At 42.2% G+C, this 72,089-nt stretch overlaps 3 protein-coding genes across 4 annotated transcripts in view; 1 reads left to right on the top strand and 2 right to left on the bottom strand.

Annotated features, from left to right (window-relative positions):
• Positions 1-16,775, bottom strand: part of LOC108931729 (CXXC-type zinc finger protein 4) — a 26,610-nt gene extending 9,835 nt beyond the window's left edge. The window contains exon 1 of the mRNA XM_018747711.2: positions 15,933-16,775. Within this exon, the coding sequence (XP_018603227.2) occupies positions 15,933-16,769 (837 nt within the window). The 5' untranslated portion in view covers positions 16,770-16,775. The remainder of the gene's footprint in view (positions 1-15,932) is intronic.
• Positions 16,776-36,767: 19,992 nt separating this feature from the next.
• Positions 36,768-59,046, top strand: LOC108931732 (methylcytosine dioxygenase TET2-like). Its single transcript, XM_018747716.2, has 10 exons — positions 36,768-36,853; positions 48,272-51,340; positions 51,830-51,920; positions 52,011-52,104; positions 52,752-52,960; positions 53,366-53,516; positions 53,741-53,830; positions 54,071-54,208; positions 54,629-54,974; positions 55,651-59,046. The coding sequence occupies exons 2-10, from the start codon at positions 48,316-48,318 to the stop codon at positions 57,018-57,020; spliced, it is 5,514 nt and encodes a 1,837-aa protein (XP_018603232.2). The 5' UTR covers positions 36,768-36,853; positions 48,272-48,315; the 3' UTR covers positions 57,021-59,046.
• A 3,661-nt stretch (positions 59,047-62,707) lies between these two features.
• LOC108931730 (integrator complex subunit 12-like) lies at positions 62,708-68,521 on the bottom strand. 2 transcript variants are annotated; one of them, XM_018747712.2, is made up of 7 exons: positions 68,440-68,521; positions 67,379-67,550; positions 66,819-66,971; positions 66,121-66,308; positions 65,223-65,382; positions 64,988-65,140; positions 62,708-63,982 (listed from the first exon to the last, which is right to left on the bottom strand). In XM_018747712.2, exons 2-7 carry the CDS (start codon positions 67,532-67,534, stop codon positions 63,434-63,436), a joined length of 1,359 nt encoding a protein of 452 aa, XP_018603228.1. In that variant the 5' UTR covers positions 67,535-67,550; positions 68,440-68,521; the 3' UTR covers positions 62,708-63,433. The 2 variants fall into 2 exon arrangements, with proteins under 2 accessions (XP_018603228.1, XP_018603229.1); XM_018747713.2 differs by having other exon boundaries at positions 66,834-66,971.
• Positions 68,522-72,089: the final 3,568 nt, after the last annotated feature.

Here is a 72,089-nt window from a genome sequence, read left to right as displayed (position 1 = left end):
AAATCTTTCACTTTACAACCCCAGTATGAGGCTAACAGCACAACTTATCAAGTTATAAATAATTCCACTTTCAACATCCAAGAAATCCCTGAAAATTTTAGCATATTTATTTCTTGGTGAAAGTAAGCAGTCTCTGATGGTGTCTTACGATAATCTGTGTCAGTGCAGGCAATGAACATTGTGCCAAGTGGAAACTCACATACAACAAGCTGTTGGAGTATGAAATCTCACAGAGTTATGGCAATGTAAGCATCCAGTAGAGCTCTTTCCAAAACCATACACAATATCTAATTTAATTGGAGGCTGTGCAAAAGAAAAGTCTTAAGGTATGTCATTTAAAGGACTGTGACAGATTGGCATCCCATCCCAGATGTGCCCTGTCTCGCACCCTGTGCTCCCAGTATAGACTCTGGACCACTGGGACCTTGCACTGGACGACCGGTTATTGACAAAGAATGGATAGATCCATGGAAACCAATTAGAATGTGAAGCTAGAAAAATAAAATAAAAGCACATATTTACCCGGGAAGAAACCTTAAAGGACCTGGTATTGAACCCCACCTCCTTCTTTGATATATTTACAATTAGTAGTTGATTTCCAGACCACAGATATGCACTATAGGTTAGACTGAATTTCCTCAATACAGCTTCAACTGTAAACATATTGGTTTAACCTAGAAACATGGGCCGTCTTTGTGCACAGTCAGGACTGTACAGTTTCTGCTGACCTGGAGCATGAATGCCCTTCAGACAGGCTGTGTGTTAATGTGTTTTTGTGGAGATCCTGCCAGCCAAAATGCTGTGCAGGTTAGTACTATGTCCTTAGCCATCACACCACCGGCTTCTCGAACAGTAAAATGTCAAAGCGGAACTCAACCTCTTCACACAGTGATACCAAACCTCAAACACCCTGTACCTTAAGGTCTCCTGCATACTATATATGGTATAAAAGTACTTATGGTATACAGAATATACTGCATGGTATATAAAATGTTGTACAACTGTGTATAGGGTGTACATGGTGTATATAAGATCTAGTTATATGTGGCATATAAGATGTATACTTGGTACATAATAATATATATGGTATGGTATATATACAATGTATATTTGCTACACAGTGCTGCTTGAAAGTGTACAAAGCCCTTGTATCCCTTAGTTTTACCACAAAATGATTATTTAGTGGGGTGTGGTGGCGCAGTGGGTTGGACTGGGTCCTGCTCTTGGGTGGCTCTGGGGTTCGAGTCCCGCTTGGGGTGCCTTACGGTGGACTGGTGTTCCGTCCTGGGTGTGTCCCCTCCCCTTCTGGCCTTACGCCCTATGTTGCCAGGTAGGCTCCGGTTCCCTGTGACCCCATATGGGACAAGTGGTTCTGAAAGTGTGTGTGTGTGTGTGTGTGTGTGTGTGTGTGTGTGTGTGTGATTATTTAGTGAGAAACAGTCTTTCTCATCCGATATAACGGGTGAGTAAATACCAATTCCATATGTTGCTTTAGAGGAAATCATGTGTGCAGTAGAAAAACAGAAGTAGAGCAGGCGCAAAAATAAGTGAACCCCAAGTAGGTAAATAGAAACAGGTGTGTAAACCATAATCAGTTCATTTTGTGAGTTTATTTTAAGAGTTACATGTTGTTTCTTTTAATATTTTATATAAGAATGATGACCATCCCTGCAAGGGTGCACATACTTTCAAACAGTACTGTATAACAATATATATGGTATACACTTGGTGCAAAACTATATATATGGTATACGTAGTGTACATACTGTATACACACACACACATTTTCAGAACTGCTTGTCCCATACGGGGTCGCGGAGAACCGGAGCCTACCCGTCAACACAGGGCGTAAGGCCGGAGGGGGAGGGGACACACCCAGGACGGGACGCCAGTCTGTCGCAAGGCACCCCAAGCGGGACTTGAACCCCAGACTCACTGGAGAGCAGGACTGTGGTCCAACCCACTGCACCACCGCACCCCCCACATACTCTATATAACAATACATATGTTATACATGGGGTATATATGGTAGACATAGTGTATAAAAGTCATACATGTAATTTCCACCTATTTTCTAGATCTGCAATAGGATTTCAACTCCAGCCAAAGGTAAAAACATGAAGTCTGCCTCAATAAAAGAGGAAAAAAGAAATGTACTCCAATTACTTGCCTCATACACTGTTCTCACTGTTGGGTCGAACGCAAACAAACGGAGAATGACTCAAACACGCAGTGTGAAAATTGGCAATTTTTCAACCTGACCAACAGATAAAATTTTGCAGAATATCTGAACTCAATCTACATCTCAGCACCTCCTCTGTCATTCATATCCAGAATTTGAGATTTGTATTCAAACTTGATCAAAGTCACAGAATAATAATTTTAACCAGTCATCAGAAATAATTGTAAATAAATGGCCAATTTCCTACACTCTGTTGAATCATATGGGAGCAGCACATACGCTTTTCCTGACAGGCTGTAAATGCCAATATAAGTGCTTCCAGTTCTTTTCTCCTCTCAAGAATTAGTTTTTTTTGCTGTATAACTCTTTCGCAGCACAGAACAGCAACAGCACATAATAAACATTGCCTGATTTAAAATTGCAATTTAGCATATGTGCCGACCTGAAATCTAAAGTATTATGTTATTAATTTTTCCTTGCAAAAAACCATCTCTAGCACCTTTTCCCAACCTTTTCCACTTCCCTTTTAATTAATTTAATGCCCTAACACTTTACCTGTCTTGGGACTAAACAAGAAACCCAAGAGGTTCCTCAACAAAACGCACGATGAAACATACTGTAATATTGCAGTATTTATCTTGCCAGACGCCTCACCGATAAGTTTAAATTAAATTGTTTGGTCAAATTCTGACATGAAGCTTGATGATGTAATAAAATACCTAAAAACATTCAATGCCACATCATGCACAATGAGACGCCCCATATCAAGCAACAACGACTGAACCCTTGGAACATTTTTATTAAATACTGTTCCCTAATACTAATCTACAAATTCTTTTGTGTACAATAATTGAGTATATATGAATTGTTTTACAGAACTGATTAAATGGTAAAAAAAGCTAAATCAATTATTTATTCTTATTGGAAGTATCAGGTTGAACTACAGCAGGACCTGCAGTCTTGACCAGGAAGCCTGATTTCATACCCAAGCAGCTTAATCACATAACTGTACCAGTAGTGAGACAGCAATGCAAGTAGGGACAGGACTATCAGACTTTGTTAATAATAATTAATTCTTAATAAATTAATAATTTATTATTTCTGACAGTCCTCTTTAGACTAAACACCTACATCCAGATGGGATTCCAGCACCCAGGCTCAATCCTTAATATTATAGGTTGAGTTGAGTGTTTTATTTTAACATTGCTTCTTCAGAAATAGCAATCTGGATAAGAGGTCATTCATAATGGGAGACCAAAAAATAAAAAAAAACATATTTAATAATGAAGTCGAAGGTAAGAACAGATTCAGTCTGTAAGGACAGTTTATTCAACTGAGCAAAATTAGCACAGCTCGTAAAGGTGTTGTAGTTAAGCATCAGATCTGAGTCAGCTAAGCCTGAAGAAAAGAAAAATCAGGAGTGTTCGACTTGAGAGCATTTACTCTATGTCTAAGGAGTGTGGGTTTTGCCTGTATTAGTATCCTCCCTAATCAATTTTACTCCCAGCTCATCCTCCCCACCATCAAAATGGCATTCTTTCATTCCCACGAAATATGCAGTTAACCAGTCGCGCACTGGCTGTACTCTGAGCTGCCAAAAAGAGCTAAAAGAGCTTGTCTAAAGGAACTATTCCCTTATCCTTTTTGTTTTAAAAAAAACTTTTTTCCTTTTCAAAACAATCACTATTCCTGAATGACAGTTAATACAGTTAATGTCAGTTCAATGTTAGGCTATGTAGAAAGGGTGTCCTGTTGTTTACTTTACCTTAGGTCTATAAGGGTTTCATGATCACATGAGTAATAGAACTCCAAAGCGATCTGGACTCATGTAAGTCCACCTACGTTAGCCCAAGGTCGGGCGGCAGGTGGCGTCGTGGTTGGAGCCATTACCTTCTAAATCAGGAGCTCCACGTTCAAATCCCCACTCCTGCTGTACACCTGTGCCCTGGGGCCAATGGGAAAGCAGAGACTGCGAGGGGCCTGTGGAGCGGAGACTGTCACGGAGATGTTCCACATCCTCGACCGACAAGTGAAAATTTCTTGAACGAGGGGAAGCGTCGCCGCGCGGGACCGACGTGGGAGTCTTTGAGGGAAGAGGCAAATGAGGCAACACACTGCAAGGCCTCTGAAATGAGAATGCAAAGCAGGGCTCCTCGCCGAGCAGATTCTCCGGCATATGGGCAGGAGCCCTCCGACGCCGTGCTTCAAACTCAGCTTCTAAATTAAGCAAGCGCTCGTCGCACGGATTTTAAATTCAATTAAAAAACGAACCTCCGTCTACCTGCGTGTTTGCCGCAAAAGCATATTTTCCTTGATATGTAAAATGTTGCACCTCAAATACTTGAAAAATGAGCTGAATGCCATAAAACTTTGCTGTGTAAAATCTCCTTTAAATCCATGTTTATCGCTAATAATCACATATAAATTTAATGACACTAATGCACATATGACAGAAAAAAAAAGAGCAAAGCTGTCCGAAATCCAGTGTAAATGTCCCCAGATGGTCAGACAGGATAATTTTAATAACCCTGCTACTATTGCTACTAACAGTGGAGCACTTTTTACTTTCAGCAGTGGTTAGAACCACCACCTTTGGACTCAAAGGACCTGGACTTCAATCCCACCTTCTAGTACGACTGAATAAGGTACTTGCCCTGAAACGACACAGTCAAAACTACTCAGCTCTATAAATGGGTAAATTACAGCAAGGAAGAGTATTTAAATACACACACACACATACTCACAAAATGTCTGCTACCGCTTGTCCCAAGCGGGGTCGCGGGGAGCCAGAGCCTAACCCGGCAACACAGGGTGCAAGGCTGAGGGGGGGGGAGGGGACACACCCAGGATGGGATGCCAGTCTGCCACAAGGCACCCCAAGCAGGGCTCAAACCCCACACCCACCACAGAGGAGGCCCCAGCCAAACCCGCTGTGCCACCGCACCCCCTGTTATTTAAGTATCTTTGGAGAAAATTGTTATATAAATAAATAGTTTGTGACTCCCCGGTGATTTTAGTGGATTTCAGTGCGAATAACTAAAAAAAACCTTTGGGGATTATATCGTTTCAACTGCAGTACTGATAGTAATAAACCTACACGCAAGGGTCCATAAACAGGGTGCCACGTACAACGTGCAACATTCATCGCTCAGCATGTGAATCGATTCAGAGGCATGAAGTATCCAAAGGAATACATGTAGTTATTACTGGTCTAAGCAAAATTTCTGAAAGAAAGCCAAAGAGTGGTTTTCCTTATACTTACAAATCATGACACCGAAAATCAGATATTATACACTGACTAAAACCACTTGTCCCAAGCAGGGTCGTGGCAAACCAGAGCCTAACCTGGCAACCCAAGGTGCAGGGCTGGAGGGCGAGGGGACACATCCAGGACGGGATGCCAGTCCGTCACAATGCACCCCAAGCGGGACTCGAACCCCAGACCTGCCAGAGAACAGGACCCGGCCAAACCGGCCACTGTACCGCCGCCCCCCCCATATAGTATATACAATAAACTAGCTGCATTTTGAATCAGCTCTTCCCACATCCTGCTATTGTTAATTTTTAAATTTTTTTTTTTATTACACATACAAGAATCATGTGTCCATTTGTAAAACCAAAGAGTTGAATCCTTCCTTTAATCAGCAACTGTGATGGTTTTCTGAAAACAGAAATCACTATTCCTAAATGACCATTCAAAAAGCAATATCTCATGTCTGCTAAATACAAGGCAACATAAAAGTGTGTAAAAATGTGTCCTTTTGCTTAAACTGCATTAGTTCTATGACGCTGTTACTATCACGTAGTAATGAAACACTAAAGAAACATAGGTTTGTATAACACTTACATTTATCTATTTAGAAGATGCTTGTCTCTAAAGCAACGTCCAATGAACTCTATGCAGTGTTATGAGCCCACACAGCTTATTCACCGTGGTGACTTACACTGCTAGATACACTACTTACACTGGGTCACTCATCCATACATCAGTGGAACACACTTTCTATGTCACTTACACACTATACAACCTAATGTAAGTCCAAGGTAAGGCAGCAGGGAGCATGTTAGTTAGAGCCATCTCCTTTTAACTGAAAGATCTGGGTTCAAATCCCAAATTTTCAAGGTTTAGTACCCTTGAGAAGTACACACTCTGAATGACTCTAGTAAAATTTGAGCATCTTTATAAAGAGGTAAATCATTGTTGGTTGCTTAACACTGTAAGTTGTTTTGGAGAAAGAGTCGCAAAATAAATAAATTAATGTAAGCCAGAACTTGTTCCTAATCCATATTAGACTTGTTTTTAAAAGGGAAAGCAGCTTTTCAACTGAAAAGGAAAAGATACAATTTCCGTTTGCATAAGTAGAACCTCGCTTCAGATTCCGGTAAAATAAAAATGCAAAAGGAAAGTGTAGTAGAAAAGCATCAGAAACTGCATTGTAGGCCTGAGGGCAAAGATTTACTGCGCTCCATGACTTCAGGGTTTCCATCAAAAATGTAAAAGGATATCTGTTCAAGCAGCATGAGGTGTTTGACACCAAAAAAACTTAACTGGAAGGCACCCGTTTTAGATGTATAATAAAATGATAATATAGTAAAAATACACATAGCAATCGTAAAGTGAAAAGACATAGGGTGCCGGCATAAAAGATTCTCAGTTCTCAATGCCATTATACATAACAGTGTAGCTATATCACCTTTTTTGACACATTTAGATAATTTTAAAACTCCGTAGGTACAAAGTAATCTTAAGCGCAAATGATACTATACATTGTTAGAAAATTAATGCATTCCTTAAAAATGCTAACGAAATCCCACCGTTAGCCTGAGCCCTCCGCTTATACAGATTGTAACGCAGACAGTTATACGTAGGCGCACAACTGCCAAGACAAGTAACAAGAAGAACCTAAAAAGACAAAAAAAAAGCAGATTCATTATAAAGAACACATAGGACTACTGAAATGTAATATTATAATATTCATGTAATATTCTGAATGGGTCTTACAAAACTGTCAACATTTCTTCCTACTCTTTTCAGTGTTCTGTAGTAAACAGTTTTTTTTTTTTAGATTAACTGGGTAATAGACAAATACTTCTCAGCCCAGTAGGAACCCTTTTCTTTTTCGATGGCCACCCCCAACGATCCAACGCACGGAAGAAAAAGCTGATTACTTTATACAAAAATAGATTATGGTGAAAAGCTGTATTGATCTTGTGGGCCATAAATACATACTCAATATGTTAATTTAACTATTGGTTGAAAGCAGGACTTCAGCTCCGTTTCTCAATGCATTTTCAACGTAACGTCTTGAAGGACAGATGACGTGGTGGATAAGAACTTATTAACTGATGCTTTTTTCCAAAGTGATTTTCAGTGTTAAGCTACATACAGTGTTTTACCTGTTTATACAGCACTGTAATTTTTACTGTATCAGTTCATGGTAAAACCTTATCAAGGGTACTACAGCAGGAGGAGGGTACTCCAAGCCGGGTCCTTTGAATGCAAGCCAGGAGCTCTAACCACTATGCCACCTGCTGGCTAATAAACAAAGGGTTTATCCTTAAAATCCCTGTTACAGCTCAGCAAGATTCTTGGCCTGAATTGCTTTGCTCAAAATATCCAACTACAGGAACTGGCAAACTGTAAATCTGCAAGTTGCTTCACATGACAGTGAATGCAAAGCAACCACAACACACATTTACGGCATGTGGTCCTCCTGGCTGTCGGAGCGGCACGACCGCCTTCTCTGCACTCCATTACAATGAGTCCTCCCTCCCCGCTGCGCTGGAAGATGCTCATTGAGACAAGGGCAAGCAAGGCTAAAGCCTGCATGATGTAAGGCCACAGCCTGGGCGCCTGGGACTGCGCGTTAGCCTTAATTGGTGGCAGCGGAGAATAAAAAAAGGAAAAAAAAAAAAGGAAAAAAAAAAACAATGAATTCTTTAACAGCGCTGCTGTGCTTCCGAGCCACGCAGGCCCAGGGAATAAAACTATCAGCGTAAATTGCGGCTGACACAGTGTACCTCAGAAAGCAGGCCTGGCATTCTCCAAGTCGCCCGAGGTGCCACGCTGGGAGACAGCTATAATTAAGTGGCCTGCGCGGGAAGCCATATATATATATATATATATATATATATATATATATATATATATATATATATATAATTATATATATATACACAATATTATATATATATATATATATGTATATATATATATATATACACAATTTCAAGCATTCATTTCCAGCTCTGGGATGGACCATGAATGTATGCTTGGTTTTGTTCTTGCTCAGCTCTTAATTAATTATGCCTGATTGAGCTGTTAATTGAATACACTGCGTCATTCAGATAGCCTGGTGTCCAACTGAAGGCTTCAACTAAGGACTCTTTGTCATTATGTAAATTTTGTTCAGCCGCATTTGCAATGTTTGAGGAAAACCTGTGAAAAGTGGAAGATGACGAGAGACATTTCTCATTTTCCCCCTTAAAATAACTACAGCGGTCATTATTTCAGTTTAACAGTTTTTAAAACAATTACATTTTTAATTGTTCTAAGCTTTTCAACAATTATGTAGCTAAAATGATTAATTCACCAAATTAGGTTTGGTAAAGGGCGTAAGAATGTTAGTACGAGTGGTGGAGACATTGGAGACACTTTCAAAGTCTGAAATGTGTGCATTTCCTGTACACTTTTTGCAAAATCAATTCTGTATAATTCTAAGAGGTTTTTAAAGACTACAAGCTAAATCACGACACACAGTTTGTTAAAAATAGGGGGTTGCCATGTGGGTAGAGATCATGAGCCTGCAGTTATAATGTTTCTAATGCTTGCGGTTCAATGAAAATTTATATTCATCTTTATTAGTGTCACCTCTATATTTTTTCATTGAGCAACATAAACACGGTTTCTTCAAACTGAACAAGCTGCCCCATACTGAGATATCCACTGACATGCCCAAATGAACTTCATTGGACTCATACATGTAGACCTACATTAACTTGTGCTGTTTCTGGGGGTTTTCAAATCTCTGCAATAACTTTTGACAGTCAGGTACTGGCATCAGCCTCCAAAACAGACTCTTACCTAAAGTAATTTAGAGATTTTACCAGTTAATACAGCTGGATTATGTTCTCTGACATCAAGTCTACATCAGTTTAAAGAACTGGTTTCCTTAGTTACATACATGCCCTACAGTGCTCCACTGTAACACATTAGAGTGCCCTGGAGTGGTAGCCAGCTCCTGGTACTTGGACCCCAAGAGTTTTACTCCTTCGCATTTCTTCAGGTTGGGAGTGTTTTTGTTTTCCTCTCCTTAGCTGCCAGATGGATGATCAAAAAAATCGTTTGAGCCACAAATCGTTATCTTTGTCTCTTGGTTTTCTTCCATCATTTCAGTGTCACTGGTACTCAACTCCTCAATGCTCTGCATCACCACGGTTCGAGTCCCGCTTGGGGTGCCTTGTGATGGACTGGTGTCCCGTCCTGGGTGTGTCCCCTCCCCTTCCGGCCTTACGCCCTGTGTTACCGGGTAGGCTCCGGTTCCCCGTGACCCCGTATGGGACTAGAGGTTCTGAAAGTGTGTGTTGCAATTTGTTGATTTTATCAGCAAAATATGATGAACGTGACTGAACCATGCTCTTACCGCCATGATTGTCACTTAAATTTTGTCTGTTTTGAATTGAAGAATATATAAAATTAGAAAAATAAGCATACATGGAATAAAATTCAGCTGCACTGAAATGCTTGAAAGGTTTGGAAAAATTTGCAACCTGGCGAGGAAACACTTTTTAACACACAGTTTGAGTCAGTCAAACCTTAGCATCAGGAGCTGTTTACATGTTAGTCTGCTTTTTAATAACTACGATAACAACATAATCACATCAGTGTACTTTATGTCAACAACCTTTCTGACTCTTTCTGATTCAACGTCAATGTAACAGTCCAATAGGGAGTTCGGTTACACAAAAAATCAACAGACCTTTCCAAAACAAAGGTAACCTCTCCAAAACAAAGGCTGTAGTTTCGCTTATTGGTTTATGCATGTATTCATTTATTTTTGTTTTCTATTTTGTTTTAGACAGGTGCAAAAATTCAGCCTGCCTAAATAATAATTATGGTAAGTACCGCGTGACATGCATAGATAGATAGATAGATAGATAGATAGATAGATAGATTTTCCAGTTATAAAAACACCCATGGAGTCACATTGTTATAGCACTCCAGGAGCTGAACTTCTCTGACATACCTCACAATCTTCCAGTTTACAATAATTCCCAAGTAGTAAGACAGAGGACAATTCTCTAGGTAGGTGGTCAATTCTAAGTTCAGTGAGCTCTTGGCCAATAGCATTACGCATGGAAAGACAGAAAATACCACATGGTTTAAACCCTGTGGTTATCACAGAGACCATGCCAAGGAATGGTGGCAAACAATGTATGCAATCACATAAGATATAATAAAAACAAAGGCAGTCCTCTGTTTCTCAGCTAACATAAATGCTGGGAGAAGGGCAGCACCCCGATGAAGTAGAGACTGAAAACCAGAAGAAGAGACAGTACAGTGACATCAAGCCTGGCGCATCATTATTTCCAGCAAAGAAGCACATTCACTGAGCTGCGTCCTGTAATCGCCTCCCCGGAAATCTGAATCACCGAAAGGCCAGTCTTTTCATCATCTCAGTAAAATAGGGGAGGCCTAGCACACAACTAACAAGTCGGACTTTTCACTCTCTGTGTTTGCTTAAAAAAGGTATGTTACGGAGTAATACCATGGACAACGATAAATAATATGTAAAATTTGTATTTATATATTCACAGGGCATAAATATATAGGACAGCAGGTGGTGTAGTGGTTACTGCTATTGCCTTGCACTCAAAGTACCCAGGTTTGAATGCCGCCTCCTTCCGTAGTACCCTTGATCAAGGTACTTACCCTAGCTGATACAGTACAACGATCCTGCTGCATAAATGCGTAAATCACAGCAAGTACCTTAACATTGTAAGTCACTTTGGAGAATAGCATTAGATAAATAAATAGCACATTTTTAAGCCACAATAAAGATTTCCATGCTATGGGAAAACCAGATGTAATGTTACAGTCTGTTTGACTGGTCTGGCTGATTATGTGCCTGACTAAACTTATCACTGAGCTCAGGCCGATAAAATATTCTAGGCACGACGCGTAACTCAGAATAGGCCGTTCTCATTTAAAAGCTTTCTTTATTGCTTTAAAAAAGTAAACACGATGCAATCCATTGGCAGATATGACCAGTTGTTTACAAATGCAATGCGGGACGACTCGATGACGTCCGCCACTACATTAGGGTGACTGCATTGTTTTTTTTTTTTTTTTTTTTGCTGTTAATTTCCTAGCATACAAAAGTGGATGCATTACACCATAAGTGAACTCATACAGACATCCATCTTCTGGAACCTTCCACTCCAGAGCGTGGAATGCCGCTTAAATCCTGTATAAATTACTCAATCTGTGCTGGAGGCTATTAAAGTGGTTTGAGGAACTTTTCTCTCCCCTCATGCATAGCAGGCAGCCTGGTCTCATTTACATATTTATCTGACACCTTTTTCCAAAGTGACTTACAACACATTGTGACTTACCCATTCATGCAGGTGGATCATTTTTACAGTATCAGTTCAGGCTAAGTACCTTGCTCACAGCTACTGCAACCAGAGATGAGATTTGAACCTGTGTCCTTCCAGGACATGCAGGAAGCTCTAACCACGACACACCCTGTCTGCACAGAGTAAATGTATACCAGAGTAAAAACATTTTAAGGTAAGACAGGAGCCTTTGGAACATTTAGGTTGGCAAATTTTTTCGTTTATATTTTTTACAAGCAGTTCACATGGCATACCGTGGTGTCAAGGTGCACATCGGCCTTCCTGAAAGAGGCAGGACGAGCATCCGGCCTGCACAGTAAATAGGGTAATCGATTCGGACACAAGCACCGCGGGGAGCGAGAAGAGCGGCGAGACCTGGGAGGCCTTGCATTAGCAAACTAAATTAAAGCGGGTATTAGAGCAAATTGGCTCTCCGATTTCAGGGGTGTGAGTAAAACTGCGATTTGCATTTTCCTGCGCGGCTTAAGACATAATTAGTTCAGGGCGATTCCCAAGTGGAAAGACTTGACAGCCAAATGTGACTGGGTGCCAGCGGCTTATCGCTTATTCCGAGGCAGGAGGTGCACACGGGCGCACGCGTGGTGCGATGGCGTGTGCGTTTGTGTGTATGTGTGCGCGTGTGTATGTGTGCGCGTGTGTGTGTGTGTGTGTGTGTGTGTGTGTGTGTGTGTGTGTGTGTGTGTGTGTGTGTGTGTGTGCACGCAAATTTTAATGAGACTCGCAGCCACCAAACTCCCCCCCCCCCCGGGACCTGCAGGTGAACAAGCATCTGCTGGAAGTAGACCTCCGTGTGCACGGCAGCTCATGCTAACTTCCTTTTATTTTCAATAAATGCCAGGCGGAGGATAGAAAGTATAGGTTTGGTACTGACTTTATGCTCACTGCATAAACTGTATATGATCAAAATTTTTAATGCAGTTATTAAAACCTTCGGCTGCCCCTCATAACGTGAATCCACGCACACCTCCCTGTCTTTGGGGAATCGCCCGCCATCCACAGGCCCAAAGAATGGAACAAAAAAAAAAAAAAATCCAGCAATAAGCTGAAGTTTCAAAAAAAAAAGTAAGAAAATGGTTTTCTCACAGCTATGAGGCAGGATGTTAGATTTACCTGAGCGCACTGCCAGTCACATGACCTGAGACCTGATATTTGTACCCTGCTGTAAATAAGTTATCGCATAAATACGTAATCTCAGGCATTGTAGGGTTTATGTAAATAGCCCAAAAATAATGTACACTTTTTCGGGGTTTTGGGATTTGTTGTGTAAAATCCGGCGCAACAACCATACTTAAAATACTTACATTCTAATCATGAACGAAATGGAACCAGCAGAGACACTGGCAATAAACTGCATTTATCAGGCCCGCTTGGGTTCACAGGACAATAATAAACATCACATTTGGGGGGAAAAGCCAACAAATACATATTTGTAAGCAGCTGTCATGGCATTTAGAAATATGGTAATCCTACAGGTTTCTGGCCCGTTCCGCTGTAAAGCTTGGTGCAGTTTATGTAACATCTGTATCACACCACAGCAGCTCATTTGGAATAGCAGTTTGCCCTTAATGTAATTACACGTTTATCTCATTAACCACAAGGCCGCCTCTTTCCCAGTCCGCGCCCAACCCTAAACATAATCCCCCGACACAGCACTTACACAGTCATTTTTACCACCTTACGCACAGTTAACGGTTTGCTTACTGCTTTTGAGTGTAAAATAGGACTTTTGGCCTCATCGCAGCAGTTGCTTCAGACTCGCACTGGTGTTTTGGAACCAGGTGCATTCCGACACGCTGACAGCGCGGATGGAGCAAGTTTTCTACAGTCTGTCTCGTGATACGTTAAAAAAAAATGTGTCTTATGACACTTGCCTTATTAAAATATATCAATACACACCGTGGGATGTTTCAACGGGGGATGCTGCGGAGCGTTTCAAAACAATACAATTTAAAAATGACTTTGCTGAGGATGGGCCAATAATAAACCAAGACCGTGAACCAGGGGAATAAGGCAAAAAAAAATCACAGAAAGGCACCACTATCTGTAGACAGGAGTGAGAATACTTAATAAGTTAGTAACTTATGGTGGGCAGCAGGTGGCATAGCGGTGAGAGCTGCCACCCTGCACTGCAAGGACCCACTTTCAAATCCCACACACTGCTGCAGTAGCTTCGATTGAGGTCATTATCCTGAACTGATACAGTGAAATTACCCAGCTGTATGAATGGGTAAACTACTGTATGTAGCTTAACACCGTTAGTCGAATTGAGGAAAGCAGCGACAACACGTATTAATTAGGATAGGAAAATATTGTGGGTTTTAGCCCTGTGCAAAGGCCCTGCAGTTATACCGTTGAGAAAAAGACCCAACTCGACCTCTCTCGGCAAACTACCGAGTATAATGAGTAAAGCGCCTTCAGAAATTAACCGAGAAAAGTCTACTAAGGATCTACAACACTGAAGAAACTTTGCTCACCATATGTGCTACAAAGCTGTAACATCCCCCCTATTTTGAGGAACTGTACTCATTTAAAACTTATTTCTTGTTCTGCAGTGACATCAGCAATTGGTTACACTGCATAATCTGCACGTCATCTGAAATACTAAATTATTTTCGCACTATGATTTAAGACACTGAAGGAATGATAAAAAACTATGCTGCGTACGTTCGTTATTTGCTGATACGTTGACATATTATTCGTACTAAACATTTAATAACACGAAGCAATAAATTGCGGCGCTGTTTTCCGGCTGACTGACAGCAGCTGTTTGTCATTTGCTCTGTGCCCTGTTGTCCTTCACTACAGTATTTTATCTGACTGCAAGTCTTTAACGCATGTGCCACGTGCCTTAATGTATTTTGGGTATTTTTCTGGGTTTACAACCCCTAGTGAACACTTTGTATGTATCTGACCACACGGCTTAGCTGCTGTTCTTTGGCCTCTTTTCAACAGGTGCGTGAAAAATGCCTCAACAACTGCAACGAGGACACACACCTCAGTCGCCATAAGTTCAGGTAAGCACACCTCGAGCGGGAGATCAGCGTCAGGAAGGGCCGACCAAAAACACCCACAGCTTCCAAACCATGCAATTTGTATTCTAATAAAGGTGCAAAAGATTAAAAAAAAAAAAAAAAAAAAAACACCCTGTAGCAGACAGTCAAATTAATTCATTAGCGGTTTACATGCAAAGTGGCCAGACCCAGCACAATTCAATTAAAAGCATATCAAAATCCTCTTTGTGTGGGGACATTTAAATAAATGGTTTTACAAATATAATTAGCCTAACCGATCTGATTACCACTCTTTACTACACAATTTACACTGCACTTAGGAAAAAAAAAAAAAAAAAAAAAACACACGTCTAAAATTCCTCACCGCGCATTCTTCTTAAAGCATTTCTCAGAGAGCTGATTTCGTGACCTTAAACGATAGAGTGAGAATAAATGAGAAGCAGAAATATCGGAATTATTATCAGGCTTGAAGGGTAGACCACGACTGGATTTGCAGTCTGCCAACGACGGCAACGTGGGAATCAACCCCACGCTAATCGCCAATTAATCCACGCAAAATCGGAACAGCATCTCGCCCCTGACCCCGAGGGGCGCCCCTTCCTGCTCCGGGCCCTTTGCGCTGGGGGCCTGCGTGGGATATCGATTCAGGCCTTGCGCGGCGAGTTTACATAATTGGTTAAAATGGCCGAGTGCGGAGAGGCGTCGCTCGCCACTGAAAACCCATTTCCCAGCTCCGCCTGGAGCGCCGCCAAACCCCAGCGTTTTTTTCCCCCCTTCTTTCTTTTTTTTTTTTTTTTATCGCTCGGATGCATTCCAGCCGCAGCCTGACTGGCAGCAATTAGGGGCGCCGGAGCCAACGCTCGGCTAGCTCTCGGCGCAAACGCCCCTAATTACCGCCAATTAGGCCGGGCGGCCGGGCGGGCGCGCCAATCCAGGGAGGCCGGGGCGTTCAGGCATGGCTGCGCATGGAAACGATTTCCGAGGGGCTTAAACGTGACTGAACGAAAAGGTTAATGCTTTGGAGCGCGGCGGCGGTAATAAACGACGCCGTTGGTGTCGGGGGTTGGGGGTTGGGGGTGGCGGAGTGCCTCGCATCTCACCTCGAGCGGCGTGCCTGGTTTCTTCTTGAGCTCCTCGCACTTCCTGAACTTGCAGATCTGGTGGCCCGTCTTGCGGTTGCGGCAGCTGCTGCACACGCCACAGTTGATGAGCCGCCTGCAGGGGGCGCACACCCCGCACCGCTTCCGCTTCTTCTTGGCCGGGTTGCCGGCGGCCGCCGAGGACGCGTTATTATTCTGCGGGCAGTCCGCCAGATTGGCAATTTGAAACGCGCTGTCTGTGACGGCCGCCGAGGCGGCGGGGGAGTGCAGGGCTGTCATGACGATGACCCCGGGAGGTAATGAGATGCCCCCTAGAGCCGGAATGGCGGAAAAAGTTCCGACGCGTTCCGGGAGATTCATTATCTCTGCTTCGGCGCCGCCGCATTTCAGCTTGTTCATGCATTCTCCCGCTAAAGGTCTGCAGTGTTCGGGGGATAAGGTGGAGAGGAAATTATTATTTGCCATTTGCAACGTCTCTGGCGGCACGCCAGGCTTCGCAGGCCCCTGGGACTCATTTCTCGGCACGCCGGTCCTATTAGGGTTTATTGCCGCCGATTTTCTTCCCCAGAGCATGGCGTTGTCGCAGTTCCAGGGGGACACGCCGATTCTAGCGCTGGGAAAAATCGGCGTGGTTATGCGCGCGATCTTGGCCGCCTGCGGAAACGCGCCATTGCTTTTGTAAAAGTTGGCGAAGGAGCGGTACCGCTCCATCTCGGCGTTGTAATCCAGGACCGGGTTTAATCCGCTCGAGTCCACCTGCAGGTTGTCCTTCTGCAGCAGGGACATGTCAACATTCTGTCCGCTCTCCACGCACAGGGCACTGTTTATGCTGGACATGGCTGGGGGTTCGGCCGGAGGGTCCACGCGGGAGCCGAAAGCAGGGGGCTGCGTTCACCTTCGTCGAGCTGCAGCGGGTTACAAACAACACTTCACCATGCTGGCCGCCCGCCTCACCGCGCTGGAACGAGAGACAGCAGTGTTTACACCTGACAAAGTCACCCATTCTATCTGCATATCCGTTCGACAAGACCGGTTCCTTATTTCTAAGACTCCTGACTGCAATAAAGCCTTAGGAAACTCCAGTCACATACAGCCCAACTCAAGCCAACGGCGTTTATGCAAATAGGCCTCATACATCGGCCATTCGTACGAGCGGCACTTCCAAGGCAGCGCAGGTAACTGAGCCGCAATTACAGACAATAAAGCACAAACATTCCTCGGTTTTATTCCAAAAACCCGAAAAATAAAGCAGGAGTTTCGGTTAAAGTCGACAATATTCCAGATCAAGTAAGTAACTTATACAGTTTCCAAACACACATATCGAAGCGAGGGTCACGGACGTCCCGCACGCGCGCTTAACGTAGCAATACCGCAGCCCAAAAATTGTCAATTTTATACATTTACGTTATTTCACGAACATTTCGGAACTGGTCGAGCGCGGAAGAACCTTTGAAAGGAATAACGGAAAAAAAATGCGGACGGGAAAGTGTAAGTAAGAGGTAACCATTCCAAGGCACCGGGAAACCCTAGACGGAGGAGTTATCGCACTCACTGATGAGGCCCGTCTCCCCGAGGGACCGGTGCCCCTGCGCCCCCCAGGGTCATTAAAGCATCCCGGGGAGTCCAAGATGGCCGCTGGGCGGTGAATTTTAATGCAAGCAAGCGAAAGACCTGCGAGCGGCGCTGTCGGTGCCCCTGGGGCCTCCATTTCCTCCCACCAGCCTGTCGGGGTCTTGTTTCCGTACATAAAAGGCCATTAGACACATCCCCCCCACTATCGTTACCTTTCCCCTCGTTCCTTTCAAATTGCCAAACCTGATACCTCCTAGGAGCTCGAGGACTTTGCAAACAATGCCAAGGGTAAAACCAAGTTAACGCCAGGGTAAAACCAAGCAGCAAGCGAGAGAAACACCTGTACGTGCGCTACCTGCACACAAGGACATTTTCTACGTGGCCTCATCAGGCCTAAAATGAATAGAACGTATATTGGAGATTTAACTGCACGTGAAATATTTTGGACTTTTTACACACACAGCTTTGTATTTCCCGAGAGCATAAAATTAATATTTTTCATAAATGCCTCATTTGCATAAACAAGCAACGTCATTAATCACCAGTATGGCTCTTCAACATTAAAGTGTGAAACTTTTCAATCGGGCATGCAGCAAATCATACCTTGTAACACTCTGTGTTTTTGTCGCACATTTTCATGAAGTAGTACCCTAAACATAACACATTATACACATCGGCTGCACAGCCAAAACAGCACAGAAATGCCCACCATGGATCATACCGAACAATAAATCATTACACATAAACTGATAATAATAACAAACGCATAGTTAAGTTAAATATGCAGGCAGCCTTTGTTTACATCGTTGTTTACGCCATGCCGAAATAATCCTAAAGCAAAGTAGTATTGATTTTTTTTTTTCCCCTTTTTTAAAAAATTGTAAACAAAGTTGAGGGGAACACAGATGTGCTGGAAGGAGTGAGAACGCAGCGCCGCGCGGCTGTTAATTACCCCCCTGAGCGGTGGTCGGATCAAAGGTCAAACGGGAGGCGCCCGAGGCGAAGAAGGGGGACAGCGAGGGGCAATTAAAGGGACGCGCGCAGGGTCCGGTGCGAGGCCGTCGGAGGGCATGCGGATGCGAGGGAGGTTGTGGATGGGTGGGGGGGGTCCGAAGCGGGGGGGGGGGGGGGGGTGGAGGAGAGGGGAAATAATAGGAGCGCGTGCACCTACCTAGCAGATTCCCGACGGGGGGGAAAAAGGAGACGCTCCGGTGGCGATCAGTGCGGCGACGCGGGGCTGCGCATCACGGCACGGCGACAGTGGCGCGGGGGGGGAGGAGGGGGGTGAGGGGGGGTAGGGGGAAAGAAGGAACGCGCGGCGCGAGCGTTCACAACAAAAGGCTCATTTCTCCCCCGCACTTCTGCACAAAAAAGGAGAGGAAAAAAGGAGAACAAGAGGGGAAAGGGACGATAATAACGGGAGATGCCCGTGGCTGGAGCTCCGAGTGGGATTAGGGACGGCTGCGCGCTCCCTCAGGGTCCGGCGGGGGGGTGGTGTCGTGCGAGTCCGCTCGGTCCGCGTCTCCGGGTCTCCGCTCTCTCTCTCCCTGAGTCTCCCGGTGTGTGTGAGTCTCCCGTCGCTGTGTGTGGCTGCGCGCTGCCGAGGTGAGCGAGCCGCGCGCGGACACCCACTGATCATTGGCTGGAAATTACTATAGAAACACGCGGAGCGCCGGGGGGCCGTGGGCGTGGGGGCGGATCGGGCCGCTCGCCGGGGAAATAGCTGCGGGAACGAGGAAGAAGCTGCGTCTGCGCCTCTTTAACCTCTTCTTTCCTTCTTTCCTCCCCCTTTGGTGCATGAAGCACAATAGCGAGCGAGTGGCTGGTTTAAAACTTGCGAAGTAATTATGATCTGAACTGTGATTAAAATACTCCGGCGAGTTTTTCTTCTTCTTCTTCTTCTTCTTCTTCTTATTATTATTATTGTTATTATTATTATATTCGGTGTACTGTATATTTTTAGCTTGTACATTCGATGTGTATAATCTTAAAAAAATCAATTGCAGGTTGGAATCCCTGCCTGGTCTTACACTCAGACCTTCCTAAATTAATAATAGCTTGGAATACACACATACATGAAGATCTCCGTGCGAAACCACAGGGATTCAAACTTATATTTATTTATTTATTTATTTATTTATTTACTTATTCTGCTGCAGATAACAGATCTTCGAATATTAAATCACTTCACTTGCTACGTCGTGTTAAGAAGGCTTAATATTTGAAAATACAATTCCATCAATAAACCTCCATCACTGTAGATCTATTTAGAATTAACATCTAAAAACCTTTTGCAAATGGGCCCTCTCTACTGAGCTGTTTAAGTGAATTTATATATATATATGTATATATATATATATATTCCAAATGGAATATAAGCTGTATATATTTAAAGCTATAATTAACAATATCGGCAATTCATTCGATTAATTTATTTATTGAATAAACTGTGATAATACTAAGATAAGTACTGTTTTTATAATTCAAGACACTTTCAATAGGTCAAAGGAAGACCTCCATGTGACAAGTTTGTCCCAAACTCCATTACTTTGTCAAGGCTAATGAAGGATGTTGTATCCTAAGAAATGGAACAGTAATTAAATGACACTTCTAAATATCAGGTAATTAACAAATCTGTTGTGTTAAAACATCCAGTATTTACAATAAATTCAGTAACAGTAAAATAGCAACAGCAACATTTTAATCTGCAACTGCAAAGCATGCTGGTATAGCTTCCATCATTTACCGTAGCAATATACCCAACAGAATGTACAGGAGACAACATGATCCGCCACCCTTCTCTCAACTGAAAACCTGTGTCTAACTGACCTGACCCAACTCCACTGACTCCTCCTCTTCTCTTCTGTTCAGCCTGGACTAGAGGTTATCTGAAGTCCATATGCTGAAGCTGCAGGACCAGTTGTCGTCAATGACCCCTCAGCCATGTCACTGTTAACCCTTTGGAAATGCCAGTCTGTGTTGATGAAGGACCACATCCAAAGAAGGATCTCTCACTGGACTTGGTAGATCACCTCTAAGATCTTCTCGACTACTTGACAAGGTCCTTCCTGATCTCTGTCCAGCGCCAAGAAACAGTACTTTTAGCGTGGGTTGTAACACCCAGAGCCTTTTTCTCTTGTGGAACTGTAGAACCAGCAGCGGGGGTCATTAATACAACTCCACTGCAGCTTTCTTGTTCTCCTCAGCAAACCTCTGCATATGGTCCAGGTTATCTTGTAGTTAGTACAGCTGTTCCGTGTCAGATGACCCTGGGGCATCTGGAACCAGAGAACTTCCATGAAGTCAAATTCGTTAGGGTGTGAATTTCTCTCAGAAACATGAGAGTACTGAATATGCAACTGGTATATTCTAGGACTCCAGAATGGTGCAAGACCACCAGGAGAAGAAGGAGGGACCAATGGCAATCCAAGTCCCACTGAAGTTTGGCAGCAAGCACTGTTGCTCTGATAGATGTGTTGGTGTGTTTTGCATATTCCACACTCTTGTACAGCAGTACAGCACTTGGTCAACATGCAACTCCTCCAGCACCCGAATGTAGGAAACCATTACATTTGCCATTCACGCTGCAGTCTTGGTGCTCTTCTGAACTGAGAAAGTCTCAAGTTGTTTGTGAAGGGTGTGGTGGTGCGGTGGGTTGGACCACAGTCCTGCTCTCCGGTGGGTCTGGGGTTTGAGTCCTGCTTGGGGTGCCTTGTGATGGACTAGCATCCTGTCCTGGGTGTGTGTCCCCCCCCCCCCCCCCGGCCTTATGCCCTGTGTTACCGGGTAGGCTCTGTGACCCTGTATGGGACAAGTGGCTCTGAAAATGTGTGTGTGTGTGTTTTGTGAAGTATTCCATGACAATTGTCATGGACACAGTTATCATTAACTATTACTGCAAAAGAACTTGTCACATCTACTCTTACCTTCCCAGCAGGGTTCTTGCCTGTTGTACATGAGACTGTGAGGTGGTACCGTAAGAAGGCTATGCCCACTCTTTCAGACATCCCATGTGGAGAGTACCCAGCAGGACTAGAGATGCTCCGGGGCTCTTGCAGGACTCAACAACTCCACCAGCAATCATTTCCTAGATCTTCACTTTGGCTGGTTGGAAACCTAGTGAAGAGAAACAACCGGCACATTGACGAATTCATTTTGGCGTCACCTGTGCTTATTTTGTACTGGACCAAGGTGGTGTGACCACATTCTAGATTGCTGTCTGATTCCATGCCCATCAGATTTAAGGGTTCGCTATTTAGCTGGTGGTGGGTCTGGGCTTCAAGTCCTGCTTGGGATGCCTTGCAGTGGACTGGTGTCCCATCTAGTGTGTGTCCCCTTCCAGCCTTGCGCCCTGTGTTGCCGGGTTAGGCTCCGGTTTGCTCCGACCCCGCTTGGGACAAGCAGTTGTAACCATTATGTGTGTGTGTGTGTGTGTGTGTGTATTTAGCTGGCAAGGTACACTCAAAACCAGTCCTCCCTACGTTAAAGTGTCCCATTGCTTCCAACCTCACCAGCTGAGCTTATGGAAGAGCCTACTCATGTTAAGCTGTCCCCCTCTTGTTTGACCCAGTGATGCTTTCCTGCACAGGAAGAGTATTAGTTATTGGGCTAGACTTGTATTGAGAGAACTGATGCCTGGACTGAAGAATTCCCATCTGTGGTTCCCCAGCTCCCCACACCACCAGCACAAGAAGGGATGGTTCTGCTGGGATGCAGGAATGTGGGAGATGTCCTCCTCTGCCTTTTCCTCTCGCAGGGTACGAACATTTGCTTGTGTCGTGCGACGTGTTAACAGCGCTGTACCTTCCACTATAACCTGTACTTCCTCAGTTTCTTGCAACATCTCCTCAACAGTACAGGAGTAAAGAAGGCTCACATCCTGCTGCAGCTGGGGCAGTTGAAAGGTCTTGAGGAAAGCATCAGGTTTTAGAAGCAGACACTAGTGTTTGGTGAATGAAGTAGGAGAAAATGGATTCTGTGGTGAAAAACGGTGTGGTAAATTTGACTCGTTTCAATTAGTTTATCCCCAGATCAGATTTTTGTTCCTTCCTTAATGAAACCACCTTTTCTGCACTCAGCTGATGCGCACAGGAGGAACGAGCGTATACGGTGACGTGTCGCTGGAGATTATTGGCGTTCAAGCAGCACGATACCAGATGCTCCTTCATATCGGTAACTTACACATGCCTCAGCAGCTGAAAAAATCATTCCATCTCGCAGGAGTCCATCTTCCCCTGGGGAAATCTGCAGTGGTGGTCTCAACCTCGACCGCAGCAGACACGAACGTGCCTCTCCAGAAGCAGCCAGAACAGGCCCCCATGCGATTGGCTTTGTTCTTGCACTTCTTTTACCTCCTGATCATTCTTTTTTTTTAAATGATCCCCCAGGAGTAATTAATAACTGCTGAGCCAGATGTAGGTACAGCTCCCTTGTAGCTGAAAGAGCGAAGAACTTTGGGGGAATGAGGTTGTGAAATGTGCGTGAGGCTTGGTTGAGGGGATACACTGACACGATACTAGTTCTTCACATTGTTTGCTGCTTCACAGTGATTCCAGATCCTTCCACAACCATCGCTCAGGAACCCACCAAACAGAGCTGCAGCGGTTTGAGTGGATGACACAGTCGAGCTCCGCGAAAAACTCATATGCTGTGGAAGCGAACAATATTGCGCATGTGCGAGCACTTGCAAAAATGAGGAAACATTTTAGCTTTTATCAAAGAGTGCCGAAGAACAACTGAAGTGAAAAATCGAATGTAGAGGAGAAGAAAGTCAGTCACCTATTTGATAGCAGCTGCTCACAGTTTAACTCGTAGGAGTTGTGCGATGTGCAATGAAATACAGTGACTTGTAAACAGAATGCACTTCCACACAATAGTGGCATTTTTTACAGTCCCTGTACCCCATCTATTTGTAAATTTAAAAAGAAAAAAAAAAGTCTATGGAAAAAATCTTCTTAAAGTCATTGTTTAAGCTAGCTTGCATTCTGCAGTTCCCAAACTGTTTCATTGTATCAGAACTATCATTTGATAAAGTGTTGTAATCAAACCGTATGACTGACGATAGCAATCAAAAATATTAATAACGCCACTACTGCCATTTGAACAAATTGGATTAATTGTCTGGCCTTGGGACAGTGGAGCAGAGCTAGGGCTACATTCGTGGTTAGGGTTATGTTGATAGACAGGGTTTGTCAAGGGTTTCAAAGTTTGGGCTGGAGTAAAGCATGTTCTCAGAGGTAGGGTCACAAAACTTGTTAGTACTTAAATGTGTTTCTACCTGTTTATGTCATTAAACAAGGAATTAGTAATTAATGAATTAACAGTTAATCATGTTGATTGTCCTCCACTAATAGAGGAGACAACGTCCTGCATGCAGTTGCCGCTGAAGCCACTTGGCAACAACAGGTGAACACAGCAGTTCACGACAGGTCACCATTTTGCAGTGCGGAAGAACATTATGGGATGGAAGCAATGAGCTGGGATCTTCAGTTAATGCATAACAGCACTGTGTCACTTTTTTTTTTTTTGATTAATGCAAAAGAAAACAATGAGGCCTGCACCACCGTGTAAACCGTACAAGTGTCATCGTATTAATGATTTTCCACGTGGGTGTTTATTTTTTGACTGCTTTGGTCAGTGATTTATGCAACAATTCAATTAAAATAGTCGATGCGACTGTAACTGCTCCTACAGAGTACAAGCGAGCGGTGACAGCAGAGCTGTAAAAACACCAGGTTGTAGACAGTCATGTTGTGCTGTGGGTTCAGTAACAACCGGCACAAAAATATAGTTGTACTTATGAGGTACATTTTGGGTAATGATACCATGATGGTAAGTAAGGTTGTGGCAAATATGTTATAGGAGCTCCCGTCTGTGTAGGGACCATTTCTTCTAATTCCAGTCAATAAGCCCATTTCTTTGTATTATTATTTATTGTAAAATGATTTGTAATCAGAACAATGTTTTACATTTACATTTATTCACTTAGCAGACGCTTTTCTCCAAAGCGACTTCCAATGAACTCTATGTAGGGTTATCAGCCCACATATCTTATTCACCGTGGTGACTTACACTGCTAGATACACTACTTACACTGGGTCACTCACCCATACATCAGTGGAACACACACACACTTTCTCTGTCACTCACACACTATGGGGGAACCTGAACAGCATGTCTTTGGACTATATGGCAACTTGATTGCTGTGTTCATCGTAATTGGCCAAAATTTGTGAAGGGCTTGGAAAATATTTATATCCGAATGACTGTGCGTGGTGTAGAAGGTAGGGTAGGATAGTCAGATGGACCTGTAATTTTTTTAATGTGTGAAACAAGAATGTTAGAACACCTGTTTCCATCACTACCTATTTCAGGAATGCGAGAAGGACCTAACAGGCAGCTTAAACCAACCGGTCATGTAAACCTGTCAGTGTATAACGTATTGCGTATCGTCAGCAGAGGCCCAGAGTGGTGCTCGGGACCGTGAGACCTGCTCTCTGACCCATCATTATAGAGGTGACCATGTGACCAGTGGCTGCAGCCTCAATCAGTTTATATTCTGTAACTGAAGTTCCCGACTTGTGTCTCAGCTCTTTATCGGACTCTGCCGGCTCGCTATTTGCAGGCACGGTTCCCAACACTTGATCTCTTCTAGAGGACATGGAGGAATAGAGATGGGTGTGGGAAACTCAGAGAGAGGCTGGAAATGCTCTCGGGGCACATGCTAATTTCGGCAAACACGGAGATCCCCCCCCTTCATCTGCTGCAGTGCACTGTGTGGACAAACATTACCAACCACGCGAAAGGATGCGCCGCTAAACCCGCAAATCGAATTCAGCAGCGATAGGGGATAAAGTCAAACATTGACAAAGTCAAGTCGCGGCCCTGTGTGCTAATGGCCAGTTGCTTGACGTGCCGCTCCCACCGCCGTCATTATCCGGCTCCGCTTCTCCTGGGGTTCCAGGTTTATTTTAGAGGAATTCTCCCCCTCGCCTCCCTGCGCCTTGGCATCTGTTAGGGGTACAGCAAGTCTGGCATTTTGAGCTTCTAAAGAGCTGGTACACTGGAGAAATCTCTTCCATCTGGGTAAGGAACATCCTTACCACAGTAAGGGAGTGCAGCACAATATTTTTAGCATTTTATGTAGAGTAAGACATACCGATCTAACGGTAGGAAGCACGGTGGTTTAGAAAATGGAAGAGTTGTAATGTGAAATATTAATTACAGTTTAATTAGTTTTGGCCTGGGGGGCACGGTGGCGCAGTGGGTTGGACTGGCGTCCCGTCCTGGGTGTGTCCCCTCCCCCTCCAGTCTTATGCCCTGTGTTGCTGGGTTAGGCTCCGGTTCCCTGTGACCCTGTATGGGACAAGTGGTTCAGATTGTGTGTGTGTATGTTTAGTTTTGGCCTCAAGAGCCTGTGATGTAGTACTCACCCCAAGATGCTAAAATACCCAGCTAGAGTGTCATTATTTTTAAGTTAATTTGAACATAAATTCCAAGACCTCCACAGTTCCTTGATAGTTCAGCTGCAAGATTGATGTAGACCTTTTCCCATGCCGGGCATCACATCATCCAAGGCCTCCCCTGTGGGAATGACACAGGCCAATAAAGACCCAAAGAAAAAGGCATGAAATTTGCATATACACACTTGAATGCACATTAAGATTTCACTTTAGGCACACACACATGTCGTCTGAACCACTTGTTCCATACGGGGTTGTGGGGAGCCAGGGCCTAGCCCAGGGCGCAGGGCTGGGGGGGAGGGAAGCACACCCAGGGCAGGACGCCAGTCCATTGCAAGACACCTCCAGCGGGACTCAAACCCCAGACCCACTGGAGAGCAGGACTCGGTCCGGCTCAGTCCAACCCGCTGTACCACTGCCCACCTCCTCACTTTAGCCATTGAAAACCAATTTACAGACTAAGTAAATGCAATGACACCTTTTTATGTTCAATCTTACTATTTCCACTTCTATCCCTGCAAGAAGTGACACTTTTCTGTTTGCACTATTTATATAGTGTTTGTCGCATCGTCTTCAATTTTTTTTAACCGTTTATGGTTACCCCATCCCTTCATATTGTTCTGTTTTATTTTTTGACGGTCATTCTGTGTGTTGAATTTGTCTGAAGGAGCATGTCTGATTTCTTGTACGTGCAAACATACTTTGCCATTAAAGTTCTCTCATATTATACAAGCGTCATCACCAAAGTAATGAAACGGAGTAAATGCCGCTTGTTCATTACTTACACGGTTCTGTAGAATGATTGATTACTCACTTTGGTCATGCATGTTTACTTTGCTCCGGTGACCCCTGCGACTGTCCTCGCAGTGTCTGGCGGAGGAAAGCAAACCTTGGCTGATATACCAGACTGCCAAGGTGGCTCCTGTCTGCGCTGTGATGTACTGCGAAATCCAGGGTTTGAGTGCTGCCACCGAAATGGCCTCCCTGGCATCTGTTTTGCTCTGCATGTATTTTTGAAAATGCTTCTCTAGAACGTGTCACCATATTCATCATTTTCATCTTCTGTGAAGTTTTACTGGGTCGCAGAGTTGGGGCTGTCCTGAAATTACCCCTCATGGTTATGAAAGGACTCCTATCCGGTGAAACTTCCACCAGTGAAAGTGTTGCTGTGCACTTTGCTCTTTTTGGAAAATATGCTCTTGTCTGAAAACAATGTAACGGATCTCTGTGTTTGTTTGTCTCTTGTTTTAGGGTAAAATCCCTGAATTTGGAATGATAACCCATCCCCATTATCTAATCCTAACGCATAGACTGCCAGTAATTTTCACAAATTCCAAAAAAAGATGTGTATTCAAATAAAGTGTAGCATTTTTACTTAGTCTTTCGGCACGTCTCTTTAATAATGGCAGCACACAGTTGCTGCAATAAATGTCTGCAGTGATTTTTTTTTTTTTTTAAATTTCTGAATTCGTCAGGCAGCTTCCTAATAGGAAGCTCTACTGGATTAACAAAATAAACCAGTTTGTATGATTAGTTTTGCGCAAAAAATTCTTAATCATAGTAACGCTGTCTTCTGTGAAATCTGGAGGAAAGTTCTGACAACCAGTTGCATCCCACTCAGTTGTATTTCTACACTGGAAAGCGCAGAACAGCAGTCCATAAATGAGGCCTCTTGTGTTTAGTGCTATTACATGGGTTCAGTTTATGAATTTGCGCCCCCAAGTGGTCCAAGAAATTGTATTGATTAACAGCTTACCTTTCAATTAATTAATCATGACAGTGTAAAATACCACCTTTCAATTACAAGTGCGATTAAATTACTTTTCGGTTCTTAAGCTTGGAGGCCACAACTAAACACTGTGCTTTCAAAAAATTTGCTGCTTAAACTTCCTGAAATACCTGTAGTTTGATTGAGGTGTTTCATTAAAATGGATGAAAGTCTGTGTGACATTAAACTGACACTGTTAGTAATATGTATTTGGAAATTCTCATGGAAAGAAATCTTCAATTATTCTCCATTTCTTTTTGTAATACGAACGAGTAAATGTATACTCTTTTTTTTCTGTACCAACTTACTGGCTTATCATTAATTTCGCACTTTAATTAATGACACGTAAGTGTTTATTGATCTGCCCCTGGAAAGCACGCTGCTTGGTTAAAGTCACTCTGGGAAATAGCGCTCCCTGCTGGATGAATCGAGCATTACCAAAAACTCCTACTTCTTTGTCCTCGCAATAAAAAAACAATGATTTTTTTCATTTCTATTTTACAATTTTTTAAAACAGCTATCGAATATTAGATATTGACGTGTAGTTTTTAAACAGAAAGGTTAACGTGTGCCAGCAAAACCTGTAATACTGTTGCTGAAAAAAGGAACTTGCATCTCGTAGTAAAGCATACTGTTTTGCCAGGCTCTGACTGCCTTAGTAATAATAATAATAATAATAATAATAATAATAATAATAATAATAATAATAATAATAATAACACACATGGCACCAGCCAAGAACACTTGCAGGAAATACACATTAACACAAAGATGCTCAAGGTAACTCAAGGCCAACAGCCATATACAAAAGGCACGTTGCGGAACTGTGGAACTGTAACACTGATCAGCAGTGACTTCTCGATTAAAAGTACTTATAAACGGACAAATGTTACCAAATGTAATACTGTGTGGCACGTATATATAACGTGACATAGAAGGAATTGTGTTCTCCATGTTCAGCATCAACAGTCAGTAATATTGTTCTTATTATTTTTATCATTCTCACCACTCCTTGTTATTAATATAATTTGTACAAAATCTTGACAACCAGAAAATGAAAAGGCGATTTATAACTTCACTTATAGCCACTGCTGCTGCTCTTTAAATTGTGAAGAAAAAAAAAATTGTAAATGAATCGACAAGCACATAATGTTTATTGTAACGTCAATATTTTTATCTTAAGTAACAAATAACCATTCGGGTCTTTTCCCTTCTTTGTGTGGATCTGGAATTTTTTGCGCCTTTTTCTCCAGGTGCCGTGAGAGTGATTTTGTCTGCCAGTGGAGGAGGGGGAGAAAAGTTAGAATTTAATCCGTAGCATAAAATATTGATGTGCTGCAGAGCAGAGGCTTCTTCTGGGCTGCGTGTGCACAGACCAGGCCGCTGCGGAGCTTTTAACCCAGCCGGGATCCAATAACCACATGGCAAATAATGAATGTCAGAGAGCTCCGGCTCTCGCCAGCCTTCACATCAGCTGATAAAAAGAGGTCTCCTCCAGAGAACCTCGGCAATGAGGGCTGTCGGGGCTTTCGCTATGGGAGGTGGCCACAGGCTAGGCTAAAGCATCTACCTCTGGGATGCAGAACATCCCCCAAAGCTGTTAAAATCCATCCTGACTAGTGTCTTCCACAGCCTGGAGGAGAAGGTCAGTTAGGAGATCAGGAGAGAAGTTGGTCTGAAAGACAGGTTGGAAACCATAAATGTTGAAAGGGATTCAGCAACTCTGAGGGACATACGGAGCTTAGCCTACCACATTGGAGGCAAAACTGGTTTCCTACACACTTTGGATTTGAGATTCAACGCAAGGGATTCTCGGTTCTGGCTCAAATGCGATGGAATGAGCTCCCTCTGTCCCTCAGAGCTCCCTTTCACCTTTCAGGTGGGGGAGCACAGCGCTTTTGCTTTGACCATTTTGTGGACCATAACTAGAGTGTTGAACCTGATAGAGGGAGCTACAAGAAGCCAGTAGAAAGAAATGAGGGGGTGGGGGTCATGGGAGATGCATCATTAGCCTGCATTTCTTTGTGAGACATTCCCAAGGGTGCGGCGGTCACCATTTCTCACCACGTAGGGGATTTTCCGGACCTCAGGGGTTATGAGATGCGTCGTTGCGCTGAGTCCCCTTACGCACCTTCTCCACACGCTATGATTTGAAGAGCTCAGCTGAGCTTGGTGACGGCGATGATGCGGAGCAGCTGTGAAAACAACAGTGGAAGAAAGGCGCCTTGTCGGGGGCGGGTTGGAGGGGGCAGCTGACGCACGAGCCCATTAGCCACGCATGACAGATTCCCACCCACTCTCCCCCTTCCCCTCCCCCACTGCCCAACCCCTGCTCTCGCTCTGGCTCACCCCACCTCCCAGCACACAGGGCCGTGGTAAAAGGGGAAGTACTCACCTGCTCTCCCTTTCACGCGCTCTAGGCTGCACCCACAGAGGGGATGCCGATCAGCTAAGAAGGAAGCAAAGTGAGTCCATGTGAAGGGCGCCATTAAGGGGCAGCGCTCTCATGCTGATTGCCACTGAAATGCATGAAAAGATAAAGCAGACAGTTAAAAAATAACAAAACAATTACAACATTAGTAATAACACTAATAACAACAATAGTAATAATAATAACAACAATAATATACTTTGCTTTACTTATACTTTACTATACTTTAATGCATTTCAATATACGCGAAATTTGATTGACGGGTACTTATTCACACACGTTTAATTCATAAGAACAACAGAAATTACAGAGCAGCATTCAAGTGATAGTATTGTATAATAAGCATGATTATAATATATAATAATCATAATACGTATATAATAAATATGGAAGCAGGTGGTGTGATTGATAGAGCTGCTGTCTTCCACTTGAAGAACCCAGGTTTCAGTCTCTCCTCCTGCTCTAGTATCCTTGATCAAGGTTCTTAACCTGAACTGATACAGTAAAAATTACCCAGTCATTTAAATGGGTAAATCAGTGTAAGTAGCTTAATAGTGTAAGTCAATTTGGAGAAAAGCATTAGCTAAATAAATAAAAAAGAATATGCATGTGAATAGAACAAGGGAAAATTAGAGGTGTTCTGGGAACAGGCACCAGAGGTGGGTTTTGAAAGCTGGAGTTACAGTGCCTTTGACAGTCGCCCCACCCCTGCTGTATGTTTTCTTTGCTAAGTGGCTGTCAGAAGCAGCGGGACCACCACGGCGGCCTGCCGTCCCACCCGCATGAGAATGACACGAGCCGTAATCCCCGCTAATGCTGTCTGTCAAGCCGAGGCGCGAGGGCGCTCAGGTGACAAGTGTGGCCGTGCCCCCTGCAGCCCCGCCGCCTGGCCCCTCGCGTTTAACTAATGAGGTGAGAAGTTTGCGCCGAGGCGGGAGGGGAGGACAGACCGGGGGGCAAACGACTTTATCACGTGCGACCCCTCCAGGTTGGGTTTCGCAATGCAGCAATGCCCAGCAGCCCTTTTCCTCCCCATGGACCAGCTAACAAGATGAAGAGGGAAATAAACCCGTATTAATAATGCTCACTCTATTAATGGGTATTATTAATCTTTATTTAGCTGACACCTTTATTCAAGGAGACTTACAATGTTAGTTAATCCTCTTTGTAATTATTTTCTCATACTGTACAGTATATTCAGCAGGGCATTCTAAATGTGTCGGTTCAGTGCACTGCTGCAAGGCAGGGGATTGCAATCGAGGGACTTTGGGGTGGCAAGACAATGGTCCCAACCACTACACTACCTGCTGGCCATCTTAGAAAACTGTGCAGTTTATCCTTTTTTGTTTTTCGTACCACAAGAACCAGACTTTTCATTACGGAATTTTATGAATGAAATTTACTATAATTGCTCACTCTAGATTGTATAGACTAAATTTTTAAGAAAGCAACTATATAAAAAACAGATCTATCTATCTATCTATCTATCTATCTATCTGCTTCAAAATAAGTACATTAATAATGTAAATTGCAAAAAAAAACATTTGGGTTGTGTGTGGTCAAAAACTTTTGATAGGGCCTGTAACTTTACTTTCTTCTAAAGCAATGTTTTTTGTAACTGTTATGCTGAAATCACATCTGAATTGCACAGGAGTCACACAACCTGTTCTCTTTTGAATGATGAGTCATAAAACAACCAAAATGAGCAACTGCATCTAGCACCTGTGTAAGTAGCAGTGTCGTTGCCCTGCATGTAACTTTGTGGTGATATACAGACAATCATGTTGGGAGTCTATCTATCATCATCATTGATCCATATCTATTGAATTATTCCTCATCCATCCATCCATCCATCCATGTATTTATTTGTATATTATTTGTTTATATATTATTTGTATATTTGTATATTATAGCCCATGTTTATTCATTTATCCAACAAAGGGACAAACAGTGTTTAACTAGTATGTATCTGACGCCTTAATCCAAGGTGACTCACAGTGGTAGACACACTACAGTAAACTCCCAGATTTCTCTATCTATCTGATACACATTTTATTTAAAAGAATAGTAATATTGTGGTCCCTGGTGAAATATGATGTATAGTGAACCTCCTGGTGAATGTCTTCAGACTCATGCTGGAAAGCACAGGAAAAAATGAATAAAATTGGTTGCCCCATATAAATGAAGGGCTACTACATATTCCCCTGTGCAAAGACAAACGACCTTTTCAACTTTGATTTTGAAACCAGCAAGAAAAAATGAGATAGGTCCCAGCGGACAGGGGTGCACCCTTCCTGGGGACACAAGCGCAACTCAGCAGGGGAAGAACCACCTGTTAAATTAGGGTGCAGATCATGGGTATACTAGCAGTGTTATATATTCATCTGAGCGGAAGAAAGGAATGAGATGCTGAAACCGATGCAGTGAAGCATATGGAGAAAACAACAAGCTTACTGGTAGATTTAAATTTAACTGACTTTTCAAAGCAGCTTACAGTAATTCACCTGTTTATACAAATGACTGATTTTTACTGTAACAATTCATGGGTAAGTACCTTAATCAAGGGTTCTGGGAACTGGGATTCAAAACTATGTCCTTTAGGGTTAAAAGCAGGAACTCTATCTACTACTTCTGCCTTTTGATGCCCAACATTTACATTTATGAATTTAACACACACTTTTCCCAAAGTGACAAACAGTAATTACACACACACACACACACACACACACACACACACACATACACACTCTGTCTGAAACCACTTGTCCTGATTGGAGCCCCGGTGAACCGGAGCCTAACCCGGCAACAGAGGGCACAAGGCTGGAGGGAGAGGGGACACACCCAGGATGGGACGCCATTCCCTCGCAAGGCACCCCAAGCAGGGCTCTAACCCCAGACCCCCCGAAGAGCAGGACCCAGCCAAGCCCGCTATGCCACCATGCCCCCTACTAAACAGTGATTATTGTATGTATTATAAGTATTACAGTATTTATCTGACGCCTTTGTGCAAGGCAACTTACATTACTAGATTCACTGCTCTGCCTGCTCTCCTTTACCAGTTAACACAGTACAACAATTTAACACACAGACACACAAACACACAGTGCAGTGTTCATTACTGCCAAAATGAAGGAAACACACATGCAAAATGTCTTTATAGGGAATTCGGCCTCCACGAGCCACTAGAAGTCCCTCAGAGTGCCTTGTGTACAAAGTCTGGAACTACAACTGAAGGAAAAATGTTTTTGTGATGGTCAAAGAAAGCACTCTCAGACACTGCTCCTGAGCTTCCTACAAGTGTGCCAGAGGAATAGCTCTGGTTAAGGCCCACAAAACACTGATCTGCAATATCCCAATACCTATGAGATTTGACCTCTTCCTACACCAACAAACGCACTGTGCTTCTCCACCTGAAAGGTGAAAGCTATTCAGAAGCTCTAAGGGACCGAGGGAGCTCATTGAACCACACAGGACTGAAAAATTGAGAAGCCCTTGAGTGGGAGTCCACAGCCTAAAATCTGTAACTTCTCCATTTTAGCTCCGTGGTAGAATGAGAGCCCTCCATCCCTCAGAGCTGCTGAATCCATGTCAGCATTCCAGAACAGTCTCAAAATCCATCTCTTTCAGATCCACTTTTCTACTGATATCCTGAAACCTTCACAAGTTAATCCTTCACCACCCGATGCCTTTTTATCTGCATATTGTCGCATGCACCCAGCCTGCACCTGCCTCTCATCAAGGTGGCAGGGGTTAAAAGGACCGGGAGTCCATGACTGATTGCAGAACCTCTCACGAGCAGCCGCGACTTCAGTCTCTCCAGTGATTCCCGTCCGTTCCACGTCCTGCTCTCCAGGCTTCTGATCTTGCTTCGTTTTGTCGACTATGTTCCTTATCTGTCCCCGAAACCCCGAACGCACATCGCCCGACCCACGCCTGTCCCTGACTACTGCTCTTGTCTCATGCTTTGGAATTGTTGCTCATGAAACAGAATCCACAACTGGGTCCCACTCACCTTCGCTCCAGCTTCGCTTGTTCCGGCATGACACATACTTTCATGTTCTTATGTCACTTCAGTAAGAAGGTGCTATGGCAAGAACCATGTCAAGCAAACAAGTGGTGCTTTAATAACTGTGCTGTACAAACTTGCATGACATCATCTGTGATGATCACATCTATTTCCTATCAGTTCTATGCGCAGCTAGTCATGTAATCTGCACCAGCAAAAACAGTGGTGTTGGACAAACTGTCAGTGCTGTGAGTATAGCACGTTTGAATCTAAAACTCTTAGTCTGTTATGAAATATAAACCCTGTTGTGAATTGGTATAGCGAAATGCTTACTTTGTCGTTATGGTCTTCAAACCATTCTCTGAGCACATGTGGGTATGAGCACTGTGATTCTGGCCTTTTCCACTACCTGCTAGGCTGATGTGTTTTCCTGTAAGACAAATGTGATCACTAAGGATTGCCTTGTATTTTTTGGAATCAGGAGATCTAAACCATATCAAAAAAATGCTTCCCACACAATAGCAGAGCCACTAAAACCCTTCACAGCGGAAAAAAGCATAGAGTAGTTTTAGTGAGCACCACAGAAGTACTAGAGCAATAGTTGAGAATAAGGTGAAGAATGATTGATGTGACCATCTGATTTTTTTCCCACCACTCAGTGAACCACTGATTGTCTTCTTTGCACCATTGTACTCACGAAAGTGCATTAGTGGATCTAATAAGGGTCTGTGCTCTGCTAACCAACCATAGCATCCTCCTCTCTGAAGTTCTCCACAGATCCTTCTCGTAAAACTTTTTACCCCTGCCTTGGGTTGACATTTGTAGTGAAATGATTCAGAGTCACACTCGAGCAGTTTGAGCTTTCGTTCACACTTGCCCACATTTGTGAATGTGCCCTCACCGCCAGCCTCAGTGAGATGAGCAGTCTTTGTCGTCAAAGCTTCATGTCAGACTTTCCCCGCAATCAATCATCTCTCAAAGCCTCATCTCCCTGAACCAGGAAAACTCCTCATCGAACCATTGTAGCCAGCAACAAGGAACAAGTAACCGCATCTCCCCAGAACTTCACTTGAACTTGTGTATTTTAGGATATTATTCAGTTATATCAAGGATCTCCCTCTGTACCACAGAGCTGCTGAACCCCTTTCAACATTCAAGAACAGTCTCAAAACTTATTTCTTTTGGACCCACTTCTCCTCTGATCTCTTAAAACCTTAATAAATTAGTCCCTTGCTACCTGGATAATTTTTCTCTACCTATTTTCCTATTTTTTGTCACTTTAGAATGCAGCAATTAGAATATTTATCCTGTTGTGATAACTGTATGAAACAAGCAAGCAGTGTTTTAATAATTATGTGTATGTATTTAAGCCCCTTGTCTGATGCTCTTTTGTTTACTCTGAGCTGTACATTGCTTTGAAAAAAGGCATCTGCCAAATGCATAAATATAAATGTAAATGTAAAGATAAAGGTAAATGGATGTCATTCCTTTGAAGAGGCACCTGCTTTCCAGTATAATTTCTTTCCCTCTTTTCATTTATTTTTCCTGCTGCTTATATATTTCATCTTGAACCCATGAGTACCACACTTACTGCAACACTTTAAAGCATTTAAGCCAAAATTCATAAACAGGGTAAATTAAACTGTGTTTCTGGGTTTCAGCGGTGCTGTGAAGATGCGCCACTTCGACTGAAGAGATGATGATTTTGCTTCACCTTCCCCCACCAGTGTGTGCTGAGTAAACAAGAACTGCATCCTGGTGAGAAAAGGACATGACCTATGCCTCATTTAAATTTATCATTTATCCTCATTTATCTGTCTGACCCTTCTGTCTAAAGCGACTTACAAAGTTAAGCTACTTACATTGATTTACCTGTTTGCACAGCTGGGGAATTTTTACTGTATCAATTCAAGGTAAGTACCTTGATCAAGGGTACTACAACAGGAGGTGGGATTCAAACTTGGGTCCTTTGAGTAGATGAGCCACCTGCTGCACTTATACAGGGTTTTTGAGGTTTAAGACAAATTTTACTACATTTCCTTGGAGACAAGGTAAAATAAGTGGATGGGAATTACCAGTTAGTTGGCTTATGGCTTGAGCCTCTGGTAGTTTTATTAACTAGGGCCACAGAAGCACCACAAGGGAAATTTCCCTGGGCTGGAAGTGACAGGAAGACATACGAAGAGGAGCAAACAAGTTAAGAGTAAACAGGAAGACTGGATGTCATCGACCCTTTCCGGGGGTAGGGTGGCAGGCTGCGAGAGCGTTCTGACCTAGTACCGTGACCTCATGGCCTGCCCCTGGGCGGTAAAAGGAAGCAAGGTCAGGGGTGCAGGGCTGTTGTAACCCCGAGCGATCCACTCCGGTGCTTCAAGAGAGCCGCTGGGGTGCCTTTGTTGGGGAGGGCCCAGGAGGGACAATGATTTAGAGGCAGGTTTGTACAGCCGATCCCCCCCCGCGGCTGCACATGTGCAGCTCAGAGCGGGCCACAGCGACACCAAGCTTCCCCTTCTGGTGGCGACAGTCTGCCGACGTCAAGCCCGGCCCATGAATATTGATGAGGGGGACTGTCTGTTCCGCAGAAGAACAGAAGGAAGCAAGATGGCGGCACTGTAGGATTTGCCGTAGAGGAGACCCGGACGGCTCGCTGGAATTCTGCAAAGTGGAGGGACTGAAAAACAGGTGAGGGCTCCTCCTCGGCCCCCATTAGCGTCTCCTTCTTTCTCTCCCGCCGTTGTTTAATTTACTCTGAAGTTCGGCCTCGGTGTGTAATTGTCCCTTCATGAAACAACCGCTGCTATAATAAGGAGGGGATATTAAAGCTTCTACAACATGGCTGACATTTTTTTTTTCTTTTTTTTTTCCCTTTTAAGAAGAAACAGTTGCTCAGTACAAAGTTTAGAGCTGTCTCATCTCTTTTTGAATCTAGCAATTTTGTATCAGCAGCATTTAGTATTTAAATGACCCCAGTGGACTTTTTGGCAGGCATTGCTGAACATTACAGCTGTTCAAGTACAGCAGTTTCCTTATGATAATGATCCTTTGTACGCCTCTGTGTTTTATGGAGACTCGGCTGCTGGACTCTCTTCTTTGTAAACGGGCTGTCGTGGGAAGAGGAAAAATGAATCCATTTTAATCTTACAGATCTGCTAAGAAATATGACGTTTTCCCTAATTTTTCCGTGGTTATAATTTCCTCTTTTTAGTGGTTCTCTTTTAGCGTGTGTCTTCAAGATGAGCTATAGGCTGCTCAAAGCACCAAAGAGCTGGATTTTCCTGCGAGATAAGAGGAGCAGGAGGGTCGTCTGTAAGGCAGGCAGCGGCGGAGGTCCTGAGGGGGGCTAGTGTAGGGGATCTGAGCCGCATGCGGGGACGGGGGGCTGCCTTTGCCGGTATGTCTAGTGAGACTTGGCTGAGGTGGCTCGCGCCCCTCAATGACAGGTAGACACAAAGGCGAGCCTAAGATGACAGGAGACTCTGGTGCTGGATGACCACATGTACAGGAGCTTTTTAATCAGATGAAACTTAAACTCATGGCTTCTTACATCAGAAAAGAAAAACCTTTTTTTTTCACTTAATTTCTTTTCCATTATATATATAGAAATCTCTTACCCCCCCACCTTACACAATGACAATTACTTGATTTTTGAAATTATTAAACCCACTGTGAATTTGTGGCAATCAATGTTTAGGAAGTTTTCATACCCACAGCAATTTATTGGATATGGCAAACTAGCACAATGTATGTGGAACAGAGGCTTAAAGCGTCAGTAATTGATCTATGTCCTATTTTCCATCTATTTACTTAGGAGGATAAACAAGGACTTAATTCTCTATTGTAATTCCTAATGCACTGCTATTGTCATAATCTGCCACTGCAGATGTATCAAAATCATTACGATGTGTCAGTTGTAAGGACAGTTAATGGAGTAGAGGTAAAGAAAAAAACAGATTAGCATCTCCAAAGACTGATATTACAGACACTGGAATTACAAAATGGTGCTTGAATAGCAGAAAGCCTCTTTTAAAGATGGTGGCTGCTTCTTGTTTAGAAATGCTTTCAACATGCTCTCAGATCTGTTGGGTATTATTTTTATATACACGTCTTTAAAATGCATTTTAAAAATCTGATGATATAGGAGAATGTTTTTAGCTATAGATGTTAGCTGTAGTTAGGTGTAGTTTTTAGCTTTAGATAGAGCAGCCCAAGGGTAATGCTTTATGTAGACTTCAACTGATATACAGACCTTTCTTCCTCTGTTTGACAAACAGACCTAAATGGGGTCCCTATTTGTGTATATCCACCCCCCACCCGCTGATCTTGCTAACGGCATCAGTAGAATTAACATTATAACTGCCTCCTACTATGATAAAGGCTTTTGGCTGTTTGTGTGTTTGCGATGTGTATCTTGAATTCTCCACTTTCACCCCTGCTCACAGTAGAGTGTATATGTGTGTGGGGGGGTGTGAAATACACAATGATCCTGCTTATGAGGGTGGCTGAGGTATTTAGCGCAAATGGAGCAATAAATGCTGCTTTGCAGGCAGTTGGTAATAAACACTAGCTTATCTATTTGCTTGTTTGTTTGTTTTAATTTGTTTACATGGAAAACATTAGCCCAGGTGTAAAGTAACAGCATTTTTTCTGTCTATAATGTCCAGAATGATACTGGAAATGTACTTTTTTAATGTTATTATTTTTTATATACATTGCAAAGGACTTACCATAAGTCTGTTATCAGTCACCTTTGGTTAACAGAGAGAGTTGTGATCTTGGAACTGATCCTGTATGTGTTGTGACCAACGACTGCACTAGTGTTTCCTAGCAAAACTGATCTATCCCAGAGAAACATCTTGAGAGGTGTGGTTAGAAATTTACCAGCCTGGTGTAGTGTGTTTGAAGTTATTAGCTACCGGCTCACATGCTGATCACAGAAACCGAAATCTGGCATTTGAGACACAGCTCTTTTGTGTGTGACACAAATGTGACATTTTTAAAGCAGTAAAAATCTGAATAAGCAGAATTTTTGACTTGAGGAAGAGCTTCATCACACTTCCTGCTGCTTTGAAGGCTAAGGGTTTATTACCTATTTAGAGGTTTAGAAATGAGGGATGTTCGTTCCCAAATTAACTTTTGTCATCTGCAAAGTTTGAGCAAAATAATGATGTCTTTAAAGTGCAAAACCTTTTTTGTTGTCACACTTCCTCTTTACGTGCCCCTTCCACTCATATTTTGTTCGGACTGTTGGGTTGTCAAAAATTTTGGTCAAAAATTAGTATCTCTGCTTAAAGATCCAGTTGCAAGAATCTCTTTGAAACAACATGCAATTCCTGCACTTTTTTAAAAAAAAAAATTCAAATAGATTTTTACAATGATGGAGACCTGGCATGGACCATGCGATCAACCGTATCGATGTCAGAGTTCACCTCTGGGGTGAGCTCGCGAGGTCGGCCCGCACACGTGGCCTGCTCTGTTTACAAACACTGGCCGCGCTTTTTCGGCGGGCCGCTTACGTAATGCTCACAGGGCCATCTGAATCACCCGCGAGGCGGGTTGCCCGTTCCTGTGGATTCGAACGTGACCTCGGCCTTCACGGCTGGCAGGATCCACCAAGGAACCTGCCAGCGAAGTGGCCTCATTACGGCCGACCGGTGCCGGGGCAGAGGGTGCAAGGGAAGCCCTTTCCTGAATGTGCGTCTTCCTTTCAGTCTGAAAAGTGTGGTTGTGTGACGGCCCTTTGATACGAAACACTGACTTCCAATCAACTAAACGGCATTTTTGTGGGTTGAGTTATGAGCTATAATAATCTAACCATCTATAGCCATATAACCAAAATGGCAGGAACTGTAGTGTAGAGCTACTGTTTTAAACTTGAAGGACCCCGGTCCAGATCTCATCTCCTGCTGTAGTACTCTTGATCGATGCAATAAAAAAGACCCTGCTGTACAAATGAGTAAATAATTGCAAGTAGCTTGGCATTGTAAGTTGCCTTTGGAGCAAGCGTTTGTTGAATAAATACATGTAAATGTAAAAATTGTCCCAGATAATAACAATCGCAATATCTGTGAGCAACTTCTAAGTAGGCTAAAGGGTGTCGTCACTGTGATGCTGCATGAAAAAGTGAAAATGAATGTGACATGCTGCTCAGAGACCATTTTCCATGCATTTCTCATGTCTTTTTTTTTTTTTTGCTTCTCCACAGTTAGCATATTTGATAAAAAAAAGAGATCTTCTTCGAAGATATGCCAGTTCATGGTATATGTGGGTTCCACAGTGCGGTTTACTCTAACCTTGCTGAAAAATTCAAAGGGCAGCCGATTTTCTGTAAAGGAAACCGATGAGGCAATATGCACTTCTGAATGATGGAAAAGCAATCGCTTATTATTTCCCCTGAAATTAGTTGAAAATTTTTGATGGTGCAGCCACTGTTTGCTTTCGTTCATAACGATGGGATGTAGGGTGATCCACTTGCACACTGGAAGCGTGTTGAGTTTAAGTGGTTAAGTGGACACCAGTCTTCGCAAACAGGAAACACATTCCATCAGGCTTCAATCGTCTAGAGACCAACATTCTTCAGGCCAAAAAAGAGGGAATTCACATTGCCACAATCTTCACAACCTATATATACTGTATAGTCCATTTGTAAAAAAACACATATTTAAGTTATGTATAATATATATAGTACATATTTCCTTTACCTTTCCAACACTTCTCTCTAAAGCATCTTACACACAAATTTGCCCATTAATACAACAAGGCAACTCTTACTGTATCAGTTGTTGGCAAATACCTTGATCAGAAGCACGAGGATATAAACCTGGGTCCTAGGCAGCAGCTGCTACACTGATGTACTACAAAGTGAAGAAAAATTTTTGGTAAATAATAAAAAAATATAAATACATATGTAATAAACTCCCTTTCGAACTACCAAACTGTTCACAACCATTTCTTTTCAGCACTCATCAACAGACCTCTGACTTTTCTGGCAGTATGGAAAATCACATCCAGGCCAGTGTAAACATTCATGGTGGGTGAAGATACACTGAACCGAGGTGTTTATATTGGGCCGGTGGTCTTACAAGGGCCTGTGCCTGTATGTTAAAAGAAAGAGAGAAGATTGTGAACACTGTTCGGTATTGAGTGGTGTCATGAGCCACTCTTGAATTCCACAGATGACCAGCTCTTGGATTTCCCTCCAAAAATACAACAACAACAAACCAGCTGCTGGGAAACAAATCAATTCATAAACAAACAAGTTTTAAGTTATGTGTAAAACAATCAAAACCTCTTGTTGTTGGAGGAATAACTTCATTTCATTACGTTTTATAGTAATAGCAGTTGATGTATATTTATTTTAAGTATATGTGTCATTTATGGCAAACTGATAAGCAATGGTAATGTCTAGTTTCCCTAGTAACAGTTGAACAGCACAGATCTATGTTAACACAAATAAACAAACAAACTTGACGAGAACAGTTGGTTGAGTTATGTGCTGGTTTCGACGGACAAAGTGGAAAACTAAATTTTCAGTCCAAAGTGTGCTGAGTGACAAAGACTTAATGACCCTTAAGATATCTGTCAAACTTTGTTTATCTTTGCTTAAGTTATCCAGCACCCCAGTCAGTCAGTACTTTGATACAAAACAGAAATATATTTTTAAAAAATTCTTCTAACTGCTTCTGACTAATTCTATTCGGTGTTCTTTTTAACTACATTACTGTGTTTAAAAACTTTGAAACCCATGCAGAATCAAAATGATGTACTTTATAGACAACATACAATAACTGAGTCAAATTCCCTGTTCACATCAAACAAAACCACAGCATATATTCATCATTTTGCAAAGAACAATTTAGTTAAAAATTTTCTTTTCACAGAAAATCTAATCCAAAATTCTAATTTCAGGCCTGTGCTTTAGTACTTTGATTGTGTTTGAAGAAAAGAGTGTGCAGTCTCATCCCCCCAGTGTTAATATTTACTGCAGATGGCTTTCAGCTGGGATAGTGTGTCACCATGGTTACAGAACTCTGAAAGACATTAACTTTGCTCTGCACACAGATCCTTAAGTCAGTCAGACACCCAGTAAGGACTTAGAGAGAAACAAAGGGACCACAGGGGGAAAAGAAAAAAAAGGGAATAAGGAAGGGAAACACAGGCATATAGAAAATATTTACATATTCCAAAATTAGAATCTTGGAACTCGACAACACAGCATTTACCAAAGGCTTCCTCACATTTATTAAGTATTACAGTTTAAAATAAAGTCAGTTATTGGTTGGCTTACTTAAACATGAATTTAAGGGTAATCCATTTTATGACATTGGACAATAATCATCTCAGCTTGACATTTAAGATCATAAAGGAAATTTCATATATGGAGCTTTTCAGAAATAATTAATATCAATATTGTGGACACAATATTAGGAGTTAACGCAGACTTTTGTTAAAAATGAAGACCCAAATAAAGGTACAGTACATATGAAGCATTGTTAAATAATGTAAAGGAGGTAATGTACATTTTCTTCTAAGCTCAATATTGGAAAATAAAATGTTAATAAATAAGACGAGACCGCAATGGAATTTAGATGAATATCAGACTGTCTGAAAATACATCTTGACTTTGCTTCCAGGATCAAAATCTGCTTGTGCAACCTACTTTAGCTACTTAACGTAGACAGATCCAACATGTCAATGATAAATTACATTGGACGGACATTATTAACTTAAAACGTACTCAAAATCTTGAACTGTCTTTAAAATGAAAATAAACTCACTTATTTTCCATAACACAGGTGCTATTTAAAGGAAAAAAATAAAAGCTCAGCTTTACACCCAGTTGATGCTTTTCTCTAAATCAGCTTACACTCTTAAGGTAGCTATGATTATTTTTACAGCAGAGCAATTTTTAATGGAGCACATTGAAGTAAGTACCTTGCTCAAGGCTATAACAGCAGTGGGGGGGATTCACACCTGCAGTCTGTGGATGCAAAGGTAGTAGATTTAACCACTATACTATCACTTACTCCGGACAGCTACACTGGAAGTTTAATTATTAAGACTGACAAAAAATGATGGTGATGGCATGGTGCAGAACCCTATTACCCCAGTGTTTAACATGAAAGTCTTTACCCTCCTCTCCACAGAGCTCTTCATTTGTGATTTTTTTTTTTTTTTTTTGACCTTTTTCGTCAAGAATAAAAACCTTACCGTTTCCAGTAAAAGACGCACAATTTTCACACACTGAAGTTTAAAAACAATAGAAACCAGTCATATTGATGAGAATCGTGCTTCTGGTTGAGTATTGCACGTCCAACTTTCATTTAAAAAAAAAAAGTTTTGATGTTCTGAAAAGAAACAACTCAAAGGCATCTGAAAAGAAAATTAGTCACTGATGCAAACATGTGATGACAATGACTCTTTACTCATGGCCTGTTTACTAGCATGTTGCGTGTTGCCATTCACAAGTTCACAGTAACTCAGAGGAAAGAGAACCCAGGAAGAGCAGAGAGGCAGATGACGGAAAGACCAGGTTTAAATGATTGATTCAAAGCACTGTAGCTGACCTAGTTATGAGACACTTGGAAGTGTGTTGCTTCATGTTATTTATTTCTTCCTTTAGTCACTTTATACTTTTCTCCAAAGTAACTTACAGTGTTGAACCACTTACAATAATTAACCCAAGGGTACTAGTAGGAGGTGGCACCCATACCCTGGTCTTTTGAGAGTAGATGCTTTAGCCACTTTGATAACTGCCGCCCTGTGCATAACACAATTTACTTCATATGGTCATAAACACAAAAGTTTCAAATAAAATATGTTTATGATTTGCAGATTCATTTTAACCGACTTTGAAATATAAATAAATATAATAAAACATAATAATTTGGACTGTTATATTAGCAACCAGGAACATTAAACAAAAAAGACTCTGTGATGTTTAAAACCAGTCTGGTGACTTAAGTTGAGAAACAGCCCGAGGCAAGTCATTCATGCGCCTTGTGACTTCCCCATAGTGTTTTTCTACTAAAAAAGACACAGCATAAATCCCATGAATGAGATTACGTGCTTTGGTTGTACTGCTGATGAAAAAACCAAACAGTGGTTTTGTCAGAATTACAAGAAATAGAAATGAGTCCGTTAAAGGCGTGCCATTATTTCGTTTGACATTAATCAAGTTACTGAGTCACTTTGTGACAGCAAAACTTCATGCATGCGTCATAATGTTTAGCACAGTGGTTGCAGTTCCACAAATGAGTAACACAGGAAACATATGAAGGAGAACATCGATATTTTTCTTTTTTTGTGTCTTGCCGTTACACACAGAATCTTATCAATGAAGCTCTTTGTTTCACAACCTTGAAGTTATTCTTGGCTTATTTTCAACAGTCTACAGAAATATGTAACTTTCATGTAGTGGGAGACAGGTGGTGTGCTGGTAATCATTCTGGATGGGTGAGTTCTATCAGTTTGACCCAAGTTTGCATGCATCACACTTTATATATTTAATTATTTTATTATATATTTAATGTTATAATAAAAATGAAATCTGATCTCAACTGAACTACTAAAATCTTATTCTGTTCTAATTTCTGGAACCATTTCTGGCCTCTGACCTACTTAGCTTTCTTTGTTCAAGCATCTCTGTGGTCCTTATGCTTATTCAATAAACAGTAAAAAACTGTGACTGCAATGAACACACCCTCTAGGTTTAAAGACCAAGTTCTGAAAACCAGTACAGCAACTATAAATACCAGTCAACAAGGCAAAATAACCAATTGATCAAAAAAAAAACTTGTTTTTAAGTCTCTCATTATGCATTTATCTGAATTTGCCATCACCTATTAAACTCACACGTGGAAGACTGCAGTTTGTTTTCTGCTATAGCATTGTAAAAATGAGTATACAGACTGGCCTTGCAGTAGACAGGCAAAATTAGTACAAACCAGAGGCCTAAAAAAGGGAGTAATATATGAGCAGAGGAACGAAACTCCCCCTAAAGAACACAAACCAAGATTTTTTCACAGGAAATTGTTGTTGTTATTACAGACTCCGCTTCTAAAATATTCATCCTGCCAAGAAATATCTTTATATGGTTCGGGTAAATTGATTCCAGTCACGCGTCATGCAAACAACGATGGCAGTTCTTAAAATAGTATCTGAATACATGAGATTAAAGTGGGGGACACTGAGTCTCCTCATACGGCCACGTCTGAAAAATGAAGAGTCATGAAGAACTGGGGCTGGTTGTGTTTCAATAGGACGTGTGCAGGACACAACCAGTGATGCTATTGTGTCGGTGCTGTCGCTGTGGGCACCACCATTTACTGTGAGCAACATTCAGCTGGGATCTTTGTTGTCCTCGGAGACGATGTCACTGTGGGTGTATCCAGCTGTGACGTCCCCAGGCTGGACAGCTTGGTACTGGGTAAAATCTGGTGTGTCCCTCGAACGAGAACCGGACTGGAACAATAGAACACATTCCAAGGGAGGGGGCCTGTTGGATGTGTAACGGATCCTGCGTGGTTGCCTCAGAAAAAATAACTACTCCAGTTCCGAACAGAACGATTTACTCTGAACTTAATAGATGCTTGTAATTAGTTCTTTCCGATTTATGAGAAGGTAAATTAAAGAAGCTGCTCTTATAAATAAATTACATGGATACATACTGATAGAAATTTGCTAAGAGGTCTTTTTTGAGAACTGATCCATGTGCATTATATATTCACATTTATTACAGATACATTTAAAAGTCATTAAAGGCTCATTAAAAATTATAAAGGGAAAGATATTTTCTTTTTACGTTTACATTTATTCATTTAGCAGACACTTTTCTCCAAAGCGACGTACGTCAGCAAAAATACAATTTGTGCATTACATTAAGAAAAAGAGTGAACTATTTTTACAATAGTTACTTGCCAATTACTTTAACTGAACAGCTAGACAAAACAAGAGCAGCAGGCAGCTGTTGACAATGGGCCCCCTCTGAAGGTGGGTACATGTCCTGTTTGAGCATGATCCTTAGGGTTTCTAATCCTAGCTGAGGTCTATAATCTTGTCCTTAAGACCTGATTTAAAGGGCTGACCCCTGGCTGGGATCTGCATCTCTGTTGGTACCCTGATGAGTCTCAAGTAGCCGCACTATGTTTTAGTCGAATGAAGACCCTCCTCGAGGGATGAAAGCTTCTGGAAGCATAGCAACTTTTTTTGTGACATTTAGAGCAGCTTCCAGAGAAACTGGCTGCCATATTAAGTGGCAGATGTACATAGACATTTACATTTATTTATGAAGATGAAAATCTCCTACAAGCAGCTTATGATGTTAAGATACTTAGAATAATTCACTCATTCATACAGCAGAGTAATATTTACTGAATAAATTCAGGGTAAGTGCCTGATAATTGTTCAACACGACCCTTAACCTTTACATGTATTTGTGTCATAAATAATTTGAAAAAAAAAAAAACATGGCTATATGTGTTATAGTGAAAACAACTTAACAATTCAGTTATTGTTATTACATTGATAATAATAAGTTTCTTACTTGGCACATACACTTTGTATGTTTCCATAACATTATTTAAGATTGCTATCAATGGTTTACTTTAAAGAATGTGATGGCATTTAAATTATTTATTCAGTTCTTTGATAGAAAATGTCACATGTGCTTTTGTCAGAGCTTGCTTCCCTTTCCTGTGGTTTTGCGTTATTTCTGTCAGAACGGAGGAGGAAACTGCTGCTTCTCTGTTCTCATAATTAAGCATAATTTTCTCCTTGCTGGGTAGTTGCCTTCAGTGATAGCTGAATTAGTGTGGGACGAGAAACATTCCATAGTAACTGTTTTCTGTAGGGGGGGTGGTGGTGCAGTGGCGCAGTGGGTTGGACTGGGTCTTGCTCTCTAGTGGGTCTGGGGTTCAAGTCCCACTTGGGGTGCCTTGTGACAGACTGGCGTCCTGCTCTGGGTGTGTCCCCATGCTCCATGCCACTGGATGAGGCTCCATGACCCCATATGGGACAAGCGGCTCAGACGGTGTGTGTGTTTTCTGTAGCTTTCTGACACCTTATGCATCACATTCACGCTGTATCATGGTTCATGGTTCAGACTGTATACTTAATCTGAAAATGCAGAATATAATGAAATCAGTTTGTTGTTTACATTTATTCACAAGGTGATGATAATAATAATAATAATAATAATAATAATAGTAGTAGTAGTAGTAAACAAAAACCTGTATATTTATTTCTCAAATGAGTACAGATTGTGCTGTTGAAATGTTCTCATCTGAAATTCTTTGGTTAATAGCAAAATGCTCAGTGTCTGTTTTTTTTTTTTTTTTTTAATAAAATATATGGTTTTTACAAGTTGTTATTGTATAATAGTTGGCTTACTTTACGGCTGACAGATGTGCCCCCATTGTCATACGATAAACATGTAGAATTACATTTGATTAAACTATTTGTTTTTTTGGGGTGCGGTGGCGCAGTGGGTTGGACCACAGTCCTGCTCTCCGGTGGGTCTGGGGTTCAAGTCCTGCTTGGGGTGCCTTGTGACGGACTGGTGTCCCGTCCTGGGTGTGTCCCCTCCCCCTCTGGCCTTATGCCCTGTGTTGCTGGGTAGGTTCTGGTTCCCTGCGACCCTGTATGGGACAAGCGGTTCTGAAAGTGTGTGTGTGTTTGTTTGTTTTTTCTTCATTCTCATCAACTACTACTTCTTCTACTACCAGTTTCGTTCCACTAGGGTTATCTAATCATGTCATTTATGTTGGAATCTCTATGTCTTAAAAATAAAAATTTTAGAAGTAATCCATTGTATGACCATTCAGGACAGTGCCTACCTTCAGGCAGCAGTCAAAATACCTATAAACCAAGACTGGAGAATTAGACTTCTATAGACTTCTTTTATATTGAAACATATTTAATGTTGGGAAAATAAAAGAGTTGAAATGGTTTTGAGTATTGCAGAGGTCTGGGCAGGTTATGATGTTGTCGCTGTTTAGGAGCTACCCTTGTGGAAATGTACAATGCCTAATAAAACAGAACAGACACCCTGAAAACATAATAATACCATTTCGCTACCCTCTTTCTTGGGTTTTGTTTTTCTAGGAGAGACGGAGGACAGCCCTGTGGATGGACCCAGTGCTGGCCAGATGGAAACAGAGAAGGCCAGTCATGAGGCACAAGACAGACTGACATCAGTGTCACCCAAAACTTTTCACCGGTCTGAACACCAAGTTGCCAAGCTGCAGAACGGAAACCAGCTTTCTGGAGGGTTCCCTAAGCAAGTCAATGGAGATGCCACCTGGAATCATTTTAAATGTTACACAGGAGAAGGTCAGATGAAGAGGTGTCGTGAAACCTGCTCTGTCTCCCCTGGTATGCAGGAAATGCTTGATCAAAGCCCATACTTGACCAACGGAGAAGCAAACCATGCCTTCCCTGAGCCGTCATTGTTGGAAATTTGTCGCTCAAAAAAACTCAAGGTTGATGCAAACATAAATGGAAAGGAAGATGATGTCATGGATAAAACAGAACCTGTGTGTGTTGAAAGCGAGCTGGGCTGTTTCTCCCACTTTTCCAAGAAGGCAGAATTTGACTGTGATGTTCTGGTAGAGCAGAAACAGGTTAAGGAGAGCTGCATCTCGACAGACAATGGCATTTTTTCATTTCTGAGGAACAAGCCAATGACAGTTCCCAATGGTGCTACACTTACTTCCCCATGCATGAAAGGCCCACATGGTGACCTGATTACAAAACCACTGTGTCAGTATTACTCAGACCACGTCACTCATTTGCCTCATGATCCGACACCTCAAGAAAATGCAACCAAGCACCTAAGTGAAGAGAGCGTGCCACAACAGGCAATGCATTCTCCATCCCTTACCTCAGGTTTGCCAATTTTACCTAAGATCTCTACATCTGGACAACTGGAGGAAGTTTCTCTGGATTTGGGCAACAATGGCAGGTATAACATAACACTGGCGATGGATCCACAGCAGTCACAGAAGCGGGATGGGCCTCTTCAGGAAGTCCCAGAAGCAACAGCAACAGAGTCTCTTTCTGAGGTTAAGGCTGGGCTGGTTTGTGGAACTGACATGTCTGTGTCACAGAGTCAAAACAGTACAGGAAGGCTGCTTAACCAGCTGCATCCCTCAAATATATATCTGAATTCTGGCCATGAAATTAAAGAATCCCTCCCCAGATGTCCATCTAACATCGAGGAGACAAAGAGTTCAAGCCCCTCCACCGATCAATCTATGCTGAAGGTAATGGAGGGCAAGGTGCTGGATGCTGAGCAGAATCCACTGGGCTTTAATCGTGGCATTCTCTTGCAGAAATGTCAACAGCAGATGGAATATGGAACACCGCAGCAGACTGAAAGCCAGAGACAGCACGAAAGCCATAGCCTGCAAGGCTTTGCTAGCTCTGATAGGCTAAGCTATCAGTCCACACCCGGGGAACTGATAGAAGATGTACAGAACTCATCCTGTGATCCAGGACCTCAAGCTTGCTATGTTGAAAACCGGGCACAGCAAGATAGAACTGACAGTGACACTTCTTTTAAAGGAGAAGAGGCTAGTGGAATACCCAAAGTGCTCAAGGCCTACCACAGGAAAGATTTGATTGATCTCAACTCCTTTCCACTTCCCAAGTCATGGAAGACCTTTGGTTCTCAGCCACAGCCAGGGCAGCAGGATGAGAGTCTGGGTTCAGTGGGAAACTCTGGCCCCATGCAAAGCTTGCGAACACAGGATTTCAAACAAACCATCTTTTGCCAGCAGGACAAGCACATGCCTAACATTTATAAACCAACACATGATGAAATCAGTCCATGTATGGAAAGAGATTCTAAAACACAGCCAAACCAAATAAATCCTTTATCCTCACAGTGCAGACAGCAACATGACAGTGAGAATCAGGATCACAGCCAAGTGAAGCAAGAGCACTTATGGGGGAGCACCCACAAAGACAGAGAACAGATTCTTACTTCTGGATTTTCAGACCATCATCACTCTCTAGAAGATCAGACAGGGAGCACAATTCAGGAGGTGCTTTCCCGAGATGCTCTGGGTATAAGAACATCTCAGTCTCTCTCTCAGAGGTCCATAGATGGAAAGCTATTGGACAGCATGAATCTGGAGGTGTATTATGGACAAGAAAAACACCCAAAAATTTCAGATTATAAATCCCAAGACCAGAAAATGCAACACCAAGCAGGACTAACCCCTTCTGTGGCAAGTAATGTAGGGTTTTTCAATTCTCCCCTACAAAATACACAAACTCAGCATGGCATGACAATGGGATATGACACTGCAAATGGTACAGAATTTCACAACAGTCTCAAATTTGACCAAACATCAGAATTCAATCACCAGCAAAAATATTATCCGAGCCCAAAAGCCAAAAAGCAATGCTTACAATCCGAACCATCCCAACTGCTGTCAAACCACAAGGATATTCGACAACTGCCCCCAACGCCAACACTAATGGGAGAACATCCACAGCTCCCACAAGGTGCATCAAAGCTGCAGGATCCAGGATGTATGATTCCTCAGACTGGCATTAAAACAGAGCAGAAGGAGCCCTGCTCACAGCTCCAAGGGCAGCTGGGAGAATACCAGAAGCATGCTGCTCTACGCATGCACTTGTTGCAGAAGCAACAGCACCCACAAAATCTTGATGACTTCAAACACCTACTGCAAGCCATCAAGACTGAAAATGGCCCCAAGCTTGAAGCCCTTGTCCCACAGCATGGACAAGAGGTGGCTCATCCTCGCCTTGGGACACTGGTCAAGCAAGAGCAATCGCAGGTAGCCTGTGACCAGTTAGGGCAGAAAAGCATCATCGCCACAATGGAGCATCAGCTAAGTCAGTACCAGCTTCCCTCCAGCTTGCTTCAAGACAAGTCACTGGCCATGAAGTCGGTGAACAAAGTTAAGCTTGAAACCTCAGGTCCTGTGACCATACTCTCAATGCATGCAAACCTTGAATGCCGGCAGCTTGGGGGTGTAGAACAAAAAAAGCTCCCCTCAGATCTCATCAACACAAAGAAGTTGGCACCAAACCTCAGCAGCTTCCTTGAGTCTCCAATAAAGCTGCTGGACACTCCTATCAAAAATCTGCTGGAAACCCCCATGAAAACTCAGTATGAGATCCCCTCATGCCACTGCGTTGGTAAGGTTTAAAAGACACATTGAACTACATGGCTGTTTCTTGGCTCATTTTAAGATTACGTAAAGCAGTTGCTTAGGGGGTGCGGTGGCGCAGTGGGTTGGGCCACAGTCCTCCTCTCCAGTGGGTCTGGGGTTCAAGTCCCGCTTGGGGTGCCTTGCGATGGACTGGCGTCCTGTCCTTGGTGTGTTCCCTCCCCCTCCGGCCTTACGCCCTGTGTTACCGGGTAGGCTCCGGTTCCCCGTGACCCCGTATGGGACAAGCGGTTCTGAAAATGTGTGTGTGTGTGTGTAAAGCAGTTGTGCGGTATATGTGAAATAAGATGATCAGAAATAAATCAGAAACATATTTTTGTAAACAGCTCTAATTTCAGTTTTTAAATTTGTTTATTGAAGGGGATAAAAAATATGTGATTCCATGATCTGTTGTAAAAAAAAAAAAAAACAAGGTGTTTTTACCAGTGTGGAATTTGAAACTTCCTTTTTTGGCCAGAGCAAATCAGTGAAAGAGATGAGGGCCCCTATTATACTCACCTGGGAGCAGCACCGAATGTAGCAGGCATCCGGGAACTCATGGAGAAGAGGTTTGGTTCCTCCTGGGACATAAATGCATTGCGCATTAAATAACTGCATGTATAACATAATGATTATGTATGCTTTTGTTTCTTCACAAGGTTTGGCCAGGCTGGCAGTTCCATCCGAATTGAGAAGGTTGTGTACACAGGGAAGGAAGGAAAGAGCACACAGGGCTGCCCTATTGCAAAATGGGTAAGACTGATCTTCTACAAATTGTTGTGTATGTGAGTGTATTTTTGACACTTTGTGTTAACATGATGGGGGTCAAGATGCTCTTAAGAAACAGAAACCAACACTTTCATTACCTGGAAATGTAGCAAGATGGGAGCAAGGAAATGGAATTCGCAGCCTCTGAGCTTGACCATTGAACATGGCTCTGACTGTGCAACATTTGCTATTTGCTTGTGTTGTGTAGATTTCCTTCCACAGTCCAAAGACACATGTTTATATAATGTGCTTACATAATTACTTAATACTGTCTATGCACAGTTACTGATTTACAGGGAATTACATTCCTGCAAGTAATAATCTATCAAAGCAAATACACTGTACTGCTTCTCTATTTACTATCTTACTACTTGATGTTGTTTGAATGTATCTGAAGGAGCATCCACCATGTCAGAATCCTTTTACATGTAGATATACTTAGCTATTAAATATCCTTCTCTTCTCTTCTCTTCTCTTCTCTTCTCTTCTCTTCTCTTCTCTTCTCTTCTCTTCTTTCCATGTGTTGACATTGTTCAGAGAACTCTTGATTTCTGAGAAGACCATATATAATATAAAAGCCAGATGGTGAGCTTTCTTCTTTGGGTGACATCCTGTTTATCATCCATTCTCAGGTGATCCGGCGAGCCAGTGTGGAGGAGAAGCTGCTGGTATTAGTAAGGGAGCGGGCAGGGCACACATGCTCCACAGCTGCCATGGTGGTGGCCATCCTCATCTGGGAGGGCATCCCCACCAGCCTGGCTGACCAGCTGTACACAGAGCTCAGTGACACTTTGACCAGACACGGGGCCCTTACAAACCGCAGATGTGCTCTCAATGAAGAGTGAGTCAGCAACACTCTATGAGTACCCCTTAAATACCTCTGGTAGCTCCTTGAAGCGTCACACCTGAACCAGCCTGTTGCCAAAGTCTTCCTTTGTTTACTACGGTGGCGCGCAGAGGGTATGAGTCATTGCCCATGATGGACTAGAATTTATTTAGAGTCTGTTTATGTGTGACCTTCACCAGGGAGCCTAGCTTGACTCCCAGGACGTAGCCTGTTAGAAATAAAATAGGTTCCTGAGAAAGACGTGGTCTGATTGGTGTCAATATTTCTTCCTTTGTAATGGATTCTTTCTCTTTCATCAAGTAAGGCCTTTTTAAAACAGTATAATAATACAAAATGATGAAGTAATTAACCTTGAATGATGATTGGTTGAATGGTGAATGGTTTCTCCTTGGCTTCTAGGAGAACATGTGCTTGCCAAGGGCTGGACCCCGAGAGGTGTGGTGCTTCTTTCTCCTTTGGCTGCTCCTGGAGCATGTATTACAACGGGTGCAAGTTTGCAAGGAGTAAATTTCCCAGGAAATTCAAGCTTCTTGGAGATGACCCCAAAGAGGCAAGATGCTTGAACAATTAATGTTTTCTGTTTCAGTTTATTGAGGCCCAAATTTTTTAATCTATAAATTATTATATATTTTATATATCTATTACTTCTTTGGAAAGGGTTAGGAAATTCTTTGCTCTTTTATTTTCTATGTTGGAGTCAACATTTTTCGTAAGCATCATTTTAATGGTTCCAATAATATACATACAATTTTTGTGGCTGCAATCATTTAACAGGAAGAAAAAATCGAGCAACATCTCCAGAATCTAGCTACGTTACTGGCTCCTAAATACAAACAAATGGCGCCCGATGCTTACAGCAACCAGGTAAGGGTTCCTTGTTCAAACCAAGGACTATCCTAAATTTGTTTAATTTAGTTCACTGTAGCAGCATATCTATTTCAGTCCTGCTGAATGTATAACTGTTAAACATTTCCATTTTTTTACTGCAATATTCGTGACAACAAATAAATAATGACAATTTAAATGCTATATGTATTGTCTACATTTTATCAGTTCTCTGCTGTAACCATTACTGATGTGACCATGAAACTTATTGCCATTTAGATAGAACATGAAAACAGAGCACTGAGCTGCCGTCTGGGGTTGAAAGAAGGGAGACCATTCTCTGGAGTGACCGCCTGCTTGGACTTCTGTGCCCATGCCCATCGAGACCTCCATAACATGCAGGGGGGCAGCACCGTGGTAAGCATAAGGAAGGGTCCTGCATCTAGCAAAGAAAAAAAAACAAATGTAGTTTTGATAGTTTTAATCTCATGACAGTAGTGATGACAACTTCATTGCACATTTCTAAATGGTTTATTTTATAAGCGATGACAGCTTCATTGCACTTTTCTGAATGGTTTATTTTATAAGTGTGTGGATGGTGTCAACAAGAATGTGAGAATTTAATATGTTCATTACAACTTTTTTGCTTGCTGCCTTTTGTAAAATTGTATTTGTTACAATTTTATTTGGTTTTGCAATTATGGTTTGCTTTCAGGTGTTTTTAATACTTTACTGGAATTAATAAAGTTTTTTTAGAAAAATCTGACAGAAATGGGTGCAATAGACCTTTGAGTAGGTATCCAAATGTTGCAATATGCCTTTGTGTCACCTGTACAGGTGTGCACTCTGACCAGGGAGGACAATCGAGAGATCGGGAAGATCCCTGAGGATGAACAGCTCCATGTGCTGCCGCTATATAAGATTTCCCAGACAGATGAGTTTGGCAAAGTGGAGGGGCAGGAATCGAAGGTGAAGTCAGGTGCCATCCAGGTGTTGAGCGTCTTTCGGCGGCAGGTGCGGATGCTCTCCGAGCCAGCCAAGTCCTGCCGACAAAGAAAGTTGGAGGGGAAAAGAGGGGGTGCCAACAAGTCCTCCAACCAAGACACACCAAACTCCAAGGGTGAAAAGGCTCTTCAGGCAAAGCTGAAGCAGGAGAACATTGCCCTCAGCACTTCATTGCCAGGTACTCAACATTTCTTTCTTTCTTTCTTCACTTGACTCCAAAGTTACACCAATTTACCTGTTAATACAGCAGGGTCATTTTCACTGTATCATTTAGTGTAAGCATCTTAATCAAGGGTACAAAGGCAGAAGGAGAGCATTTGAACCAGGGCCCTAAAAGTAAAAAGGCCTTAGCTTGAACTAACATGCAACCTGCTGTTCACTGGGTTCCAAAACTTAAAATAAAGCACCTAAACTCTCTGACAAGTGATTTGGGAAGATTTTGACTCTTAAACTCTGAGAATTCTTGATCATTATAAAATGAAAAAAAAATACATTTGTTAGATTTTAATGACTATTTTACTATAAACTATGTATGTGATAATAAACTGTCCGCTCCATCAAGAAAGTGTTGGGTATTTATAGGCTCAGCAGAGGATGGAGGGGTTAGAGCTGTTGCTTTTGGTTTTGAAGGACTCAGGTTTCAGTCCCACCTGCTGCTGTAGTACCCTTGATGAAAATTCTTAGGGTGAATTGAGACATTAAAAACTACCTGCTGTATAAATGGATAAATCACTGTCATCCAATTTGGAGAAAACAGCCAGGTAAATGTAAATTCAGCATCTCTATTTTTGATAATTTAGTCTTAGTTTCTTTTTAAACCCAACACCATGTGTTGCTCGTTGATCTTTTTGAAGGTCCCCAGCCTGCTCAAGGTCAGATGGGAGCTGTAGGTGTGGGACATCAGCCACAGACGCTTAATGTTCAACTTCAACAGCAGCAGCAGCAACATCAACAACAGCAGCAAATCTCAAATCCAACTTCTTCCCATTCTGTGCAGCTCAGCTACCCTAGGATCCCCAACCACAGTGATCCATTTCTAGGCTCTTCTCAACCAAATGTGTTTTGCAAATCACCAGCAGGTGTTGGCTCCTACCCCTCTCCTTTGCATGTAACAAACCCTCATATGAATGGGTCACATCCTCCAAGTTCATATGCAGGTAGCTTCAACACCAGTAATGTTTACTTGGGATACCGGTGCAATGGAAGCATCCCCGTGGACACCTACAACCCTTTCTATCCTCCAGATCCAAAGCACCTCAGCATATTACAGCAACAAAGACCACCATTCTACTCCCAGCAGCTTGCAGCCCCTCTGCAGTATGGGGTCAATTATCCTCCTCGCTATGGCAACCATGGTGCCCAGATGAATAATTTCCGTCCCTGTGACATGACTGTTAACACTCATCCAGTGGGTAAATCTGACACTCAGTTTTTGGAGAGCATGCCTCAGCCACCTTTGTCCCACCTGGGGGTGGAGTATGGACCACTGAGCAAAAGCAGCCAGTTCAGTGGGTCCTCTAGTTCTTACCTTGCAGACGGCTGTAAAATGTTGCCTCCGGGTCAGGACTCATTTCGCATGCAAAGCATACCAGAGATGAGTTTACACACTGTGAACAGAATTGTACCAATGCTCCCATCTCTGGGCAGTCAATGTATAAACTTCACCCCACCAAGATTTGGATGTGCAAATGGTGTCATCCAAGAGAGCCCGGAGAAGCAGGAGACAGGGGGGCCCAGTCCTACAGTGGAGGAGGAGCTGTGGTCAGACAACGAGCACAACTTCCTGGACCCCGAGATTGGTGGCGTGGCTGTGGCTCCCAGCCATGGATCCATCCTAATTGAATGCGCCAAGCGGGAGCTGCACGCCACCACCCCTCTCAAGAAGCCCGACCGGAACCACCCAACTCGGATCTCGCTGGTCTTCTACCAGCACAAAAATCTCAATGAGGCCAAGCATGGGCTAGCTGCGTGGGAGGCCAAGATGGCCGAGAAGGCCCGTGAGAAGGAGGAGGATGCCGAGAAGCACGGCAGCGATGGCACCCCCAGTAAGAGCAAGAAAGTGAAACGGGAAGCTTCGGAGACACCGCTGCACATCGAACCACTGCACAAGCACTTCGTCCAAACCCCAACACAGGCCACAATGTCCTGCACCACAAATACGTATGTCAGCACAGCTCCTTATGCCTTCACCAAGACGACGGGACCCTACAACAGGTTTATCTAGCTTTGGTTTTCAGGTCTGTAGCAACCAACACAGGAGTCATCCTTCTAAGAGCTACTGTTGGTGAGACCTCAGGACAGCAGGTGTTCCAAAACACTCTGCTCGTCTATCATACATTTGAGATTCTATGCAAAAGCTTGTATAAACAATAAAATACTATGGGGAATTTGAACATACTGCAGTCAGCCACACAAACCTTAGATGTTTACGTTTTACTAACTCGTGCTACTCTAGGGCAAAATTTATTTATTTTTTGTTACTGCAGCAAGACGCATACTGTACTTAACTTGTGGTGCTCCTTGTCCTGTAAAACAGGGCGGTAATTACTGGAAACAGCTTTTAATTTTATGCTTTTTCTTTTTTTATAAAATGCTTGTATTTATCTTATATCTAAACAAAAGTGAACGTGAAACAACAACTTTGTGCATAACTTAATTCATGGTGCTAAAAGTGAGGACAGTGACAATATGAGGTTTCGATTTAATTGCCTTCATATTCTTGTGATATTTTTTGGTTGTTACTTTTGAAAGGTGGAGTAACAGTTAATTTTGATGGGTTTTTTCTACATTTCAAATGTAGAGGATTTCCATATTAACAAAAATGCTGGGTTTTCAAACATACAGTGCTAAGGGTTTATATACCTTTTTAATGGTAATTTGAAGCATTTTAATAACTCGTTCAGATTTGAATATTCATCATATGCTCATATTTCATGCATCCAAAATTTCAGAAGTCAGTCATTTAATAAATGATGGGTGGTGTTACCAGTATAATTTACACTCTTAATTTCCCTTTGCTCTTAAAACGGGTTTTTAGACAAATATTTATTGTGGTGCTTCTAAAAAAAAACAAAAGAAAAAAGAAAAAAACAACACAACTCTTTACATTGAGCCATTTTACAGGTCTGTGTCTATGGATGCTCACGCCCAGTGCGTTTTCTTCTGGTTCTCCCTGTACAGGGCTTAGTTCATTGTTTGTGATTAAACTGTACAATGATAAATAAATTTCAGAGCTGTTCCATTAAAAAAGCCCTCTGGGGGAACAGTTTTCACAAAAAACATGTTCATGAACATGTTTTAATAATGTACAGAATCATATATACAGTATGTGACACTGTTAGCTGTATGTTGTTTAATGGTTTCAAAAGCAGCTGGCTTGCTGTGGGGTTTTTAAAAAAGTGTAATCTAGTTGTATAATAAGAGAATGATATTTGTACAGTAAATTAAAATGCAGACCTTTTAAAACCGAATGCTTTAGATTTCTGTACTGTAAAGTAACGTTTCTTTGGGTTTGAGTTGATTTTATTTCGAATGGTGCTATCAACCTGCTATAACCATGTATAATGTGAGACTTTATGGGTGGTTAAGAGGCTTGTGAACGATGTTCCTATTTGTCATATACCTCAAAAGCTGTTTGGCAATATGATTATGATTTACATGCAAAAGCAATTTCAGCAGTTTTATATATCATTTTCAACAGAATCCTTAAGACAGTAATGAGGCAAAATGCATAATTTACCTTTTTAAAAAAAACTTGATTTGTTAGAAAGTGTAACTTGAACTTCAAGTGTTTGTTTTATAGCAAAATCAGGGATAGTTCATTTTCTGCAAGGCTCACTTCTTTTGATTAACATTTCCTTTCATTCAGGGATTTAGCCTCAAGAACCTGAATCCCCCTCAATGCCTGTATATACTGTATGATGAAATTAATTTTACAAGAAGGAGAGAAATTACCTTTAGTTGTGTCTTTGTGTGTGTAATTTTTTTAAGTTTAAAGAAGTCATTTGACCGTACGATATGCACTGAGTTGAGTAAAGGGAAAAGGTATGGCATTTTCTTTCTCTTGTTTTTTCTCTTCCAGATAAAGACTACAAAAATTATAACAATAAATGCACAACACCTGGACCTGTATTGTAAAAAAATGCATACATATACATATTCACAGAAACAGACCATATGGTGTATATAGTCTGTTTACACGTGCGCTCACACACACACACACACACACACACACACACACACACACACACACACACACACAGTTACTTCATTTCTCTTTGGAAAATTGTGAAAAATGTGAGAAAAGTTCTCTACATCAAGTCACTCTAGCATATATACATTTATACAATCATGTTAGGAGCACTTATTACTAAACTAAACTACATCTGGAGATCATTTTTGCTCTTTGCTATACTTTTCTCACAGAAACAACATGCATTTATATTAATAAAAGAGTGAATATATGGTTATGTTTTGACATGTGGAAAAAATATAAATGTAAGCTGTGTAGACTGTCTCCTCTGTGCCCTCCCCCATCCATTTTTGTTCCAAGTCATGTGCTCCTTTCTGTCACCCCCAGTGGGATTTGGAGCTCTTAAGGAGAAACAGTGAATGTTCATTGTGTTCAGCCCTCATTATTTACTCTTTGAAGCAAAAGTACTGCACATGTGCTTTGTACAACATGTCAGTACTTAAATATTGCAAAATAATAAATGTGTGTTTTTAATGAATTGGAAAAGTCCATGTATAGAATCCAGCTTCAGCTGCAAGTTGTGAATGATTTTTTTTATTTTTTAATTTCTGGGGGAGGGGGTTCTGTATAGGTGGTGATAAGCATAGCCATACTTGAAGATGCCTCAGAGCGCTCGAGATGGAGTCAGGTGTACTTGAATGACTTTCTGAGCTTGACTTATGCATGAGGGTGCATAGCTCCTGTTTGACGATGGCCAGCAATGTACACCCGTGTTGGCGTTCAGCGTACACTAAGGGTATGATGTCTGTACAATATGCTGCATTTGCCCATAACACCTCCCTTTGTTTCTCTTGCGTTTGGTGTGCTTCATGAATAGACCGTAAATAAGGATGGTAAATACTGTAAGTATTGCAATGTACTGAATGCAGTTTATTTCAAAGCTGTTTATTATATCATTCCTGATATTGCTGAGATCTGGGTGTTTTTATTAAAATTTATATTTATTTAAAGCATTACCTTGACTGTTCTTGTGCCAGTTTTTTTTCTGTCTATAATAAACATACTTCTGGATTATATCAAACATTTTACCAATCCATGACTTTCTGCATTCTGAATTTTGAAGACATTGCATACCTTTTATTATATTATAGACCTTATATAAGAGGCTCTGGACCAGCACAACCCTCAACTGGACAAGCTGTTACTGAGAATATATTTTTAATATTAATTACCGTCTAAATGATATTTTAAATACTGAATAAAATCATATTTTCAAGTCACTCCAGCAGGCTATTTTTTTTGGAAATGGAATACTAACTATTGCTTTAATCTTGAAATAAACAAACAGCAGACATGAGTCATTTGTAAAAACACATTTTCTGCAAAAAGTAGTAGTAAAAAATATCTAATGCAAAATATAAATGGCTAGCTGTAAGACACACACACGGAAACTGCTCGTCCCAAGTGGGGTCGCGGCAAGCCAGAGCCTAACCCAGCAACACAGGGCATAAGGCTGGAGGGAGAGGGGACACACCCAGGATGGGATGCCACTCCATTGCAAGGCACCTCAAGCAGAACTCAAACCCCAGACCCACCAAAGAGCAGGTACAGGCCAAACCCACTGCACCACCACATCTCCTGCTAGCTGTAAAAGTGTTTTAAAAATAATTTCTCACTTAAGAAGTAAAATGATTGCCAGCAAGGAGGTGATCTGTCATATGAAAATAGAAAAACGTAGGTGCAACGCAGTTTTTCCGAGAAGAAACAGTCTTGCAATCTGGGAATTTATGTATTTATGCACCAGCATTTTAAAAATACAAATAAAAAAAAGAAGAAAACAGAAAATAGCTAGTATCTAACTGATAAAGAGAGTGCTTTGGATGAATTATATGGAAATTCTGATAGAAATGTTTACACTTTGGTCACAAACACACACTGTGCCAGACTGCTACTTCTAGCAGTAAATGATGTGTCTCCATGCAGTTCATGATGCAACTCAGAGTTTCAGCCGAGTTCTAGCAGCTTCCAGAAGGTTCTGTCAATCAAGCAGAGCTGTCAACAGCTCTGCTATACAATAAGTTGTGGTCCTCTGGTAACACCAGTTCTAGATCCTCAAACACACAACACAGTCCAGTGATTATCTGTTTGTGTGCAAGATTATAGTTCACAGTTTTCCTTTATTAAAAGATATAATAAAAATTGCTAAGCTGTACTGACCTTAGCAAATGTATAGTTTACAGGTAAGGATATACAAGTTGGTTTATCCAAGTTTTCGTCAGATGTTTGATTTAAATGATGATCATTCAGAAATATGATTCCTTCGAGGTGCAGCACGTGGCATTATGGTTACAGGTTCAGTTCCCCCCTCCTGCTGTAATACAATGCATTGATATATGTACTCTGATTAGATACAGTAAAAATTACCTAGCTGCATGAATGGATAAATCAAGGTATGTAGCTTAAGATTGTTAAGTCATCTTTAATAACAGTGTCAGATAAGTAAATGTACATGATCCATAGTCCTGAGAACATTTACCTGTGAAAGTGAATGCTTGCCAGGTCAGAGAGGAGAGCTGTATAGCTCATCCTGAACAGGTAAGGTTCTTGCTCAGTTACATGTTCTAGGAAGAAACATTCTAGCGTTTTCATGAACAAGGTCAGAAGTGAACAAGTAAGTTATGATCTGGGGTATGAAGCAACCACACATTTTTCTCTGTTTTGGATTATTTGCCATTTCAAGTCAAAGCTATTATTGTTCCTGGTTAGAGGACCCTTCACCATTTAGAAGTGAACCAGAATACAGTACAGCACTGTGGTTATTTACTCAGTAAATAAGGTGTAGGGAATAACATTAAACTGATGCTTTTTTTCCAAAGTAACTTACAGATATTTACTCATTTACACAGCTGGGTCATTTTAATTGAACAATTTAGGATAAGAACCTTGCTGAAGGGTACTACAGCTTAAAGTGGGATTCAAACCTGTGACCTTTGGGTCCAACCACTACACTACTAGCTATCAGCATGACGCACATTAATTAGAAATCAGAAAGCCGTGTAGCTGCTGTTAATTTTGGGATGTTTAAAGATACAGTAAATGGAATATGTCCTATTAAAGCATGTTGTGACCTTGTTTAAAGTTAGTGTCACAGCGTGTGACAATACAGTGCTGCCATTGTTTCACACATGTACAGCTTAACCTTGTGCTTCAGCAGCTGTCCTTTTCTTGGAGGATAAATAATACGGACATTGTGTCGTGAGAAAACCCATCCCTGGAGATGAAGGCTGCGCCACCTGCTGTTGACATGTGTAAAAACTGCCATAGAACCATTTCCAATAAGCCTTGCAACAAACCCCTATTATAGCTACACCAGCAGTCTTCATTTCCTCAAACACACACAAGCTGTTAATGTACTGTGGTTCTACATTGTGTATGGCTTCTGAAAGTGTGGCCAGTAGTAACACAACCTGGGGAATAAAGTAGAAAAATATGCAATTATGTTGTATACTGCGTGTCCAAGGGACGACTACCCAATACTTTTCAAATAGTACAGCCCCTGCGCAGTGCTTCCCTTCACTTTCATTCATGTTCAACACAAAGAATTAAAAAGGTGTTCAAAAAAAGTGAGAATTTAGCATTTCATTTGATGGAGCACAAATCAGCTTCTTTAGTTATCATCACAACTCACAGAAAGAGCAACATCATCTCATCGTCTCATTTTCATCCATTTTTATTAGGTTTTATCAGCCTTTTTATACCAGCAGCTCAATACAGACCTTAGGCAGCAGGTACAGTATCCTCAAATGAGCAAGCAGACAGTGCAGTAAAAGGACTTCCACGAGCTACAAATAATCTGTGTACTGAATGTTATTTTTTTTACACTGATTAGTCACGACTGCTGCAAACAAATGACAAATACACAGGTCAGTTTTCTTCCAGTACAATTAATGTCATTAATATACATTAAAAAGGAATACAAGATCTTTGGGGAAGCATAGGTATTTGTTACTTAAGGTCAAATATTGCCATCACATTTAATATACTTTAACGCCCAGCTCAAGTCTAAGAAAACTACCTGTCAAACCACTTCATTTCTTTGACAGAATTGCATATTGGTTAATTGTAAAAATATAGAGAGAGTAAGGTTTGACCTACAACAGAGGAAAAATGACACTGACTAATAATATTTGAATCACATGATTAAAAACTCATTTGTTCAGTTTGGAGAAATAGGGGAAAGAGGAGTGGGGCCATAAGTGGAGCTCAAGTGGAATTTGGTAATTGCACGAGGTCTGACAAAGCAATGTGCATCATGGTTTCTTCTCGTTCCAGCAGCATTTACTCTGAGGTATTCAAGTACTTAACTGCTTTTTTAATTCTGAAAACAAATGCCACACAAAATAAAAACAAAAGGCACTTCATCCTTTTGTTCAGTCTGCCAGGCATTACTTCTTCAACTTCTTTTGTGCTGCCTTCTTTTTCACCATCTGGAGGCGCTTCATGGCGTTGAGCTGAGACTCCTGGGAGGTGGGGGTTTTGCCTCCTGCGAGGGCCTCAGGGGCCCCTTTCACCCCACTGCTGCCACCACCTGTGTTGGCATTGCCCCCCAAAACCGTGTTTCCATTGCTGCTGGCTTGGCTGCTGCTGGGGGTCAGTGCTCCTGCCTTGCTGCCACTGTCACCACTAGGTGGAAGTAAGGAGGCTGGTTTCCCCAGCGTCAGCGGGGGAGGAGGCCTTGGCACAGCAGGGATGGGGCCACTGCTGGTGCCACTACTGGCCCCGGTAGCTCTGACCAGCCCTGGAAGTGAAGCTACTTTATGACCTGACGAGGGCGTGCCGGTCTTTGCGGCGCTGCTTGGCCCAGATGAGCCTAGTTTGGAACCGGCAGGTCCAGTGGCGGCAGTCTTTGCTCCAAAGGCAGCCCAACCGGTCAGACCACTGGTGGGTGTCACAGCAGAGCTGCCACTTGAGGTTGCTGACACCACTGTGGATGACTGGTGGTAAAAATCATGAAATCCATAAATAAAGCAAAAGATCTGGATTAAGACTGATTAAACAAAAGGAACAAAGTGAGTCCTCCTGTTACAAACACTCCAGTTAGGAACATTTTTAGTTTATTTTAAATTGCATTTCCTTTGCCTTTTTCAAATGACAACTGCGTTAACCTAGACAGACGTTACTTGGCAATAACAAGCCGCAGAACAGTACTGCGAGACGATCTTATTTCAACTCACATCAAGTTTTTACAGCTCATGCTTTGTGTTCAACAAGACAATGAATGCTGCACATTTATGAGCAACAATTAGCACTGTTGCAATATGAATTTGTACCAAAAACGTATTTGTACTTTCAATCATTATGGGTTTTTAATAGGTCTCAGAACATCTTTAAATTAATACCAAAGTAGCCAATTATACATATCTATATCATTCTGGTTTTACTAATTATAAGAAATCAAACTGAAAGTGACCAAATGCTAACGAACACAGAGCTTATGCGATGACAGTCTACACTGAATAAGAGCTTATGCAAATCACATATATTAAAGTAATATCTTCAAGTTATAGTGTTCTTAATGTTGTTTATTGTTATTAAAAGAGAAGCTTAAAAAAAATTCTGGGACAGGGTGGTGTCTTATCCACCATGCTTCCTGCCTTATGCCTTGTGTTTCCAGGACAGGCTCTTGAATACAGCAGTTGAAGAAAATGCAACACAAAGTCTGATTGCAATTTTTTTGATTAAACTACTGTTACAGCTTTTTATGTAACCTAACCTGTGATTAAGAAATTTTTGCATTATTAAGCTTTTATTGGTTGTGGTCAGATATACAAACAAATCGAGTCATGGATGTCTGGTCCCAACTGTGTTTGCAATTTGAAGAACTTGTGTATAGTTAGATCTTGGTCATAACTGGTACCCATACTAAACATCACTGCATAGAACAGATGTGCAGTGCCATCCCCACAGTTACTCTTGGCTATGTACTGAACCCTCTTTACCTTAACTTCTGTCCTCTTAAAGGCTAGGAATGTGCTGGCTGTGTCTGGCTTGGGTCTGTTCTCTGGTTTTCTGACTGGGGAGTCCCTCCCCACGGTGGCAGCAGGTGCGGCAGCAGGGCCTGGCTTGTGCGGAGACTTCTGTGTCTTCTGAGCCTGACAGACAAGAATTGTGCTTCATCACCATGCAAAATGGTATGTGATGCATGACTAAAGACGCCATGGTCACAAGTCATACCATGCGCTTCATTTGCCGGGTGCAGCGGGCGCAGTACCACACCAGGCGAGGATCGTTGACATCCTTGTCTGTCACCTGCGGCCTATGACAGTCTTGGTGGTAAAGGTTGTGGCACTCCTGACATTCTACCAGCTGGTTCCCTGAGGTCACTGTCATCTGACTACAAGAAGACAAAAAACAGGCAGATGATAACCAGTGTGAATTTTTATGACAGCAGGTGTAGAGTGGTTTGAGCTACCATTTTACCCTGTAAGGATCCAGGATTAAATCCCAACCCCTGCTGTAGTACCCCTGATCAAGGTACTTACCCTGAAATAATACAGTAAAAATTACCAGGATGTATAAATGAGTATATCAGCATAAGCAGCTTAAAATTTGTCAATTTGGAGAAAAGTGTCAAACAAATAAATGTAAATGTGATGGTCCCCGATGTACATGGGCTTTCTGTAGAAAGTGCAGATTAATTTAAATTTATTTCAATTAAACTACACTATCTTCTGTCTGGAACTCTTCCAAAAAGGTTGTTTTTAGTGCTTAGGTCACCAAAGTGTCAAAGACTCAGGGCGATGCACTAAGCAGAATTTTTAATATCACCAGTAATTCCCTTGTACTGTTGATGAATTTAAAAAATTAAAACACCCCAGTGCTCCAAAATTAGGGAAAAATGTGAATATTTATTTTCTCCTGGAGGAGATAAGTAGACAATGCTGTCAGTTTCTTCCCACATTCCAAACACAGGTTTGTCAGGAAATTTGGTGAGCTCAAGCAATTATGTTTATTACTTTATTGTTTATTTAAGTTTATTACTTTACAGACGACTGTATGATGGACACACATTATGGCCCTTAATGAGACAACAAATCCCAGCTGTGTCTTTTGTTTGTTGCTGTAAACCCACCGACAGACCACACAAGCCAAGCCCATCTCCATGGCAAAGTCATCTGCACTGGTCTCGTCAAAGCTGGACAGATCTGGCGGGGCCAAGTCCCTGCTCGTCTGAACTGTTACAGGAGATGAGCGGTTCTCCTGTTTCTCCAGACGAGCCTTCTTAGGTGGCTCTGCCGCAGCGCTTATGTCAGCCTTTATCTTGACACAAGCAGACATATTAAAGTGAAATAGCATTGCACAAGAAACATGGTGTTCCAATCAAGATTTTTTAAAAAACAAGATCACATTAGAGCAAATATTTACTGAACAACAGTACAATATTACAATCTGCCGCATCACAGTGGTATTCAACATGATTAGTGCTAAATATTTACAAAACAAGCTAAAGCGCAGTAATTGTGAACAATGTACCTGTCTGTAAACAGTTACAGTAACACAAACAGGGCTCTTTTACACACACATACATTGTCTGAGACCACTCGTCCCAAGTGGGGTTGCCGCAAACCAGAGCCTAACCTGGCAATACAGGGCGCAAGGCTGGAGGGGGAGGGGACACACCCAGGACAGGATGCCAGTCCACCTCAAGGCACTCCAAGCAGGACTCAAACCCCAGACCCACCAGAGAGGATCTGGGTAAAGGCGCTGCGCCACCGTGCCCCCCCCGACACCGTTACAAAAGATGCAATTTTATTTTTTTCTTCGACTTACTCGAATCATCGGTACCTTTTCTGGCGGTCTTTTTTCCACCTCTTTTCTGCTCTTCTCCAAACTGCTGGACTTTCCATTCAAGCCCGGTGTTGGGGAATTAGTGGATCGGACATCTTTCACTTTTGAAACCGGCAACTTGAGAACTTCTTGTTCCTGCAAAACATTAACACTGACAATAAGCACACAGTATATTGTTCACAGTAAAAATCTGGTGAAACCAGAAGTGTTTACATTATTTACTTGACAATTTTCTTCAAAGCACCTTAATTTACCCACTTATACAGCACGATAACTTTTACTGTATCAATTCAGGGTAAGCACCTTGATCAAGGGCACTACAGCAGCAGTTGAATTTGAATCTGGGACATTTGAGTGCAAGGCAGCAGCTCTAAATTGAGCATTGCTGGTTTGAAATACACTCCTGCTGTAGTACCCTTGATCAATGTAGTTATGCTAAATTGATATAGTAAAAATACCCTGCTGCATAAGAGGAAAAAATTATAAATAAAACTGGATAGGAGCCTCAGCAAAGCAATAAAATGAATGCAATATAAGGAAACCTTCTCAGAAACACGATAAATGGAGTCGCTCCCTCTGGCCAGGGCCTCGTCCAGAAGAGCCTTCAGCTTCTGCGCTGAATCTTTGCTCTTCGAATGGAGGTATCCCAGACCTTTCAGGAAGATCGGGTCCAGCTCCAGACTTACTGTAGTAGCCATGATGTGTCAGCAGTGACTGCAAATCAGACACACACAGGTAATGTTAAAGGTGTAAAACACTGTTGTTAACCATGCAACATCAGTAGCGTAGGGTCTCAGCAGGGTAGCGCTGGTGCCTCACAGCTCTTGAGATGTAGGTTTAAATCTGGCTCAGTGTGTGTGTGGAGTTTGCATATTCTCCACATGTCCATGTGACTTTCCTCCAGTCCAGGTGCTCTGATTTCCTCCCAAAGTCCAAACACATGTGTTTCAAGTGGATTGGTGGCTCTGAATTACTGATGTGTGTCTAATATGCTACTTTACTCTCCCGTGTACATGAACAAACGACTGTAGAGATGCATGTAACCAACATTTTAACTTAAGTCACCTTGATGTAGACATCAGCTAAATTAAAGTCAATAGTCGCTGTCCAATCAGAGAAAACACCTGCTAAATTAATATTAACATCATACTACAGTCATTCTGTGTGGTTTTAAGTAGCTCAAACAGCAAATACCCACAATCTCACAAAGTTGTTCCCACCCAGATGCCTGCATTCATGCACAGCCAGAGTTGAGAGTGTAAACATACACACACACACAGAGGCAGTGTCAGTTTCACGGGTGAATAGGGAGTGTTCAGTGAAGCACTGTCACCTTGGACAAAGGAAGGTGTCAGCTAAATACGAGCTAAAAATCCTCATAGCTTATGACATAAGTTACTTTGGAGAAAAGCGTTTGTAAATGAAGACGTGCACATGATCATCATGTGTAAGCTAGCTAGGCGACACACACGCCCGCGCGCAGCCGCCAACGCCGGCGACACCGAAAACTCTGCAAAACACGCGTTACAACGACCAGATGGTACGAAAATCACTGTAATTTTAAAACGTCTTTGTGGCAGGGAGCGTTTAATGGAGCCCTTACAGCGAACTGCCGAAGAAAAGGATCGCAGGAAACTGTTAAAGTGGGCCAACACCAGCAGCGCGGTGCGGCTCCTATTACTGCAACTTGGCCGGCAGAAAATAAACGGTGAGGTGTGTCCCACAACGAAATACATCCGGGGGGAAACGACACATTAATCCAAGACGGTCCACTTTAGCTACACTAAGCAGATGTCTTTCTCCAAAGAGACATACGGCTCACAGTAAACATCCTATAACATACAAAGGGTTTAGACGCTCACAGGATTACTGAAGCACAACTTTTTAAGCGATACAGCCGTTGTTATAGTGCACAAGACGCTCAAAAACATGAAAATAGGTAAATCAAAAGCGGTGTCTTTTAACAATACTAAAAATCTGAATATTAACGTTTTTCTCCAGTGCCTGGAATTATGTTTCAGATTTCCTCGCAATACATAGAGATTGAAATATTGTAAAAGTCAAAAAAAAAAAAAAAAAAAAAAACTGTCAAAGAGACTGGGATTTTCGGGGGAACCTGTGCCGGGGGTGGAGTGACTGTAACAGCTACAGACAGAAAAGAATCGTAATAATAAAATATCTGTAATAAATAATAAAGGTATCGTTTGCGTGCAAAAAACTGAGTGTTTTATTTAACTGATAATGTCAATTTTACTTGGCGCCAAAGCTGTTTTGTTGCTGGACGGATGACAAACAGTGTGACACAAAAGACATTTTTAAACCCCGTTCTCTGCTTTGCACGCTCGTAGTCCGCCGGGTTTCAGCTCTAGATGTACGATAGTCGGCAAATATCGAAATGGTTGAATTTTAGAAATTATTAAAGGCCTCCAAATTAAGCCCAGCTCTTGTTGCTTGGGTTGACACTGCAGAAAAAGCTGCAACTTCGGTCTCAAATTTGTTCTTTTTACATTTTTGGAATCTTTCGGGTTCGAGTGAAACACCCTCCTCCGCAAAACAAAACTTCCTAGTCGAGCCACAGAGGTACTCTCATTTCAGGTCAGTCACTCTTTGGCCAGTTGGACCAGGTTTGCCCCCCATATGTTTTAAGTGAAATTCATCCTTCCACCAGCAGGAGGCTCTCCGGTGTCAAAGATGATAAGCCATATACTCTATATACATATTTAGCAGACACTTTCTCCAAAGCGACTTCCAATGATGAACTCTATGTAGTGTTATCAGCCGACACACCTTATTCAACCAAGGGAACTTACACTGCTAGATACACTACTTACACTGGGTCACTCATCCATCCATCCATGAGTGGAACACACTCTCTCTGTCACTCGCACGCTGTGGGGGAACGTGAACAGCATGTCTTTGGACTCTGGGAGGAAACCAGAGCACCCAGAGGAAACCCACACAGACACGGGGAGAACATGCAAACTCCACACAGACTGAATGGGGATGAAACTCACATCATCTGGCGCTGTGAGACAGCAGCGCTACTCACTGTGCCAACGTGCCACCCACCTTACTATCCATGTATAGCTAGATGCACAGATTTAATTAAAAAAAACCTGTTAGATGCATGGAAACATAGATTCATACAGAGATAGAAACTGTATTTGTCCTGAAGAAAACTATAAGGCTATAGCAGCATACATACAACAAAATAGGGACAGAGTCGCTGTGATAATAGAATACCGTGTCTTGTTCAGAAAAATACGAAAGTGGGAAAACAGCACATGAGAAGCAGTGCTGTCACCTCAGTAATACTTGGCTAATACGGGGCATCCATGTGGACAGTGAAAGGACCCGTTATTGAGTCCGATCCTAAGGTGTTGCCATAGAACAGCAACAGCTGGCTTCCAGAATAGACTCTGAACCACCCCATTTATTACAAATGGTGGTAAGAATTTGCTAAGGAAGTGCTTTAAAGGCTGCATCATCTTCCAACCTGGCAGAATGACCATTTTTCATTTATGTGGCTGGTAAATCAACAAAAGAAAAAAAAAAAAAACACATCCTTAAAAAAATTTCTTATTAAAAATTACGATTTAAGTGTTTAAAGTGATTTTCAAGAATTCAGCTTTTAACACCAGAAATATTTTAATGAAAATGGCATAACAACCATTAACATTTTTCTGTTCGATAGTGGGGTTTTGGGTGAAATGTAGCTTTAATAGGTTAGAAAAAAATCACTGCATTTAAACATACAAAGTGATTTTCAAGCACACAACTTCCAATACATTACACAAAAAATATACTGTTCTTTTGGAATTGCAGAACTGAAAGGAATTTTTGAGCTCTTCATTGGCTATCATCACTAATTTCTCTCCCTAGCGGTGGCATAGTGAGCAAAAACACACAATTTATGAAGATATAACTGCATATCAGCAAGCACTGACAACGCAAAAATATTTAATTAAAATTGGTCAAAATATAGTACTCTAAAATCTCTCTTCCCCTTTGCCTTACCTCGCCCACACTGTCTGTCCCCCCTTCTGCTGCACAATCCTTTAATCTATAAACAGGCAAAGGCACTAACATTTTCCTCTCTGCCCTATTTTCTTCTCTTGACTCTCTCTGTCCACTAATTTCCAAACCAGCATAGCCCACTGCCACCCATGGCTGACTGATAAATTACGTGCCAACAGCATCAAACTCCAGGCTGTAGAGCGATGATGATGAAAATCCAACACTCGCACGGACCTAGATACAACCAACTCTTAGCTACCTTTCACTCTACCGTCTCCTCAGCTAAAACAACCTTCTTCCACAACAAAATACAGTCTGCAACTATAAAACCACACAGACTCTTCGCCACCTTCTCATCCCTGTTCTGTCCTCTACCCCCTCCTCCTCCATTTTCTCTCACTGGCTATGACTTTGCTTTGTTTTCCAGAGACAAAGTCAACGCAATCACAGACAAGTTCTCGGCATCTCCTTGCCCTGATCGTGCTGGACCTCCCTGCAAAGTCACACTCTCCAAATTGAAGTCCCTGTCAGAAACTGAAATCTCCGACCTCCTGCTGTCACACAGAGCCACCTACTCGCTCAGCCTGATCCCATCGACACTCTTACAGACCAGCTCCTCGCAGCTCTCCACCTTCATCTCCAAGATCATCAACTCCTCTCTCTCCTCTGACTGTTTCCCATCCGCCTTTAAAACTGCCCTCCTTTGACTTCTGGTAAAGAAACCCACTCCGGATCCTGACTTAGTCCAAAACTACAGGCCAGTCTCTCTCCTCCCTTTTCTGTCTAAAACTCTTGAATGGGCAGCCTGTGATCAACTATCTGAATTCCTCACCCGGAACCATTTCCTTGCTGGATATCAGTCTGGATTCAAAGTTGGTCACTCCACCAGGACAGCGCTCCTGGCAGTGTCTGATGCTCTACAGTCAGCTAAAGCGGCCTCCCTCTCCTCGGTCCTTATCCTCCTCGACCTGTCTGTAGCATTCAACACTGTCAACCACTGGATCGTACTCTCCTCTCTTAGTCAACTTGGGATCAAAGGAACAGCACTTAAATTATCTGAGTCCTACCTATCAGACAGATCCTATCAAGTGTTATGGTGGGGCTCCCATTCTTCTCCTCTGCCTCTCTCAACTGGTGTCCCACAGGGCTCAGTACTGGGCCCTCTATTCTTCTCAATCTACACCTCTTCCCTCAGCCCTGTCATTGCCTCCCATTGATTCAAATACTACTGCTACG

This window comes from Scleropages formosus, chromosome 3, assembly GCF_900964775.1.
Source record: "Scleropages formosus chromosome 3, fSclFor1.1, whole genome shotgun sequence".
Taxonomy (NCBI): Eukaryota; Metazoa; Chordata; class Actinopteri; order Osteoglossiformes; family Osteoglossidae; genus Scleropages; species Scleropages formosus.
This window is presented reverse-complemented; position numbering and strand designations above follow the sequence as displayed.

Excerpts from the sequence above, each read along its gene's own strand:
- LOC108931730 (XM_018747712.2), bottom strand. The coding sequence starts at position 67,534 with ATGGCTACTACAGTAAGTCTGGAGCTGGACCCGATCTTCCTGAAAGGT. Across the intron at positions 66,972-67,378 it reads TTTATCGTGTTTCTGAGAAG|GAACAAGAAGTTCTCAAGTT; the intron begins GTTTCCTTATAT and ends AATGTTTTGCAG. Across the intron at positions 65,383-66,120 it reads TTGGCTTGTGTGGTCTGTCG|TCAGATGACAGTGACCTCAG; the intron begins GTGGGTTTACAG and ends GTCTTCTTGTAG.
- LOC108931732 (XM_018747716.2), top strand. The coding sequence starts at position 48,316 with ATGGAAACAGAGAAGGCCAGTCATGAGGCACAAGACAGACTGACATCA. Across the intron at positions 51,341-51,829 it reads CCCCTCATGCCACTGCGTTG|AGCAAATCAGTGAAAGAGAT; the intron begins GTAAGGTTTAAA and ends TTTTTTGGCCAG. Across the intron at positions 52,105-52,751 it reads GCTGCCCTATTGCAAAATGG|GTGATCCGGCGAGCCAGTGT; the intron begins GTAAGACTGATC and ends ATCCATTCTCAG.